This window comes from Podarcis liolepis, assembly GCF_965112155.1.
Source record: "Podarcis liolepis genome assembly, chromosome: 4".
Taxonomy (NCBI): Eukaryota; Metazoa; Chordata; class Lepidosauria; order Squamata; family Lacertidae; genus Podarcis; species Podarcis liolepis.
Window position 1 is genome coordinate 35,334,802 of NC_139558.1, and position 72,089 is coordinate 35,406,890.

Below are 72,089 nucleotides of genomic sequence, written 5' to 3' on the forward strand. Positions count from 1 at the left end.
GGTGCTTTATTTATGGTAGGGTACAGAAAAGGAAACCCAAATCATCCAGTGGCTTAGACACTATCTGTACAAAGAAAAGGTGAAGCATCTGAGGCTCCTTAAGTTTTAAGGGGGAATGGACCTGATTCTGTATTTATGAATAAGATGGAATATGTGGTAAAGCCAGACTTTGACTTCTTCTCAAGGTCATCCCACGAAGATGAGGGCTAATAGATTCTGGCAAGGGAAAAGGCAGTACTTAATCAAGCCAGCAGTTAACTAACTCATATCCACTGGCTTAGATGGCCTTATTCATGGAGCAGAGGTCGATAAATGGCGATTAGCCATGATAGCGAATTGCAACCTCCAAGTTCAGAGGCCATTATAGGAATAAAAGAAGAACAAGGCTCGCCAAAGACACACCTGACCCAGTATCCTGTTCTCAAAGTGGCCAACCAGATTCTTATGCAAAGCCTACAAGCAGAACACGAAAGCAATCCCACCTGAGAATGCCCAACAACGGGTATTCAGAAGCCTATTGCCTCCAACAGTGGAAGCAGAACATAGCCATTATGTCTAGGAGCCATTGGTAGCCTTATCCTCCATTAATTTGTCTAACCTTTTTAAAGCTTGAATTTTGTGACTCTGAATGCCATTTTGCTGGGGGGCGAATGATGGGGGAGGCCTCTTGTCTTTGTGCCCTGCTTCTGGGCCTCCCTGAAGCCCTGGGCTGATGAAAACAGGGTGCTTGACGAGACGGGCGATTAGTCCACAAGGCTTTCCTCACCTCCTCATATATTCATTAATAACCATTTAATCTGCTTGAGCTTTCCCCCACTCTTTCCTGTTTTACAGCCACATTCCCCTCTCCTTAAAAGTAAAGACATAATAAACCCTCTCTTACTCCCAGCACAGTGTGCAATAATGTTAAAAACTGGCTGATCCCTCATCCGCCTGGCCTTGACAAGCCAAGTGTGCAAGTGGGTCAGAAATGATTGAATGTCCCATAGTGCTGAGTGTCATGTCCCATTTTCTCGGTGAGTTAAGAATGAAACTTGCAGATCTCAGAGGTGAGCACATGTGATGCACACACACATACACACACACTAGGTTGCTGATGTTGACAGGCCCATAAACCCCATCCGAAGAAAAGGTGTGTATTAATGACAAACATTGCACTGAAGGTCTGCGCCTGCAACTATTCCTCAGGTCAAAATTCAAAATTTCAGCTGAAGGAAGCACCTGACAAGGAAATGATTGTTTAATTCTATTAGCTTTATATGAACACGGATGTGCAAAACAAATGGTGTTTAGTATGTTTCCACTTACCTGATCTTTAGCTGTCTTGGTGTCCTGATCGTCTTGAATTTGGTATGAGTCTCAAAGGTATTTCCTTGTCAGTCTGTAATCATATGTAAACAACACTCCTTTTTAAAATGAGCTTCCAGTTATCTAAAAGTTTTAGATGATCCTCAGATCTTATGGGCAAGCGAGTTGTTCAAAAATAACTACAAAAAGCAGGGGTTAGGATTAGGAAGGATCTGTTGATTTCAGTTCTCTCAGTTTCTCATTTTTTCCATTCATTTTCAGTTCTCCACATTTTACAATTTGCGGGTTAAAAAAAAATAATCACAAAAATTCATCAGTACCTTTGTGCAAATTTCTCCTAATATGCAGTTTTGACCAACGTACACAGTTTTGCAAGCAATTTTCTTTAATATAATGCATGTTAATGTGTTATTTTCACAAGTATATTCATTTTTATGTACACTTCCCCCAAATATATGCATGCTTGCAAGCATTAGCTGGTGAAGTGCATAACAAAATTCAGGTTAAGTGCAAATATTAAATGTTAGCTGTGTTTCAGTTTGTATATTGTTTTGGAAAGGATAAATTTGATGGGTTCGGTTTCAAATAAGACCGGAATAAAATTTCTTCCCCATCACTACTCACAGATTCTACTACGCTGAAAACAATGGTTGGTTATCATACTCTCAAACAGTTAAATATAACACTAGGTATTGTACAACAATAAAAAGGCAACAACCCTTCCCCGCTGATTAAGAATCTGTCAGAATTATTAGATGGCAGGGCAATGTTATTGTTCCCCAAGCTGATGGTCACTGCAGTGATGCTACACTGACACTAGCTATGGTGCAATCTTATACTGAGCTAGCTGCTAAGCCGAACAGACAGTTTTGCACACTGCCTTCAGATAAGCCATGAAAATGAGGCATCAATCAATGGCCAATGGCCAATCAACACCTGATACCATCCACCCTCATGCACCCTCTACATACAATGCACTACTAGGGCAATCGGAAAGAGAACAATAAAGACACAAACTCCTGGGCTCCAGTGTGTGCAGGCAGCTCTAAAAAGCCAAGGTAAACAACTGGGACCATACAACTATTATAATGCCCAGGTATCACCATAATCTAGCAGTAGAAGGCAAGAAAGGTGGCATGAGCTCCCCAGGAGAGAAGGGTTCAAGTCATGCTGTGCAATCAGTGCTCATATGCAGATAATCACCAGAACACTCCTAATAATACATTTGTATTGTTCCCCTTGTGAGAAAAGGAGAGGGCTGCATGAGCAGGAGGTTCAAGACAACTGAAAGGTAGTTGACGTATGGAGTTAAACTATGAAATTTACTACTACTATGAAATTCTATAGCCAGGGTGTTGCTGCAGTGAAGGCCCTTTTTGAGTCTGTCTCCACCCCCAACCATACCTCTTTTGTACATGGGACCAAAAGCAGAGCCTCCAAAGATTATTGTAACCTATGGACATTTGAATATGGGCAGCAACGTTTTCCTGACCCAGATCTAAAGGATTTGGCGCATTCCCTTTGTTCCGATTCGGAATTTCACCCTCTCCCTCTGAAACGGATTGGATTGTCCTAATACACGGAAACAGTGATTCCTGAATGGTGTCGTTTTTTTTGGAAGGGTAAGCTCCACGGGGAGCATTTAACCTTTTGCTTAGCTCAGCTGGAAAGATAGGAAGATTTAGATGGTAATGCTTATGAGCTTAACACCTTTCCATTGGCAATAACAGTTCTTCAGAAGTTTCATGGCAGTACGAATCGGAGCCTGGGCTGAGCAACAGATGGATTCTGGCCAAGATCCAGTGTTTTAAGAACTGTTGATCAAAGATCAGGTTTATCACAGTTGGTCTTGCAGAAAAAGATTGACATCTCAAAAAATGAGCTTCAACAGATAGAAGCCGAGCTCTCGCAATTTTAGCTGATTTAGCTTTTTCCCTTTTTGGCAAGCTGGCTGAATTGCGTGATTAGTAATTTTTGTGAGCTGGCTAATAGGAAGCAGTAGCAATATAGGTGTAAAAGTTAGTATAAACTTGCCAAGTCCTGCTTTCCTTTATTGAATGATGATATGTGACACTCCTGTTGTTGACCTTCATTGTTAACAGGAGTCATTGAGCATCAATTTTGTTTTAAAAGCGTTGTGTATGGATAAAATTCTCGTTGGACCAAAGACGATTCTCTTAAGAGCAGTGACTGATGATCTCAGAAAGCATACCTACACTACTAATTTATATAGGGTTTTTTTAAGCAGTTTGTCGTAATTTCCCCCAATGCATCCTGGGAATTGTAGTTTCATCTGTCGCTCACAGGGGAGATCTCCTCTTGAGAGAGGAAGGCTATTAACCCAGTTTAAGTCTGCAGTATGGATGGAAGTTCCCGTTAAATGAACTTTACAAATTTCTCAAAAGTGTTTAAACCACACAGGTGTCCAAAATGCCATTTGAATATAATTTCCATGTATATTCCTGTGTAGAGATAATGACTACTTTCCTTTTTTCAAAGTTCATTCTGTAAACACAAGTAGGTGCACTCTTTCCTTTGTATGGTTGTTATCTTTAAGTCCTTTAATTCGTCGACTCACATCTTGCAATAATACATGCAAAATGGGCTCTGAACTCCTTTGCAATATGCAGATTTGTGTGCAAATGAGCGTTACCTATGGTGTTCGCACTGAAGCGTTTTTCTTTGATGTACATTTCTGACATTCTGAGACTGTAAAGAAGAAAATAACTTCAAAAATTTTAAGAAACCTTAATTGAAGTTAACATAAAAGAAGATACATGGTGTTAATTGGTCTGTTTCAGGCATAATTTGGGCCTTTGAGACCATGTCCCTTACCCCCTGCCAAAGTGTCAAGACTCACATCTTTAATTCAACAATCTTTGTATTAATTACCTCTGGATAAGGTAAGCTTTGATTGGGAGGCTTTTATTGTAAAATTACAGTACATTGCCGGATTTAAGATAAATAAATTAGGGCTGAACTTGAAAAATCTCCATCCAACTGAGAACTTGGAAGTGCATTTGCCTATCAAATGCCAGATGAAAGAGCAGTTCATCTCCAGGCATTTTAATGGGAGAAAAGTGTTGAACTGTTTACAAGAACCAAGATCCACATGGATCTGTACCACACATAGATTGCAGATAGTCATCTTGGGGCGAAGAAGACAGGCATATTATTTGCAGAGCAGGGAGGGTGGTTTGGAAGCATCCTTACCTTAGTCACTCTCCCAGTCTCCCAGTTACTCCCATGGCTAAGTAAGAATTTGAACCTTCAGAACTTCATCACTTGAGCCTCAGCACCACAAATAACAATCCTGCTTCACCCTACTTAATTTTACACGGGGTTACGAGATATCCAAGGTATTTCCACATCTTGCTAAGGTGTTGCGGGGGCACATTTGCAAAGCAGCCTCTTCTGAATGTGGGGAAAAGGGGCATTGGTGAACGACTTATTGCCATATCGGCCTAGAGAGCCCTGTTATATCCCCTGTCTGTGGGTGACACTACTTTACAACAACTGCTTTATGTCCTCTTGTCCCAGGCATAAGTTATGCTCTGCTGGTTAGGGAAGCTAGACATGAAGACTGGGTCAAACCAAGTGCACCAAGCTCAGCACTATTTATTCTGATTGGCACCAGAGTTTCAAACGGGGGGCCTTTCGCCGTCCTACTTGGGAGATGTCAAGCATTGAGCCTGGGACCTTCAGCATGTAAAGCAAATGTTCTGCCTCTTCCCCGGTTGTCAAAATGGCAGCCTCGCCAAGCAAAGGATTCTTTTGCCTGACAAGTGTTTTCAAATCCAGCTGCAGATAATTACCTGTGGCTCTGCCTCTAACTTGAAAAGGGCCAAATCCGCAACACCTTCGAGCAGATTAAAAAGAGGCGAGGCGAGGAATGGAGGCACTTCTCTGCGGCTCCTTCGCTCACCAGCATTTGACACCGAATGCGTACGGGAGGCTGACCGTCAAAGGCAAAATGAGCTCGACAGAAAAGAGTAGGCATACATTTGCGTCTGACTGTAATGCAGTATCAATCATTAGAAAGTGCAACACAAAGGATTTGCATGGCAGGCTGTGCTAATCAGAAGAGGTGAGTGTTTTAATGCGTTTAAACGAGGACAGGGCACTTATTAATCAAAACAGAATCCAAAAGGACTGAAAGAGCAAGAATGCAACTCGAAACTTGCAAAAGTGGACCAGCGATACTTCTGAAATCCCATTTCAGGAAACCATCTAGGTTTATTATGCGAGGAATAATGAGGTAACTAACAAATACAACAAAAGGGGGAAAAATGTGAGAAGTTGTAATTATATCAGAGAATGCGGGCAGCTGATTGGGGGAAATGTTTCCCATTATAGCAAAGCGTCTTTTGGCAAGGTGAAGTAAAATAATGGATTTTTCATTGCCTTTGATTCAGCCTAGCACATGTTACTGCCGCAAGAAAAAACTATTAAGAAGTTTCTACCATGTGGAATAAATGTGAGGTGCTGGAGGTGCCAAGTCATTTATTCACACCGAAACCTCCAAGATCCCCAAATTCAGGACAATCTACAGTAGAGTTCATCCACGTGTGAGGCAAAGGGGAGGCACACTTAGGAAACTGTGGGTTAATCAAGATGTCTGACCTGCAGACACAGGGGAAATCTGTCATGGATGAGATGAAAAGGGACAACAAAGGAAGTCTGAGAGGAAAGTAGGATGTCAGGGGAAGCATGGTGGTTCTAAGTTGCCAGTGCTAGCAGATAAGGTTACTAATTGCTACTGAACCCTCCTTTTACAAAGGCCAGGAATGATGTTTGCCTCTGCCCCCATCCCTGGTGGCTAGCTTTATGGTGGGGATTTAGAAGGGACAGTGGCATTGCTGCTTGAAGCCAGTAAAAACCCTTGTGGATCAGGCAAAAAAATCCATCTAGTCCAGCATCCAGGTACCTATGAGAAACCTCAAAAAGGACCTTGGTGCAACAGCACTCACCCAGCAGCAGGCCTCCAGGGGCATACTGACTTTGACAGTGGAGGTGGTACATAGCCACTGAAAGCCTTTACCCTCCACAAATTTGTCCAATCCTCTTTTAAAGTTGGTGGCCATCACTACACCTCACAGAAACAAATTTAATAATGAATAGCATACATTTAATAGTAATAATAATAATAATAATAATACCTTTATTGTCATTGTACAACCTGTGTACAATGAAATTAAATGAGCCTCCCTTCCCCCACAAACACTCACACCACCTCACAAGTCAATTTCACTATGTTATTTTCCATTCAACAGCCTAACAGCCCACAGATAAAAGCTATTTTTTAGCCTGTTGGTACGGCTGATTATACTTCTATATCTCCTGCCCGAGGGTAGAAGATTAAAGAGGTGGTGGCCGGGGTGTATTAATTATTATTATTATTATTATTATTATTATTATTATTATTAGTTTTGAAACACTGCCCACAAAGGGTTTACACTGAAAAAAACAGAAGAGCAGGATCTGCAGGATCTGGTCATTGCACTCTGAAGACCAGAGGCGCAGCTCCTTTACTCACATGTAACTGTAAATCCTCCCAGCATTTGATTATTGTTATCCCTAGAATTTCAATGTCTCTGATTTACTACGGTGCTAGTCCTTCTCTCCTGCTGTCGTGAGAGAAGACTAGCTTGTTGGTTCTCTCCTGCCTCCTCAAAGGAAATGTCAGCAGGGACTAAAGAACTCTGGGACTGGTAGTACTTGAGAGGGCATGTCATATAGGGTGGCAAATTACCGTATTTTTTGCACCATAACACTCACTTTTTTCCTCCTGAAAAGTAAGGGGAAATGTCTGTGCGTGTTATGGAGGGAATGCCTACGGGTGACATGCCTGCGGATTTTCCTCCTATAAAAACTATGTGCGTGTTATGGTCGGGTGCGTGTTATAGAGCGAAAAATACGGTAATTCCTCTTCCTTAAACTACAAGTCCTAGCTAGAGTTTACTGTACAAAAACGCTCTCTAGTTACACAGAGAGGAGGAGGGGGAAACAGCAATACAACCAATTTGCTATCAACATTATTGAGTGACTGCAGAAAGTTAGATCCTTGTCAGCAAATTTGTTCATATGAGTAAAGTTGCTGAAACTATAAACAAAACAACTGTTTGCAGGTTACTTTCCTTGAATGTTTGTTACCATGTGGTAATAGTCCAGCTGAACTCTCTGCAGGGAAGTGCTAGAGCACAGTCATAGACTTCCTTAAAGATCATTTTACCTCACCGGTAACATGGGTTTCTTGTCAAAGAAATAAATTTCTCTGAAATCATCAAAGCCAGTAGGTTGTATTTGAATGCTACCTCAAAAAAGACAGTCCTTTGCACCGTTCTACTCTATATGAACCTATCCACTACTGAGATTTGTATCTTCATCATTTATCCCTCACCTATTTTCAGCTTGCATGTTCTGTGTTACAACTCACCTCTGAAGGCCAATTTATCAGTGGCCCTTGAAACCCCACAGCATATTTTATTTCTTTGGTAGGAGAAGGGACCCACTGATGCCATCACCTTTGCTGACACCCCCCCCCCCAATTGCCGAAGCATCCCTTCAGCCACTCACACTCAATAAAGCGGCCTTTGTGGCAGATTTAAGAGGCAACGGGAGTGTGATGAAAGATACTAAATGCCAGTGGCCTAGAAGGAGCAGGAAGGGAGGTTGTGTGTATGAAAATCTTGAGGCTATTGTGCTGGACTGGAAGGAAATATTTCATAGGGAGGGCCCATAATTGGAAACAGTTGAGATTCATTAATACTGCCACACAGGGATATCTACCTCAGAACATTAAGATTTCCTATGATAGCCTTTTCCTTGTCTTTTCCATGGCCCTAATTAGTTGTGTTGTGGAGTGGGAATCCAAGGGAACACAGTTCCAGAATGCATCTCCATCATGATGTAGTTTGCCTAAAAGTATCTATTACTGTCTTTCTGTTACCAGAACAGGCAACTCTTCCAATTTAGAGCATCAGAACGATGTTCATTCTGCAATGTAAGCTTTGCAGACGTTCACAATCACATGTTGTGATATATATTTTTAATGATTTGTCTAATTTTGAGCTATTTACTCCTAACATATATCTGTTGCACAGCATAGAGAAGGGAGCATAGAAGGTATCTTTGGTGTCAAAATTAAAAAGAAAAGGAACATTTTGAATCAAGTTGTCTGGCAGTTCGGTTTTGCTCACTCATTTAGCATTTTCCTAACAGGTATTTGTTTATATCCCACCTTTCCTTAGCATACTTAAGGCAGCTAGCAAAACCCAATGTGGGATGAAGCAGTGACACTAAATCAATTTTCTTTCCCGTTTCCCTTTTTCTTTTAAAAATGAGATCGGAATCTTATGATGGCAGATTATGACAACCTTGTGGAAAATTGAGGGATGATCTCTCCATCAGCTACCACTAAATGAGAATGTCTTTAGCCACTGCTTTTGCTACAGGGAATAAATGTTGCAGAAGCATGGATGGCAAATGCAAAGCTTCATTTAAATGGAGAACATACACACCCAAGTCCCTAGCTATGAGAAAAGATCTAGGAGGTTTGCCATTTACTCTGGATTTCTTTGTACAAGTTATTTTCTTAGAGATTTCTTACAAGAGTCATTAAAAAATCCCACCAGGTTCTTAGATGTTCTGTCTTCCAGTCTGTTTCTGGGCCCAATTTTAAGAGCCAGTTTTCATCTATAAATATCTAAATTTAAGCCTTGGGTTATTTGAAATATCACTTTCTTGCATACACCAATGTGGTTTTTAATATCTTTGTCTGAGACCCTGCTCTGAGTGCCCCTGCCAAATGACATCAGGTGATAGAGGTCCTTACCCTTATGGGAGATATGTATGGCCCCTTCTCTATTGGTTTTTAAAATACATTTTAGGATTTCTTTTTAATTCCTCATAGCCAAACTACATTTGGATATTTTTCTGGAGTTCTCTTTTTGCAAATACAGTGGTACCTTAGGTTACAAACACCTCGGGTTACAAACACTTCGGGCTACAGACTCCGCTAACCCAGAAGTAATACTTCGGGTTAAGAACTTTACCTCAGGATGAGAGCATCTTGGAAGATCCTATGAATACAGTATCAGAAGTATTGAAAGAAATTGATAAGTTTGGACAATTGGCAGGATTTATGTTGAATAAGAAAAAACACCAAAGCAATTATTAAAAATACTGACCAGGAGTTAGTTAATAGACTACAGCAGCAAACTGAGATAGAAGTGGTTAAGAAAGTAAAATATTTAGGGGTTTGGTTAACCCCTAGGAGTATTGACTTGTTTCAGAACAATTATGTTCCAACATGGAATAAGATTAAAAGGGACCTTGAGGTATGGGGAAGAATGAAACTTTCTTTTTGGGGAAGAATTACCACGATAAAAATGAATGTGCTACCGAAGATGTTATTTTTATTCCAAACAGTTCCAGTAATCAAGGGGGCAGCAATTTTTAAAAACTGGCAAAGAGAAATTTCAAGGTATATCTGGCAGGGTAAGAAGGATAAAATTTAAGATTTTAACAGATGCAAAAGAAAGAGGAGGCTTCGCCCTGCCAGACCTGAAATTATATTATGAAGCATCTTGCCTCTGTTGGTTAAAGGAATGGATAAAATTACAAGATATGGATGTGTTAGACTTAGAAGGTTTTGATAATAGATTTGGGTGGTACGCGTATTTGTGGTATGATAAGATACGGGTCCACAAAGGTTTTGAAAATCATATTATAAGAAGGTCCTTGATTGAAGTTTGGGAAAGATACAAAAATCTGTTGGAACAAAAAACTCCTTATTGGTTATCACCGCTGGAAGCGATGAGCGTGAAGAAAGTCAATATGACAGGGGGTTGGGTAACATATGAGAAATTGATATGTAAAAGTGAAGGAAAATGGAAAATGAGACCATTTGAAGAAGTTAAGAATTATGTGAATGACTGGCTGCATTTTTTTCAAATTAATGAGATGTTTAGAAAAGATTTAAATGAAAGGGGCTTTGCTGATAAAGAATCCAAATTTCAGACTGACATATTAAATAATGACTGTAAGATCTTAGCAAAAATGTATAAGATATTGCTGGAATGGTATACGAAGGATGAGGAGGTAAAATCGGTGATGATTGATTGGGCCAAAGATATAGGACATAATATACAAATGGAGGAATGGGAAAGACTGTGGAAAGATGGTTTAAGATTCACTGCATGTACTGCTATAAAAGAAAATGTTATGAAGATGATGTATCGATGGTATATAACCCCCGTAAAGTTAGCAAAAATGTATAAGATAAGTAACAAATGTTGGAAACGTAAAGAAAAGGAAGGCACTTTCTTTCATATGTGGTGGGAGTGTAAGAAGGTAAAATGCTTCTGGGAAATGATTTATAATGAATTGAAGAAAATGTTGAAATACACATTTACTAAGAAACCAGAAGCGTTTTTACTTGGTATTACAGGGAATGAGATAAACAAGAAAGAGAAGAAGTTATTTTTATATGCAGTGACTGCAGCAAGAATATTGATGGCCCAGAAATGGAAACAAGAGGAGATGCCTACGATAGAAGATTGGAGAGCCAAAATGATGGACTATGTGGAATTGGACAGAATGACAGGAAGGATTCGGAATCGACGCGATCAAAGATTTACAGAAGATTGGGAGAAGTTTATTCAATATTTGCAAAAACTAAGTGATAACCAGATTACGTTTGTAAGCTTTAAGGAAGCTCTGTGATGTGAAAATCTAATAATAAGTATAAATAATGAATTGAAGCTACCAGAATAATTAACAATAAGTAGGATTGTGTTAAAAGTTATAAAATGAAGGAAGTTCAGACAAATTGAGGGAAGTCAAAAGAATGGAATTAAGAGGTAATCAAGAAGTTTGAATGTAGAACTTTGTTTTCTTTTTTGTATTTGTAAACCAATAAAAATATAAATTAAAAAAAAGGATGAGAGCAGAAATTGCGTGGCAGCGGGAGGCCCCATTAGCTAAAGTGGTACCTCAGGATAAGAACAGTTTCAGGTTAAGAACAGACGTCCGGGACGAATTAAGTGCGTAACCAGAGGTACCACGGTATTTGTTTGCAGCTGTTATTTCACTGGTAGACCTTTTGGAAACTGTTTGTATTATCATCTGGGCATGATGTCTTGCCTTCTGGAAACATGCCCAGCACATTGGAGAACAGGGGTGTGTGTTGTATTGCCTATCCTGCTCCCCCCCCCATATGTCATGTTTCTCTCAGGTGCAGTGGGAGGTCACTGTCTTATTCTCACCAGTACTGAAGTAAGATTCAGCTGGCTGGTTAATGTACTTAGAATGCAGGGGAGGCAATTTTGTCCTTTCCATCATACAGCAAAATGTATCAAGCCCAACCTGGGATCTCAGTTATTACATCTTTGGGAATCACACTCTTGGGGTTTTCTTTAAATCTTCCTTGGAAGAGTTGAAAGAACCTATCCTTTTCCTGCTCTTCAACCACCTTAACGATAGGAGCATATTTAAAGTTAATAAGTGTGGGAAGAGGTAACTAAACTGTATGCTCTCTTGTTTCCAGAACTGTTTTTGGAGGGGGACTGACTTTCTGTGTCTCTAGAGAGTCTCTTCAAAAGAACTCCGGCACAGGAGTCCCTAATGATATAAATTCTGTGGCAGTTGCAACAGGCAGAGTTTACGACGACGGAATATTGATCAACAGATGTAGCTTAGCTCAGAGACATGAATAGACATGGATTAGATGCAAGACCCCATATGTTCCCCATCTCCAATTTCATTAATCTTATTGTGTTTGGTGGCTATGAGATACTCCTTTATATCAGATTATGGGAAAGACCTGATTGATAACGCTATCTAGAGAAATATTTATTCTGTGTCAATGATAGTACTTTTGATTCTGAAAACTTTTGTGCCGCAGCGTGCCAGTTGCAGAAGTCCTTGAACTCAATGGTTCTTTTTATTATGTGATATGAGATCTTTGTCCTTTGTAAATGAATAAAGAGTAATGGAGAGAAACGTTGGACTTTTTCTTTTAGCTTTGCCGTCACTGATTAAAGAAGCTGAAGGGGCTTTCTAGAAATAAGCTCTGTTTGGACCCAGGCACCTTAATTAAATTGATTGCTCAATTACTTTTGGACTAAAAGAAAGAAAGAAAGAGCAACACTTGATTAAAATTCTGCTCTGAAGAAAAATGAACACCTGTTTTTTGTAAACACTGCAGCCAGAGGGATCTCAGTCAATGCTTGCAAGAGAAAGAAGCACTAGCAAGTCGTGTTTGGGGAAGAAGCGGCAGCCCAGGACAATCCAGCAAAAGAGGGGAAAGGACATGCTTTTACATGCAAACAAAAGATAATCTTAAAGCTGTCACCTTAAGGGGACATACTAAGTTTTATTTGAATACTAATCAGCTTGCAGAATCCAGCATACAGAACTGTTGATAGCTGGCTTGGGATCAAGGGTGCTTTTCTGCATCTGGCAACAACATGGGTCATTCTGACTCCACTGCAAGCACATGTCAAAGAATGGGAGTCACTGAGGGGCAAATTACTTCATTCATTTCAAAGGATGGCACTCACCCAGGACAGAGGGAAGAGTGGTGCCATATTGTACTTCCTTGAAATGTGTGAATAGCATCAACTGAAGTGAATGGCAACGTGCTTTTCCGAATGTGGCAAATGGATGGGATGAGGGAGAGATTTAGGATCTGTGCTTGGTTTCTGCTTTTGGCTCCTTGCACTTCTCTCTCTTATCTAAAATGCATCTTGCCCATTTCCTCTGGCAGGGAGACATTATGCTCTGGGAGAGAGAGGTGCAAGATTAGTTCTGGTTTTGATGGAGAAAAGTTTGGACAGAAAGCCTAAGGGAAATATGCACCCTATGGCTCCAAAGGTATGGATTTTTGACCCATCTGAAACAAGCCTGAAAGGGAGCTACATATGAATACAAAATGGCCAACTCTTATACTCAGAACAGAAAGCTACTAATTTTATAGTAGTCTGCTGCCTTCCTATTTTACAAGTTAATCTTCTTTCTCCCGAATCTAAGTTCTGTTCCTGAATCTACTCTTTTCCAGTCACTGCCAGATGTAATAGATCTCCAACCCTCTTTTCATTTTTAAGATCTATGAAAAGAAGGGGTGGGTGAGTGAGTGGGTGGGTGAAGGAAGATAGATTTTTGTGGCCCCTCCCTGACTTATATCATTAGATGCCTTATCGCCTGATGATTCGCTGCTGCTTGTGCAAATTGTTTCAATTGAACAATATTGGTTTAAGGTTATGCAAAGTGATGATACAGAACCTAGGGTTTGCCGATCAGAAGGTCGGCAATTTGAATTCCTGCGACGGGGTGAGCTCCTGTTGCTCGGTCCCTGCTCCTGCCAACCTAGCAGTTCGAAAGCACGTCAAAGTGCAAGTAGATAAATAGGTACCGCTCTGGCGGGAAGGTAAACAGTGTTTCCGTGCGCTGCTCTGGTTCGCCAGAAGCGGCTTAGTCATGCTGGCCACATGACCCGGAAGCTGTACGCCGCTCCCTTGGCCAGCAAAGCGAGATGAGCGCCACAAGCCCAGAGTCATCCACGAATGGACTTAATGGTCAGGGGTCCCTTTACCTTTAAAGTGATGATACAGCAGTTTCCCATATAGTGCTTGACCCATGATGGTTCTTTCACACGTGCAAGTCATCATATTATTTTCATTCATAACATTTCTGTACACCCTTATATAAAGCACTCAGTGTAGGTATAAATATATAAAAATTGAACAATAAGATCTATTTCATCCATACCTGGGCTGGTGATAGGCTACACAGCACAGGGTGCAGAAATGGAACAGGCAACCCTCTCTTCTACCATGCAGGTATTGCATGCAGAACGAGGACTCTTGTGTGTGGTGGAACATGTGGTCAATGAAAAAAATCTGAGTGATAAAGGGAAGGGATGCATTCACTCTTTCATCATGTAAAACAATTGCGAGTCTTGGGCCACCTCACCAACACAGTTATTGCCATATAAGCTTTATGCTAGTCTTTAAGGAACCACAATATTCTTCGTTGTTTTCCCTGTGACTGGCCATCACAGCTGTTTTTTTCTAGAAAGGCTTTCTGAACACTGGGTTTTCATGAGCACAGAGTTTTCATGAGCAGGAGATAGTGCCCTAACGTTGACTTCTCCCTTTCCCACTATACCATAACGGTCCATCAAATTCTCTGCGTTCCATCTTATTTTATGTGTAGGTTAAACAGAATTCATATATGTTTATATGAGGGTGGGGATCCAGAATAGTAACACCAATCATTCACATTATATTACTGAATGCCTCTGTGTTTGTGGAACTCTTTGGGCCACAAGAGAAGAATGAAAGGTGGATTAAAATCATGGGAATAAATACAACAAGGTTATTGTTTGAGTTGCAATTCTTCCTGCTTCTTCTACTTTCTTGTTCTTTTTTCTTTTTTCGAGGGGGTTGTGTAAAGTTCTGCAAATGATTGTATTAATCCAATTATCATATGCTTCTGCCATGGGTTTCAGTGGCAGAGTTCCAGTAATTACTCTTCATTAGTATTCATTAGTACCAGGTCTTGCCTGATCTCAAGTTCATGTTGAATAAACTCGGCTGTAATATTTTTGATATGGGCTAGATGTAGAGGTCACCGCGGAGGCATTAATTAGGCCTGGTCGTCAGAAGATATTTTTGTGGCTCTTCAAATGAGTTTTGCTTCAGATGCGCCATGGCTTTCCACTTGTGAAGTGTGAGCAGATATGCAAAGCAGAGTTAGCAGCAAAGCCGACACTTCAGCGTCCTAAGAATCTAAGAGCGTAGGCCACAAGAAAGCCCAAACACACACACTGTCTGCAACGATCTTCCAAAAATGCACAGTGTTTCGGGACCATTTCTTTACAACTCTGACTTAAGCGTGTATCTTCTGAACCCACGTTAAAGTGGAAAGCGTGGGTGCTGGAAAATGACACTGGGTGATTTTATTGGAACAGATTTCTCCCCCAATTAGATGTTGTAAGGGATTGTAAGATCTTGAAGACATCTCTAACCAAATGCTATACTCTGGAGGATGGGGGGAAAGAAATGGTAAAAACCAGCAATCTTGTATATTTTCTTTTTTAAAAAATTATTTTAGACCACTTCTTCTTTGGCAATGCTGAGATACGTCTCAGAGAGGAAGAGAATAACTTTCTTGTGCAAGAGGAGTAGACATCTTCTTCATTCAGAGGCTGTATACTACTGAAAGCTAGCTTCTGGGGAGTAATTGCAGGAGAGGCTTATTGATTTCATGTCCTGTTTGTGGGCTTCCTGTAGGCACAGAATCACAGAATTATAGATTTGGAAGGGACCAAGAGGGTCATCCAGTCCAACCCACTGCAGTGAAGGAATCCTTAACCCAATGTGGGTTAAAGAACCTCAGGCTCTACCAACTGAGCTGGCTGGCTGCCCTGATTCAGAAGGGCTTTTTTTTAATGTTCTTCTGTTTTGAGTAAAAATGAAAACTGCATAATAACAGTTTTTTAAAAACGAGGATGACATTGTTAAGCTCAAGCTAGCCTACACTTTACTCTCTATGCATGTATTTATGTATTTCTAGGTCAATGTCTTTTGATGTATTTAAAAAAGAAAAGAAATGTAACCTTATTTGTCTTTTCCATTTCATTAATGTTTCTTTGATTTTATAAAATATTATGAACTTGAAAAAGCAACAGCTATTCAAATTATCTCAGTAGGTCCCAGACAAGTTTGCAAGATATGGAGGCTTTGTACAAGAGATATTAATGGCTAGTTGCAAATAGCTGTATCTTTCAGAAGTTTCGTTTTTTAAAGAAAATAATGTAAATAACAGGTAAGCAAGAAAATCTTCAATGAACATTGTAGTCTTGTCTACAAGCATACTTTGGCTTTTGCCTCACTGAAATAGCAAATCACAAACATAATAAGGTGATGTCCAATAAGTCTGCTCTGAGTATGACTAACATTGGAGATCACCCAATAATGTTAGGGCTCAGATACAGATGCTATGCCCAGTATATTAAATACCAGGAGTACTATGGATGAGAAGCCAGTCTTGTCAATAGAAGCCCTGCTGTCAGGGACTGGACAGAGGAGGAATGGTGGAGACCGCCTCCCCAGCCTGAACCTTCCAGAGAAGAGGAAGACAGTATAGATTTACAACAGTGGTTTGCGGGAGGTCACAGCTCAGAGGCAGATGAAGGGCAAAATTGGGAAATAATGGGAAAAGAGGAGCAGGAGGCAGAGCTGGAGCAGCTGGCTTACACTTATCACTAGAAAGCATTCCAGACCCTCCTTCTCCCAGAACCTGGCAAACATTGAAAGTAGGAGAGCAAAGGGCTCAGAGACGAATGGCCCTAAGCGGCCACTGTAAGGTGGGTGGTGCTGTTGATGATTGAGGAAGTGGAGAGAAGGGGGTGGTGGTGGAAATTTACTCGGAGCAACACCATTACTTCAAGAGGCTGCATTTCTAAGCTTCTCTCTCTGAATATTGAATAAAGGACATTGGTAAGAACTTTCCTTGTCTTATCTATTCCTGGCAGCCTACTGTGGAGGGATTGGATTCCCTGACGCCTGACACCTGCACAAGGTCTTCCGGTTATGTGACAGGGCTGTCTCCCATGCATCCTGCTCATTGGCGGGGCAGGAAGTGTGAAGAATCCCAGAACAGCATGCGGGAAGAGGAGAGTGGGGAAACTCTTTATTCTGGAAAGCTGCAATGATGAAACATTTGCCATAAACTGTGGCATTGAATTCTATTCCAGTTCATTATTTGCTGTTTTGAATTCCTTTTGGAATTTCTTGTGCAAAATATTTAAGAATCAGCCACCCTTTCCCCCATGAGTAGGGATAGGTAGTGTATAGGGCTAGGTAGGTTTTACTGTATTAAATTTCTCAGAGTTGCATCCAATGCTCTTCCAACTTGGAGTGCACCCACTCAAATGAAATAGCACAACTACACTTCTCTGCATTCAGTGGGTCTGTTCTGAGTAATACTGGATGAAATCCTTAGTCACCAGCCACAAGCAAAACCAACCACAAGCTACAAAAATTTAAAACATACAAAAAAAATGGAGACATAATCATACTGTCAACAGGTTAACATATCAGATTATGGCAACCTATAAAACTGCTAAAAAGCACCACTGACACAATTATAAATCATCCAATTCTGAGGTGGGGAATTAACAGCCAGTCCCTCAAATATGCTCAGAAGCCTGGCAGTAGAGGAAAGTCTTAACTCCACGCCAAAACTATGGTAAAGTTGGGGTCAGGCAGGCCTTGCCTGAGGGGAGAACTTTGCAGATTGTAAGGGCCGCAGCTCAGTGGTAGACTTGCCACTTTGCATGCAGGAAGTTCCCATATGTTACATCACACCACCCTCTTTTCTTGCGCAGTACCCAGAGTTGTGGCACTCCCCCTGCCCTGTTGCTGGAGTAGGCTACAGGAGTTTCCTCTTCGTTGCTCCAGACCACAGCCCTACCCCTCTGTCCTCACTGCCCCTACCATTTGGCAGCTCCTGAAGTGTGCTCTGTGGGAAGGCACTTTCCAAGAGTGTGTGGTGGTGACCAGTGCTACATTCCTAGAAAAAGAGGTGGAGGAACCCACCATGAACACCTCCCTTGTTCTCTTATAATGGCAAGGTGCCCATCTGAGAGGTGCCAGAACTGAGTTTTGGTGAGTTATGGCTGGGGGAAAAAGCCCTGGTGGTGATCTTAAGAGAGAGAAAGAGAGTGAGGTGGATCTGGCACTAAACACTGCCAAAACATCCCACTGGGGAATAGGGCCCTCATTGGGGGCAAAGTTCCACACACTGGCAATGAAGAAGGACAAAAATTACATTCCTTAAACAAATCTGTCAATAGAATCTGTGTTGCCAGATTGATTTTGTACACTTGGAGTTTTCTTGGCCATGAAGATAATAAAGTCTCATATTTAATGAAACTACCTTGGAAAGAAGGCATTGTAATACGCCTCAAATTTTCTGCAATAACCCTCCTGTTTGCTAAGAGTATATAGAATGCTAAGTTTTTATTTGTGTTAACATGGGAAGCAGGAATTGTGATGGGGCCATAATGGGGTTGGATTAGTTGATTTTGATGGGACTATAAAAGGGTTGAATTTGAATGCTAGGCTTACTGGCGTTTGATTTGAGTTCAGGAGTATTCTTGGGAGCAGAGGGCAGCAAAAGCTGCTGTTAAGTCATTTCTGTCTACAGCATGCCCTGGTAAAATGGGAACTTGCCGATACAGCAGGCATCTGTGTCTTTTGCTTTTGGTATTCTCCCACATAGAACTGTAGCAGAGTGGAGAATGAGGCTTGATGGGCTCCATATTTTACAACGCGCAACGCAACCCAACATCTGGGAAGCACTTAATGGAGAATTAATCTTGTTTTTAATGTGTGGGGAGCAGGGATAGCCCTAGGCATTTTGTTCTTGATTATTTGTGGTTAGTTTTATTTTTCCATCCTGTTGTCATGGTTTGCTGCCAAAAAAAAAAAAAAAAAAAAAGGCAAGAAGGAAAGCTTGGCAAGCTGTTGGGAAGTGGACTAACCTGTAAGGTGTGATGGTGTGCTTGTAACATGGAGATTATTTGGTCTGTCATCCTAAGTTTTCTTCTTGATGAACTCAATGGAAATTACCTCCTGGCAAACAAATAAACCTAGGATTAGGTTGTGTCCAGCTGGGATACTGAGTATACTGGGGGTTATCATTATCATCATCATCATCATTATTACAACTTATTACCCACTGTTCAGCCCAAGGTCCCTAGGAGGGTTATAGCAAATGAAACACACTATTATAGGGTACCTTCTCCAGAAATCTATCCCCAGTTTTCTGGGAATAGGAACACAACAGGCTATTCACTAATTAACTAAGGTCTGCTTTACACATGCCTGCTCATAACTTGCTATCTCATCATTTGACGGGCTCACAGATGAAGCAAACCACTTTCGCTGAACAGTATCGGATGCAATCCAGCAAGAGTTTGTTGCAATTTCAGGTCCATGGAAATCTTTGGAATTTAATCACCCATTTCTGTAGGCAGATGAAGCCTTACATGTGTGTCCTATCACAGGACTAATAACATGATTTTTTTTTAAAAAAAAACCTTTCCCTCAGAGGATCCAATGCATGAGAAACCTTTCCCTCAGAGGATCCAATGCATGAGATTTTTAGTACAGCTTTTTTTCTTTTAAAGGCAGTAACATGGCTCAATGCTAAGTCAAGAGAATATGAACAGGAAGCATTGCAGAGAGCTTTGCTCTAAGCTATTTGGTTATAAAAAGCATTTCACATTGCAAGTACAACATTAGGAAAAGAAACCAGGCACTTCTGATGAAGTACCACCCTTTACTTGCGATACAAAACGAAAGTTTCCTTTATTTGTGGCTAAGGGAAAACTTAAGCGCAAGGAGAACTTATCTTCTGTCTTGCCTTGCCTGGCGTCTTGTTTTAGGCGCCCGCTTTGTTTCTAGTGCAGGGAAAGAAGGATGTGTCTTTAATAAACAAGCCTGGGAACTAATACAAATCCATGTTGACAAATGCTTGTCAGGAAGAAAACCAAAGACGCAAAATCAATACACAGCCTTGCATTAAATCTCAATGCTTAGAGATAGATATCTTTGCCGTTCCTTTCTCTCTCCCCCCTCCTTTTTTTGTTTACTAAATAGCTGTCCCTGATTAATTTAGGATAAACAAAAATGTGTAGACTACAAAAGTACCCCCCCACCCACGCTGATGATAATAATAAAAAGTTTACCGTGAACCTTTTTCAAACAGTCTTGTATTTTATTTTAAGGGGGAACAGGAAAAGAAGGATACAGCCCACCCCTCCCAGCCTTCTTTCTTCTGACACCATTTTACTTTAGAAAATCTCAAAGTACAAGTGAATACATGACACTCGTGATGTCTCCAGTGTACACATTTTACGTTTGATTTATGACATTACTATATAGGTGCACTTGACAGCTTTCAGATTGAAGCAGAGACAAGAGAGCTTTAAAGTGAGATGGGTTATCTGGGTAAATCTATCAAGGGTTTCATCCTGGGAGAACAAGGAGAGAGGCTTTGTAGAGCCCTGCTGTGTAGCAAGCCTCATGCTGAGCACATCCCAAGCTCCCTGACAGTTGCGCACAGCCTTCACTGTAATAACGAATAAAAGGGAGCTCCCTGTAGATTACAGATCTTCCGTGTTTTGACATTGACCTTAATACATAATTTAACCACAAAGCCTGAGAAGTGTGGAACAAGATAAGAAAAGACCACAGAACTGGCAAATAAAGTGATGTTCAATCAGAAATCATATTTGTTCCTGATAGTGGAGATGTGGGCATTAAAAAGGGAGACAGAGAAAGATTGAGGGGAAAGAAGGAGAGAGAGGGAGAGAGGGAGAGATTGAGGAAAAATGATCTGGGTTATTTGAAGAGTTATGGATCTGTTTTAAAGGACATATGGCTGTCAAGTACAAATTTGCCTGGGAAAACATGGTAAAACACACACAAGGGAGTCAATAGTTATTACATTTTTCAAAATTGGAGGTTATTTCTTTTCTTGAGCAGTCTAAGCATGCCTTTAAGACTGGTCACTGTGTTCACACACACACACCTTGACTTTGGGGTCAACAGGAATGATACAATGCCATGAATGGATGATGCCTAGTTTGGGAACTCGAGGATACTTATGCTTTAAGAAGAAGAGGTGGATTTCCTCACCCATTTTATGGATAGAAACTACCTTTCGTGCAATAGAGAAACAGGATGGTGGCATGGTAATAGTATATTTAACATATAGAAACAAACAATGCAATCCCATCCAGTATATGTCTACTCAGAAGTCGATCTTAGGGTTACTCAGTATATAGGACTGCACTGTTAGATGTTCATAATTAAACCCTAGAGTAAACGTTTCTTATATTATTCCTCATTACAAGGATTTTGAGTAAATATTAACCAGATTTACACATGTTTAAGCACAGTGATTTTCAGTGGGAGCAGTTAATGTGCTTAAATCTCACTCAGTCATTTCAATCTCTGCCACTGAAATGGTAAAAGAGAATTTCCGTATGCAACATTAGTGGTTTATTAAAAGGTTGCCAGAATAACAAATTATTAGCTAGTGTGTGCCTGGGCACAGAAAGCAGAGTCAAGAAACAACCAGCATTCATAGTTTGGCAGAGAAAAGTCAACATGGTTTTGTAAAGGGAAACCATGCACAGAATTTTGAAAGTTAAATGTCCCCAGGTAAGATATCCTGATTTATTATCTTAGCATTAGCCTGGAATCAAATTTTTCAAGAAGGTTTAGAGTAGGTAACAATACATTTCATTTATGCAAAAATCCTCCAGGATATTATTCAGCACAAGATCCACAGAGATTAATGGGAGCTCCATTCATGTGCATGGGAACTACCTTCTAGACCATACAAGCAAGGGCCATCCCAAGTTCACCTACGGCTCTTCCTTCCTCTGACTGCTTTATCAAGTTCAGTCTATTACATTTCAAATGATGTCTGTAGCTCATGGTACATTGAAAAGCTCTTGCACAATGAAAAAATAAAACCTAAACATTCTAATAATTGTTAGCATTTAAAAACCAAACCCTGTGATTTGTGGTAAGATCTGCTTTTTTATACATTCATCGATAATAAAGAATTTGTGCTTGCAACAGCTATGGTTGGTATGCTACATGCTAGGTTCTTCATCAAGAGATTCCTCAGTAAGGAGATTAGTGGTTTTATTTATTTATTGCATTTATAACATGCCTTTCCTTCAAGGAGGGCATGGCTGTGCACACGCTACCTTATTTATCTACACAACAACCTTGTGAGCTAGGCTATGTAAGAGATGCCCACGGTCATAGCTGAGTGAGGATCTAAATTAGGGTCCCCCTAGCCCTTGTCCAACACTCTAAGCAGGACACCCTACTATCTCTGTCAGACAATCTTCCCTAAACTATGCCAGACAATGAACATATATTATTATTTTTTTACTTAAAGCATCCATAAGGGATTGGCATGGTTTTCTAAACTCTTTCTGCCATACTGCTTCCCTGACCTAAATATCCCTGTCCTGAATCTATTAGCTCCAACAAAGCAGGTGGAGGAGGAGGAAATAAATGCATGTCCATTTCTGCTGAAAGCGCTAACAACGGGTCAGGGATGGAGTGCATTGGGGTGGCTTAGATCAGGAGAACGGTGTCAAGGAAAGGATTAAAGTCCTGCTCCCCAGTGTCACTTCTCTGGTTAGATTTGGACCCCTGCTACAGCTGTGTTGAAGTTGAAGTAAAAATAAACCCTTACCCACGCCGGGGAAACCTTGGGAGGTGGTATCCATTGATTTTATGACCGATTTGCCCAAGTCCCGGGGGAAGACAGCGGTCATGGTAGTGGTCGATCTACTAACAAAAATGTGCCATTTTATAGCTTGCTCACATGTGGTCACGGCAGAGGAAACAGCCAGGTTGTTTGTCGATCACATCTTCCGGTTGCATGGGGCTCCTTCGAGGGTCATCTCTGACCGCGGAAAACAATTTACTCCCCGTTTCTGGAGGAAGCTCATAAGCTTGCTGCAGGTCGAAGTGGGCTTCTCAACGGCGAGACACCCGGAAACCAACGGGCAAGCAGAAAGAGTGAACAGTATTCTCCAGCAATACCTACGCTGCTACGTCAGCGAGAGGCAGAATGATTGGGTAGAAAAACTAGCGCTGGCTGAATTTGCATACAATAACGCTGAACATGTGTCAACGGGAATGAGCCCATTCATGGCCAATTATGGGTGTCACCCCAGGGCCTTCCCGGGGAGTGGGGAGGAAGGTTGGAGTGTACTGGCAGCAGAGCAGTTTGTGGAAGAAATGGAAGCCCTGCACCAGCAACTTAAGATGAACTTGGAGCGGGCCAAGGAAATTTACAAGAGGCAGGCAGACAAGCGCCGTAGGGAAGGGGAGACCATACGGGTGGGAGATCGGGTGTGGTTGTCAACCCAAAGGTTACCGTTTAAGGGGGGTTGCAAGAAGTTGCAACCCAGGCGGCTGGGACCGTTTGAGGTAACACAGCAGGTGAACCCCGTGGCATTCAAGCTCAAATTGCCAGACAGCATGAAGATACACCCGGTGTTCCATAGGTCCCTACTCTCACCGTACAGGGAAGGAAGGGGATTCCCGGGGCGAGAGGGAGAAGTCACCACACACCCGCAGGTAGAAGAGAGGGAGCACCACAACTTGGTCACGGAAATACTTGATTCAAGGTGGCGAGGGCGCCAGGTGGAGTACTTGGTGGCTTGGGAGGGAGAACCCGGGTCGGAAAACACGTGGGTTCCCGCGGAGGCAATCACTGACGGGTATCTGGTGGAGGAATTCCACCGCCTGTTCCCGGACAAACCCAAACCACTAGCGAGATTCTGGGAGGAGCAATTTGGAACCACAGACGATGAAGAGGATTTTGTGGGGTTTTCTGTCTCCGAAGGGGAGGGAGAAGAGGTTTCGGAGGAAGAAGAATCAGACTGGGAGGTCCACCCCGCGGGAAGGGATCAGAGCGGGTGGGAAGCGGGTTTTGAATCCTCAGAGGATGGCGACAGCTCCTTCCGGGGGTTCCCCGCATCGTCGGCCGAAGAAAGGGACGAAGTTGGGTCAACAGGTCGGGCCGGGGGTGGAGGCGGTCCTGGGGGGGAGGTGGATGTCAGGGAACTGACATCGGAGCTAGAGGCGGAGGGAAGGCTCTCAAATGATGCTGGAGAAGGGCCCAGCAGGGAGAGAGGCAGCTCCGCAGATGGGGAAGCAAATCAGCGCAGCACCAGGGATATAGAGGGGCTGATGGGGGAATCGGCGAGAGGGCTCCAGGACTCTTCACCGGACACCAGCGGGGAGAGCACGGGTCCTCCGCTACCCACGCCCACCCTGCGCAGAAGACTTCCGCGCAGAGAGAGTAGGAGGAGACTGGGTGTCAAACAACTTTTATGTTGGAAAAGATTTAAGAAACGCCCACTGACGGATTCTACTAGCGACTGAGGCAGCCACGAAGTGAAGGGCTGCCCAGACTGAAAGGTTTAGCAAGGCAACAAAGCCTGGAGAGGCGGCAACTTACGCACGAGCAACCCATACACATTACAGCAGGGTATAAATAAATTATTATTATTATTATTATTATTATTATTATTATTATTCCAGTGGAATAATAGGAAGGTCCAACAAACGAGGCCGGTATGTAATGGAAGCTGAGTGCACCCCAATCTTTTGCAGTGGTTTCCTGACAGATATGTAGGGCTTCTATGACAGGCATGGGGGGGGGGGAGAGTTCTACTCTGATAGATTTGGAAACCACTGTATTAGAACACGGAAAGATCTGGAGCCCAAACCTATGTCATCACCAGAGAAACAACTATTCCCACCCACCCCATCAAAAGAAAACAACAAGATTTCACAAGTCATTCAGATAGAAGGGTGGGAGATCTGCTAAATTTCTGTGCATTATATATGTGGCCAATATAACAACCGTAATGGTAGAGAACATGTACGTGCGGAACAATAAAAAGATGCTAAGCAGGCCTTTCCATGTGGCGGGTACGCAGTTCTTGATTTTCTCTTTGGTTGTAACTTCAAAGCTGAAACCAGCCATAAATCATTGGCAGGGTGGGAAATGCAATAAAAGACTTGGAAAGACACCATCGGGGGTACATCAAATGTGGACTTTTAAGAAGCACAAAAAGATGCCATGGCTCTGAACTTCGAGCCAGCACATCACCTAGTGATGATGTCAAATGCAGGGCCAAAAGGAATACGCTCAGTCTTAGAATGCACACACAATCTGATGATTTGAGCATGTGAATATCATCAAACACTGATATGTCACCAAGAAACACAGAATCAATCAGAAGGCATCAAAGAGCTATGCTAACACGGCATGCAGGGAGAAATTCTGCAAACTGCCAAAGAGCAAGTCAACAATCGTTACCTGCACATTTCTAAAAGACTTCATATTTGTAGGAGTAGCTGCATATTGTATATAATGTGAAGTACAATGCTGTTGGGAATAATGGTGGAGTGGTACATTTTGAAGTGCAAGAGCTCCTCGTGAAGTCTCCATAGTCACACTGTCAAGATTTAATAGACATACTTCCAATACAAATCCAAAAAATTGCAGGCAGTTGTGTTAATCCATTATTACACACACACCAGCAGTATATAGCATAATAACCAATATATTAGGATTACCGTGACTGCAAAGTTATGAACAACTTTCTGGTAATAAGCTGAACTCAGTGGTGCTCAGTTCTGACTGCATAGCTTCAAGTTGTAAAACACAGTGGATGTTAGCAAAAGATAAATGCAACCTTTATCTTGTAGATGGCTAACACTTTGCTTAGGGGTTCAAATTAAAAGGTAAAGGTACCCCTGCCCGTACGGCCCAGTCGTGTCCGACTCTAGGGTTGTGCGCCCATCTCAATTAAGAGGCCGGGGGCCAGCGCTGTCCGCAGATACTTCCGGGTCACGTGGCCAGCGTGACGAAGCTGCTCTGGCGAGCCAGCACCAGCGCAGCACACGGAAACGCCATTTACCTTCCCGCTATAAAGTAGTACCTATTTATCTACTTGCACTTAGGGGTGCTTTCGAACTGCTAGGTGGACAGGAGCTGGGACCGAACGACAGGAGCTCACCCCGCCGCGGGGATTCGAACCGCCGACCATGCGATCAGCAAGCCTAGGCACTGAGGTTTTACCCACAGCGCCACCCGCGTCCCGGGGTTCAAATTGCCCCCCTCCAATTTTTGATGGCCCTTCAATATTCAATTGATTGTGGTGATGGCAGCAAAATGTTGTGCTACGTTAAATACAGAGGTTTAAACCTCTCTCCTCAGCCTGGCGTTCTGATGGGAATGCATCAGAATGCAACAAGTCCCTCCTCAACTGATTTGCACGGCTCAGCAAAAGGTGGGCCTGCGTGCGAGAGAGTGGTGTGTATACACCCACTGCCGGCATATGGTCCCCTAGAAACTTTTGTTATGGCTTTTAAAGGGAAATCCATACAATCCTGCAAAAAAGCATTATTTAAAATAAACTGCTGGTGTGAAGGAGAAACCTCGTAAAATAAAAGAACGTATCCAGCCTCTGTATGATTGTTTCCCCAATTTTCTTGTTTCCTTTTCTGCTAAATTGTTACAAGCAAACTTGAAAGGCTCATGTCATCTCACCCATTCGCCAGAGCAAGGGCAGTCTTTTCAATTACCCTGGTGCTCTGACAGATGATGTCGTAACTCCTGCTATGAAAAAAAGTCCTGGAGCTGGGATTCCCTGGATTGCTCCTCCGCAGCATCACTGGTTGAGAAGAAAAATGTCAGGAGCTGTATTTTGTCATGTGTTAAAGTCTCCAAGCCAAGCACAATCTGGCCACTGGCACTGAGGAAATATTGGACACAGGATACCGTATTTTTCACTCCATAAGACACACTTTTTTCCTCTTAAAAACTAAGCGGAAATGTCTGTGCGTCTTATAGAGCGAATGTTTGGCCCCTGGAGCTAAATTGCCGGAGTGCGACACGCTCCTGAGCTGCTCTCTGGGGCTAGTGGGGGAAACCCCGGGTGCCGGCAGAGCAGCCAGGGCTTCCCCCGCCAGCCCCAGGAGCACCAGGTAGGCTGCGCGCAGATGCATGCTCCTGAGCCGTTCTTTGGGGCTGGCAGGGGAAACCCCGGGTGCCGGCAGAGCAGCCGGGGTTTCCCCCTCCAGCCCCGACAAGCTCTGGTGTATATATATGGAAAGAAATGAAACAGAAGCCATAATACTGGAATTGGCTCAGGAAGGGAGAAAAGTGGATGATTGATGTAGCAGTGAACCCGTGGCCTGGTTCAGGCCTGCCAAGCCATTTTAAGCTGCTCATCAGCTGCCATACTGTGATGGGTAGGAAAATATCTGCCTCGGCTCTGCTGAAGGACAGAGATAAAGATTGTCCTCCCCATCAAGGCACTGGGAGAATAGGTTTAAGCCTCTCTGCCCAGCCTAGCATGATGATGGGACAACTTGAATGTCCATTACAGTGCTGCACTGGGTGGAGAGGAAGCTGTGATGGAGCAGAATGTGGTGTGTGCATGGATGCATGCATGTGTGTCAGCACAGAGAGTGTGACTATTTTGGCCACGACTGCTGGCATGTGGCCCTGAATGAGTTGGCCAAACCCAACTGCAGCCCTCAGCCCAACTATCATGGAGGGGAGATAAGGCAGGAGAGGAAGGAGGGTTCAGTACAAGTACATGCTACTTGTAATAGTGAAGCTTCCCTACCTTTCACAGGATGGTTGTGCAAAAAGGGGTCTTCCATCCTCACATCTAATTTTACCCTTTGGACCATCAGTTAGATCACCCTCTTTAAAACCTATGATCAATGGAAACCCATTCAATACAATCAGTGCTGACAGTGGCTGGCAAGGCTTTACACACTTTGCAAACTAGACCCCCTCCATTAACTCAACCTTTGATGTTTCATCAAACTCAAAATACACTATCCAGAAGGAAGCTTTGCCATGTTTCCACCCTGTGCTTTACCAGTTATATATAGTTGGGAGTAAAATGCATTGCATGATATTGTTGGGTTAGTATTTCCACTTGCTTTGCTGTCGGTTCCTTCTGGGGGCAGGGGAGTCCTAACACACATAGGAACAAAGCTGCCTTATAACAGCACAAACTATTTGTCTATTTATTGGGAGTGGGCGGGCAGGTGACACCTCCCATGCACTGAAAGCACATGTGAGGGACTGGCAGAGCTGTGCAAACTCATCCTCCCCACCTGCCCCAGCATCTGCATGTTGAGCTAGCATATGAAACAGCTCTATGTGTACAGTGGTACCTCAGTTTATGAACTTAATCCATTCCAGGAGTCCGTTCTTAAACTGAAACCGTTCTAAAACCGAGGTGCGCTTTCTTACACCGTTGTAAAGTTCTCAAACCAGGACACTATTTCCGGTTTTGCGAAGTTTGTAAACCGAATCGTTCTTAAACAGGACTGTTCTTAAACCAAGGAACCACTGTATTTGTGTCCTCTTCAAGGAACGGAGGAATCAGAATCAGAATCCCCCTTCATGTAAAGGTGGTCTACATGGGTACATCAGCACACACACAGAGTCCCTTCACAAGCCAGCTGAATGCTTGGGTGGCAATGTGGTGTAGTGGATGGGGTGAGTCAACAAGGCCCCACAATCCCCCTTGTGCATTTTTTCAGCGTATGTAGGTGGTCATCCTTTTTGATTGGCAAGGACTCTCCAGGCGCTTAGTCTTTCCCATCACCCATCCAATCCTTTTAACAGGACTTGCCAGGCACTGAACTCTGAGCCTTCTGCGTGCAAAGCAGTTGATTCACCAACAAACTGTGGCACCCCTCCTCACATTATTTTCATCGAGACTTTACTGAGGAGCTGTGTGTTGGAAATGCCCATGTGGTTTGGGACCCTGCCCTTTCAGGGTATGCAACTTTTTATTGCAGATAAATTGATTTAGGACAGGATAGATAAAGCTACTGCTATAGCAGTGACAGGTTTTGAAAAGACTAGGCCCTTATCCTAGTATAAAGCAGTATCATACCACCCTACTTGCACGACACAGGCCATTTTATAAGACATGTTAAATGGGTGTCTAGTGTGTACCTACAATGCAGCCATGAGGCACTTCAGAAGTCTTTGGTTCAGTCTGGGGTGTATTGGACAGATCCCACTTTGCCTTCGACAAGTCTGGAATCTTTCCAAATGATCCCACTTCAGTTCAAGATTCACTTGAATCCACTGCAAAGTCCTAATACTAAAATGTTTTTCTTGGAGTTTTTATATCTATATATAACTGCTGATATACTTAGTATATAACTAACAATAGTGTTTCAAATTAGGCTTGTGACTTCATTATATATATATATATATATATATATATATATATATATATATATGCTTTCGTAGATTTTCACGGGTACAGGAATACTGTTGAGGGGGTGTGGTGTATAGCCTCCAACGTTCTGGGCAGAGAGGAAGTTCCCAGGTTAGTGTGCCTTTTCTTCTTTTGTTCCTTAATTACTTGAGGGATATCTTGAGTGATTTCTTGAGTGATATTCTGAGTACCACTAAGTACACCACACCCCCTCAACAGTATTTATAGGAACTCAAACACTGAGATCCTGCTCTGTTCCAGTAACAAGAAGCCGAAAGCACCAGCCTGAAGATGACGAGTGAGACCTCGTCGAAACGTCGCCTAGACACCCCAACTCTTACACGGGAAGACACCCGAAGACACCAAAACCTGCATATATATATATATATATATATATATATATATATATATATATATATTAAAAATAGTGCTTAAACAATTGGATGTGATTCAACTAAGTTACTTAGAGAAGACTCCTTGAAATAAGCATGGCTAAGTTAGGTCAAGTAATGTCAGTGGGTCTACTCTTAGTTGAAAAGTATCCAGTACAATTGATTTCATATTCACAATGTCCTGACATTTTTCTCTCCATTTCACTATATGAAAGTTATATGTCCCAACTGTATCTACCAGGTGCCCACTATCTGACACTAGGTGTCCATTTGGCCATACAACTATTAGGTTGTTTTTTTTATTAAAAAAATGGCCTTGCCTAACTTGCTTCCAGAGTGTACCATTCTGAGGCTTCAGCCTTCTGGAAGAGAGTATATGGTTAAATAAGACTTAAAGAAGTAAAGCAAGCTGACAGAGCCTTTTGGGATTCCTCATGGTCCTGCAATGAGTAATAACACCACATGTTAATTGAATTCCCTGCTGTGTGGATTGAACAAGTCCCTTTCTCCTGCTATCAGGGACAGCCTGGTTGATTTATATCAGTTGTATAAGACTAGGCCGAGAATAAGAACCTGTTATTCAAAGGGCCATTTTGCAGTAGTAGTGGAACTAAGTCACCACAAGCAGCCGATTTTTGGTGCGATGCTCCATGACACGAGGAAGATCCCTGTCCCAAGGAGCTGCCCAACTTGTCGATTTCTCTTATTGCCTCCTAGAAAACCTCAACATGTGAGCTGATCCAGGAGATGGCGATCTTAAAGAGAACTGGAAATGGATTGGGACCCTCAGAAGTTGGGTGATCATGCGATAAAAATGCATCTAGACAGGAAAGCACTGCTGCTGACATTCATAAACGCTATGGAGGTTTGTAATAAAAATAAGGATGTAAGATTGCACATTATCCTGGAAATTTAAGTCTATCCACAATAAACATTCTGCTTCATATGGGCAGAGACGGAAATGTATGAATTATTCATATTAGTTATGAATGCATGTAACACCCTAGCCATCAATATGAATTATGTTGCATCATAATTCAGCCATTTTGGGGTGTGGGTGTGCAGTGACACACAAGCTTGCGAAGGCCCCAGGCCATTTCTATTGCACTTTTATTGACACCAGCCACAGTTTGTTTGACCACTCAGTTGTGCTTTCAGGAAAAATATGGACACAGTCCAGTCATAATTTTTTAAAATGATTTTGTGTATTTATAATATTATTATTTAGAAATATTGCTTCTGAACCCAGAAATGGTATAGCTAGACACCATGGCTGCAAAAAGCCAACTGGTGTCCAACTTTATGCCCCAGTGGCTTTGGTGCCAGGTGTCAATCTGAGAGGTGGTTTCAAAACCCTCATGAAAGTTCAGTTTTAAGTGAAAATTTATCCTAATATACACTTTTTTGGATGCAATTTTGCCCAGCACGTTTTTGCAAGCATTTCCCCAAACAGAATGCATTTTTGTATGTTGTTTTCACTAATATATGCATCTTCATGCAGACTTTCCCCTAATATATGCATTTTTGTACGCAGTTCTGGGTTGGAGAAATGCATAGTGCAACATGTGGAGAAGTGGGAATTCTGAAGGACAGCTGCATTTTGGTCTATGTATTGTTGTGGGACGTGCAAATTAGGTAGGTTTTTATTCAAATGAATTTCACCCCATCTCTACTTATGCTCAAGCCAATTTAAATCTGGCCAGGTGGCAATTCTAGGTACATCTGGATATCTATTTTTTTTTAAAAAAAGAAAGGCAGGGTGAGTAGCTTAACATTGTGTCTTACCTGTATTTTTTTTAGAAACAAATTCTCTTCTATTAAAAATAGTAGAACTAATTTAGTAGCATGTTCAAATAGGGATAATAAAAAAAAATTCTGTAAGGAAGAGAAAATCTTTTGGGGCCCAATTACTGTTAATTTGTAATCCTGGAGGTCAAGTGCCTGATTAAATATTAACATAGGAGAAAGGTCACTGTCTTTTGCGATTCTCTCTGCCCTGTTTCAGTATTCCATCAGATACAAAGAGCTCTTTCAGTGTGCATTTCACGAGAGAAGAATTGTTTTGCTTGAGCCTAATCAAGGCCTGCCTTATGGTTTTCATCTTCAAAAACGAAAACCAGTCACTTGTGGTGTCATATCCATGGACGTTTTCATGGATTGGCTGGAAGCAGAGACTGGTGGGAGGCACCAACTGGGGAACCCGCATGGGAAGAAGGCTCAGAGCCAGAGGGTGGGTGGTGGGATGATGACGAGTGGTCAGAGGGAGAAGAGCAAGCAGACTGGGCGGAGGAGTTGTCAGAAGGTGAAGAGGTAACAGGGTTTAAGGAGCAGGTGGAGTCTGTGGCAGAGAGAAGTGCAGAAGCAGACACAGAAGCAGAGGCTGGACAGCAGGAAGACCAAGAGGCAGAGATGAGGCAGGCTGGTGAAGAGGCCAGGGGGTCTCCCCCTCCTGTTGAGACTAGCTCCTCTCCCCCTGGTCTCCCAGAATAAGAAGAGGTATGAAGAGGGCAGAGCAAAGACAGACAAAGTGTCGAAGTCTCGGCTTGCTTGGGAAGGACCTGAGGTAGGAGGAGACTTAGGGTACTGTGGGAAGGTGGGGACCTTCAGTTCTTGCAAATGCCTCATTGGGGCTAGACCTACTGGGAAGAGTTGCCACACTCACTAGGCCTGGCTTCCTGAGCTGTTTTGATTCTTTGAATAAAGATAGTTAACTTCACTGGCACCATGTGAGTTATTGCTGACCTGCTCCTGACACCCACCCTGACCAAGGTCAATGCATCTAGTGGGTTGGTTCCTTTAAATGTTTGGATCATCAACCAGCAGGTGATACTGAGAAGCATCCAACGCCCAGTTCAGTTTCATAAGCTTCTTTTTGGGAATCAGATTCCCATAGCTGCCTTTGGCATTCTTGACAGCAGTTGACCAACGCTGGCCGTAGGATGGCTACATCTGACTGCAAGCTCAGATTTTGGGGGACAGGCCACAGCTCAGCTGCAGAGCACATCTCAGGTTTAAGTCATGGCATTTCAAGCTAAAAGAAAAGGGGCAGACTGCTTCTACCACCACCACCACTCATTATTGATGGTGTTATTAGTCTAGTGAAGGAAGCAGACATTTCCAGTCCTGAGGCAGCTTGGGAAGTGATTTTTTTTATCAGAACCATGACAGGGGAAAGAGAGTTAAATCCTGCTCCCTGTGTCCCAGAGCCCCACACTCTCTCTCTTTTGCCCTGCCCCAACAGCTGTTGCTTAAAGAACAAAAATCAGGCTTGTTCAATGTTGACATGTGTTTAGCATCACATCTAGTTCGGCCTTAATTTATTTAAACGAGCTGCATAAATCCCAACATGTTTCAGGCAAATAGCTCTCGATTAGCAAATAGAAGAGCAGATAGAGGCTACCTTTGTAAGAAGAAGAAGAAGAAGAAGAAGAAGAAGAGGAGGAGGAGGAGGAGGAGGAGGAGGAGGAGGAAGGTCTTAACAATTAAGCATTTCCCCCCTTGAAATAAACGCACACAATGAACACTGAGCAACACTTCAATGGCACATGAATAGGAATGCATTACCGTGGTATGAAGTGAATGATACTTACACCTGAGTAAGGGTATGTAAATATAGGCTTGCAGCCCAAAACATGCAAATGAACATACCAATAATTCTGCAGAGAAAACAAAATGTAGAAATATGTACAGGGATCAGAATATATTTCTTCAAAACATAAGGAAAAACAGAAAACAAATCTCCTATGGTACAAAATGTAACTTAGGAACTTAGGCAACAAACATACATAATCAAACCACGAAGGCTCTGTGAACAACAACAACAAAACATTTAACCCTCAAATAAGCAAGGACTGGAACAGCTTTCCAAACTCCTCACCGATCAATAAAAAAAACAGGATTCCTGGCATAGTTTCATATCAAAAGGCTTGTCTAACTGGGAATGCTTGTATAACTTAGGCCCCAAATCTCTGAAAGACTGCCTCCTTCCCAACAGACCCTGTCAGGTTTTAAGATCATCAGGGCAGACCCTCTTGGTAGCTCCACTGCCCTCAGAAGCTAGGAAAGTTGGGGGGTCGGGGAGAGGGAAATCTCTGTGGCAGCCCCCAAGTTGTGGAATCCCCTCTCCGCAGAGGCGTGTCTGGCACCTTCATAATACAGCTCTTGAAATCTGTTGGAGATGCACTTCATTGCTTTGGCTTGGACGCCTGAGATGTGCTTTTGGGACCCACCCTATTCCTGTGATTTGATTATTTTTCATGTTGAATTTAAGATTGTTGCAACTCTCCCTGTTACCTCCTGGCAAAGGGTGGGTAATAAATTTAACAACAGCAGCAGCAAAGAGCATAATCATAGTTATACCCTCCATGTGAAGAGGTGGCAGGGCTACATGCTAAGTGCCTTATGGGCTGAGAAAGTTCCAAAGTACGTAGGAAACTGTGCTCCAAATGCAGCATTTTACACAAGCTTCTTGGCAGAGAGCTCTATTGGGTATTAAAACCTGTGGTCCTCTCAGACCCAAATCAAGGAGTGGTGTGCGAAAGGCATGTGCCCAGGGCAGCGGGGGGGGGGGGGATCGAAACAGCATAATGTGTGAGAAAGAGAGCATAAAACCTTTATTGCTACATTTTATGGACATTTTTCCTTCTCAGGTCCATTGGCTAATTAAAAGAGGAATTAAAAAATCAATTTGTTTTTAAGGTCTGATCTTATCAGCATTACAGTGGTACCATAGCTGTCAACGTTTCCCTTTTTTAAAGGGAAATTCCCTTATTCTGAATAGGATTCCTCACAAGAAAAGGGAAAAGTTGACAGCTATGCAGCGGCGGGAGGCCCCATTAGCTAAAGTGGTACCTCAGGTTAAGTACAGTTTCAGTTTAAGAACGGACCTCCAGAACAAATTAAGTTCTTAACCCAGGTACCACTGTATTATTATTTTTAAAAAATGTAAACTGCTTAAAAGTTGTGGTGATTAAGCTTTGTACGAATCCAGATAGGTAGATAGGTAAGCAGATGAATTAAGACATATATTGCTCAATAGCCTAGTTGTAAAACAAGCCAAAACAAGAAGAAGAAAAAGGTGGAGCAGTGCCCACGTAGGTACAACCGGAAAGGTATGGTTTATTTCTATTTATTTTCTCGCATTAATTTTCTCCCTTTCTTCTGTCATGGAATCCAAAGGGTGGTTCCCCAGTAGGCCCCCAACCAGGCACTGAACAGACCCAGACACCTATTTAGCTTCAGCAAGCCAGGGAAAGGCTTTTTACTTCTTTATTTTATTAAATTTATATATCGCCCTTCTTCACCAAGAAATCCCAGGGTGATTTGGTAATATTGCTTTGCTAATATGGCGCCCTGAGTGAAGACAAAAGTCGCACCCTCCTTCCAGTATTTCTCATTTTCACAATAATTCATTTTGATACAGTTGCTTTTAAATATTTTCACTAGGTACCTGCATAAATATAGGTATTATTATTGTTAAGTCGTGGGTTGACATAGCAGCCGGCACAGCGATTTCTTCAAGTAGCTCTTTATTAAGGTAAGCTGAAATAGAACTGACACGAACAGCTCAGCCGGCCTGTATTTATAGGCAGCCGGCTGACAACATTGTAACCACAACAGCCCAGAGTTCCCGCCTAAAATAACTGCCGCGGACCTGAGTGAAAACTATCTACAGACCTGAGTGAAAACTATATACAGTATCCCCCTGTTGGCCCAGGGTGAAACTACACTACATAACACCCCTCCCCACCGAGATAAGGCGTTAGTTACAATCGTAATGGTTTCCTTATATACAGCACTACGCGTAATGGTTCAATTAGGCACAAAAGCATATCGGTTACATTTCCCATACTTAGACCAACAGTGATACCTGTCCAACAACATAGTCCTTTAAATAAGTTGGGCGTTTGGAAACTCTGCCAGACCGCCGGGGACTGGTAGCCAAGTCCGGAGGGCCACACAGTTCTCGCTGAGGCTGTGGTGCGACCCTAGGTGGCGTTGGAACCAACTCCCCTGGATCCGCTGCTGTGGGTGGAGCCTCCGCAAGTGGAGTGGTCTGAGTCTGTTCTGAAACGGCTTGGTTCGGCTCCACACTGGCAGTTTGCGAGGGAGGTGTAAGTGGGGCCTCGCCATCTGTACGTGTCTCTTCTGGAGCCGCAAGCGCAGTTGGGGGCACCTCGGTAGTGTCCAAGTCCCCAACCCTGCGCCTAAGCTGGTCTATGTGCCGTCGCCACAAGCGTCCGTCTTCGAGTGCCACCTGGTACGAGCGAGGTCCAGTGACTCCCACTACTGTGGCTGGCACCCAAGGGATGTCCCCCACATAGTTCCGGGCAAAGACCTGGTTTCCTGGGACAAATGACCGTGGTGCGTTGGCACAGCCTGGGGGTTCAGCCACGGCAAAGTCTGGGTGTAGCCGGTCGAGCGGTGACCTGAGGCGGCGGCCCATAAGCAGTTCAGCAGGACTCCTCCCTGTGGCCGCATGAGGGGTGATGTGTTGCACGAACAAGTATTCGGCGACCCGCTCATGCCAGTCTCCCCGGTCCAGGCGCGCCAGTGCCTCTTTTGTCGAGCGCACCATTCTTTCCGCTTGCCCGTTGCTGGATGGATGAAAAGGTGCCGTTAGGGCATGGCGGATGCCCAGTCCTAAAAGATACCGCTCAAACGTGCCTGACGTGAACTGTGGTCCGTTGTCAGAGACAAGGACATCAGGACACCCATGCGTTGCAAACAGGCCTCGCAGCACCCGGATGACAGCTTCGGTGGTGGTGGAGGGCATCAGGGCGACCTCCAGCCATTTGGAATAGGCGTCCACCACTACCATAAAGGTCCGGCCGTGAAAGGGGCCAGCCAGATCGATGTGCACCCTCGACCAGGGTGTCTTTGGCGTCTCCCAGGTGTGTCCCTTAGCTGCCGGTGGTGCAGGCCTCGACTCTTGGCACGCTTGACAGGCGGACACCCAGGCAGTGATGGCATCGTCCATATTAGGCCACCAGACGTAACACCGAGCCAACGCCTTCATTTTGACAATTCCCGGGTGGCCAACGTGCAGAGCCTCCAGGACGCGCTGACGGAGCCCCTGGGGAATCACGACGCGGTCTCCCCACAGCAGACAGCCGCGATGAGCTGAGAGTTCATGTTGTCTGGTTGCGAAGGGCTGGAACTCTGATGCAAAAGGCCCTTGTGGCCACCCCCTCCACACCCAGTTGAGCACCCGGCTGATGGTGCGATCCTGGGCAGAGGCGGAGGCCACAGTGGCAGCCGATACAGGCGCTGCCGGAAGATCCTCAATCAGAAGGAGCGATGAAGCTGGAGCCGGGTCTTCCACAAATGCTGGAAGAGGGCAACGGCTGAGGGCGTCGGCATGGCCCATCGATTTCCCCGGGCGATGGATGAGCCGGTAGTGGTAGGCAGCCAGGAAAACAGTCCATCGCAGCATGCGTGGTGAGAGGACCGGTGGAGTTGGACGATCACCGGCGAGGAGGCCCAGGAGTGGCTTGTGGTCAGTGATGAGGTCAAAAGTCCTGCCATAGAGGTATTCATGGAACCTCTTCACTCCAGCCACAAGTGCCAATGCCTCCTTGTCGAGCTGGCTGTAATTCCGTTCCGTCGGAGATAGTGTCCTGGAAAAGTAGGCGAGCGGTGCTTCTCTTCCATCTGGAAAACGGTGACTAAGGACAGCACCGATGCCAAAAGGTGAGGCGTCGCAGGCAAGGACCAGCGGCCTGGATTCACTGTACTGTACCAGCACACTGTCTGAAGAAAGGAGGGCCTTGACCGCGTTGAAGGCCGCCGTCTCTCGATGACCCCAGGCCCAAGGCGTCTTAGTGCTAAGGAGTCGGTGAAGAGGCTCAGCCACTGTGGCTTTGTGGGGCAGGAACATGTTATAAAAGTTCAGCAGCCCCAGGAATGCCTGCAACTCCGTTTTGTTCTTTGGTGTGGGGGCCTGCTGGATAGCGCGGATCTTGGATGTGGTTGGATGAAGGCCGGAGGCATCGATAAGATAGCCCAGGAACTCTACCTGTGGAACGGCAATCTGGCACTTCTCCCTCTTTACCTTGAGCCCGGCCTCCTGGAACCTGGTCAGCACGGCACGGAGGCGCTCGAACAGCTGCTGGTGTGAGTCTGCAGACACCAAGACGTCATCAAAATATGGTACCACGCCCGGAAGCCCTTGCAGGAGACGCTCCATAAGGCTTTGGAAGATGCCAGGAGCCACACTCACCCCGAACTGCAACCGGCGGCAACGGAATGCCCCCCGGTGGGTGACGATCGTCTGGGCTTCAGCAGTGGCATCATCGACTGGCAGTTGTTGATAGGCTTGGGCAAGGTCCAGCTTAGCGAAGACCTTACCCTCACCCAGGGAATGCAGCAGGTGTTGGACAACAGGAACCGGATAAGCGTGCTGCTGAAGTGCCTTGTTGATCGTGCACTTGTAGTCAGCGCAGATTCTCACCGACCCATCTGGCTTGACAGGCGTGACGATGGGGGTTTCCCACTTTGCGTGGTCAACCGGCTCCAAAACTCCTTGGGCGATCAGTTTGTCCAGTTGTTCGTCCACCTTAGCCTTGAGAGCAAAGGGAACCCGGCGTGGCTTTAGCTTGATGGGGGCGACTTGTGGATCAAGGCTAAAGGAGATGGGCGTACCTGTATATTGGCCCAAGGTGCCGTCAAAAACCTCGGCAAAGTCTTTGACCAGACCCTCAGTCTCTGCGTTAGAGATGCAGTTGATGCCGGAGACTTCCAGGCCGAGGGCATCAAACCAGTCTAGCCCTAGGAGGCTTGGCCGCTGACCTTCGACCACCACCAACCGGAGCAGGCCCGAAAAATCCTTGAAGGCGATCCGGAACCGGCCAACGCCTACCACGGGAATGTCGTTTCCCTGGTAGTCTCTCAGGTGTACGCGGTGAGAGTCGAGTTGCCTTTTGGACACTCTGGGTACCAGTCTTTTGAGGGTGCTCCATGACACGATGGACAGGGCAGACCCGGTGTCGATCTCCATGTCACATGGAGCTCCTTCAATGAGCACTGTGACGTTCAGCTTGCGTCGCGTAGGCGAGTCGGTTTGGCCAATCGTGGTTCCAGACGGGCAGCGGCAGTTGGTGAGAGCGAAACAACTTTCCTTGGCAGACTGGAGTGAAGACTTGGACTTGCGAGTCGATGAAGGGGGGGTGTCAGACGGAGCCGATCGGCAGACCTTAGCAATGTGGCCCCTTCTGGAACACTTCCTACAGATGGCGTCTCTGAATCGACACTTGGCACGGGAATGGTTGCCTCCGCAGCCAGCACATTCCGGTTGGCCCTTGGACTTCTGTTGGAACTTCCTGCGCTCCCGCTTTGTCTGGTGCACGTCATCGTCTTCACTGGAGGATGCCTCATCACTGCTGGCCTCTTCATGATGCACCGGAACTGGCTCCCTAGCAAGACGCGGGCTGCTGGACTTGCGGATCTCCTGGGCGGAGCGTTCAGCAGCTTCTGAGGCCACAGCCTCCTCAATGGCTTTCTGTAGCGTGAGGTCTGGCTTGGCTAGGAGACGCCGTTGCAGATGGATGTCCCGGACCCCGCAGACGATTCGATCCATCAGGGCATCGTCTAAGTCTCGGAACTCACAGTGCATTGCAGCCTGTCGCAGGGCGGTGGTGTAGTTGTTGATTGACTCCCCCTCTGCCTGGTTCCGGTGGTAGAACGCATGGCGGGCAGCAATCTTGGACGGCTTCGGTGCGTAGTGGTTGCGGAGCTTCTCTTGGATCGTGTCCCATGGTGTTGCCTGGACTGCTTCAGGCGCAACCAATGCTCGGGCCGTCTCAAACACCTCAGGCCCACAGAGGCTGAGGAATAGGCCCCGCTTCCGATCCATTGATACTGCTGTCAGCTCGTTGGCTTGGAGGTAGCAGTCGAACCGAGCGAGGTAGGAGTCCCATGATTCAGAGGCTGGCGCAAACGGCGGTAGAGGCACAAGTGAAGCCATGATCCCGATGCCGGCGTGAAGGGCGATGGATGGAACACAGTGCTCCAGCCAGAACAGTCAGCTCTGAATTGGTTCTGCCCAGTGATTTCGCTCAGTGATTTCGCTCTGTGATTCAGCTCAGTTCAGAGGCTGGCCGCATCTGGCTGTGCTCTGATGTCCATCTATCCCACCTTCGTCGCCAGTGTTAAGTCGTGGGTTGACATAGCAGCCGGCACAGCGATTTCTTCAAGTAGCTCTTTATTAAGGTAAGCTGAAATAGAACTGACACGAACAGCTCAGCCGGCCTGTATTTATAGGCAGCCGGCTGACAACATTGTAACCACAACAGCCCAGAGTTCCCGCCTAAAATAACTGCCGCGGACCTGAGTGAAAACTATCTACAGACCTGAGTGAAAACTATATACAGTATCCCCCTGTTGGCCCAGGGTGAAACTACACTACATAACAATTATTATTATTATTATTATTATTATTATTATTATTATTATTATGTGCCCTCTCAGCCTAGCACCCTGTACAGAGTTGTCTTCATACTATACCTTGGTACCCTATTAGATAGGGACTGTTGGTTATGTATCAATCCGTTTACCATTCAACTGATGTCTTACAACAACATTAGCATAGCTCAACGGTAGTATAAAGTAGAATCAAACCCTGGTGATTCCATTTGTTTAAAAAGTTCAGTCAGAACTAGTAGCGAAAAACCTTTTCTGGAGTGCCACCGCCAGTCAGGTGAGTAGACAACTCTGCCTTTAACTAGAAATGAGACAAAGCACCGAGGACAATACGGATATGTTGGGTGCAAATGCTAATCGCACATGTAAACAAGCTCAATGAGACACCTATAGTAAGTTTTGACTCTCTGGTCAGGAAGTCCTCGTCCTTTAACTGCCTCCTCATCCACTTCACCACCAGGTGGCAGTGTAGTAATTACAATCCGCTCTCTTGATTTGTATTCTTGCATCACCATAAAAAAGAGCTCTTTCCCAGACATACCGGGTAGGGCTTATATTCCTGCAGTCCTCTAGGAGGCTGTCCACCAATGATTCATCTGAACTGAATTCTGCTAAATCTGGTCTGTGCATAAATGTTTTGCTTTCTCATTTTTAAAATGAACTGTGAATACATATTTAACATTTAATGATAGGGCTTACCCGAGAAATGCCAGAGAGGCAAAATAGCCTGCATTTTGTGGGAAATGTATTAAGAATCTGAGGTATCTAGAAACAGCTTTTGGGAAAGTAGTCCAGTGTTCAGAGTCCAGGCAGTGGGGCCTAAACAGCCTGACACATATTGGGCCCCCATTAGTTTTATATGCATAGATGCTGAAGAAAAGAAACTACGGAAGAATTTATGTCGATTCATGCTTTCCAAAGCCTTAGCTTGCAGGATGGTGTTTTGATTTATTGTATGTAACAGATTTCATTAATTTTTTATTATATTAAACAAAATATTATACGCTGCATTTCAAGACAAAATCTTCCCGAGACTGCTTACATCAAACCACAATATCCATGAAACCACAATGTAAAGGAACCACTGCAATATTAAAACAGCTGCAGTTAAAACAATCTAGGACACCACATATCATTTAGTTTCACATTTTTGTAATGGTGTAAGTTGCTTTATTATTAAGTCTCACACAAGAACCCTATTCATTTTCTCCCTATAGATACTAATTCATTGGAGAATGTGAGAATTCAGCGGAGAATGTGCACAGACACCAGGAGCTCTGCACATTCACACAGAGGCAAGGAGAATGTGCAGAACAGGAAACCACAAATAAGGCAGTTTGAACATTGGATAGTCAGCACATATAGTCTCCAAGCGGTTCTGGAAAATGTGCACTATGGAAAAATCGCTGTCAGGCAGTATAGACATTGTCTGTTTGTCAGTGTCCTGATTCTCAGCCTGATTCTTACCATTTTGCTTGTGAAAAGCCCTGCGACAATGGGGAAAAATTGTACCTTTGTTGTTACCATTGCAGCAGATTAACACAGCTTCTCTTCTATGGAAACTGCATATAATTTAACAATTTGTGCATTGGACCGTCAAGGAGGAAACAGTGATGAAAAGACAATGGAAACTCATCCCAGATTTGTCTCATAAAAAAAAAGCTTGCATCACTATGGGTTGAAAGCCAACATTAGTCCTACTCAGAGTAGACCTATTAGAAGCAGTGGGCAAGTCCACTGCATTCAGTGAATCTACTCTGCATATGACGAATCGGGGATCTCAGGCAATGCATTTACCATCTTGTTACCCAAACTGCAGGGAACTGCTGAGCTATCACTCTGAAGAGAACACAAAATGCACTGATAAGTTTATTCATCATTAGGAAAAATGCATTGGGTTCATAAATACTGAATACAAATTGCAAAAGTAATACAAATGTTAAAGGACATGGCCTTTCATTAGATCAAATGTCAGTTCTGCTTGATTTCTTTGGTTAATAGACAGAGAACTGGTAGCGAATCAATTAATAACAAGCAAAATAGAAATTACAAATTTGGGGGGATCTACAAATGAGTGGCTGGTTGTGGTGTGTGCCTGTGCATATGTACAGTTGCACACCGCTTTGACAGTTTATCAATTTTCTCACCTATATAAATAAATGTGTGGGAAATAACCAAATCTAAAAAACTTTACAAATTTGGTTCAAATTAAGATGATAATACATTGATGTTGTTATAGTGGTCTAAATGGATAATTACTGGAAGAGTCGTTTTGGAGAAGAAGCAAAGTACAAATATAGTCCTTCCTCTGAATTATATAACGATAAGGTAGAACTGAAATACTTAATTTTCTCTTTCTGTATAATACAAGAAATACAAGAAACACAAGCAAACTATTAGAAGAGGGAGTTTACAATAATTTAACATAGAGAGACAATCTGCTGAGGATCTACACTATATCCTCATTCTGTCAATCATTGTTATAGCTTGTGTTGATGTATTTATAGGCACTTCTGTGTAATAAGTGGTAAGTATTGACCATACAACCTCTGGGTAATTGCCTCCTACATAGTTCGATGTAATGTAAAAGCTCCCATGTTTGAGCTTCATTATGCTTCCTGTGGAAAGACTGGATGTGCAATGACATTTCCCCCCAACTGTATCACATCTGGGTGTTAACACAGTGGCAGACCTCCGCGGAACGACACTAGCCAAATAACCCACCGTGCTAGGCTGCATTAGATTTTTGTGCATGTCAACTGTTTGCATTGTGATGAGCCAAAACATTACGAGGAACACTGCTGTTCCGAAAACGACATTTTCGAAACCGTTTTTCATTTTATAACTCCCACAAGCTTAAGTGGTTGCCACCTGCAAACCCAGCTTGGTGACTCAACGCTGCTGCTCTTTTAAGCCAAAGAATTTGCAGCGAGTTTTAATGGGGAAAATTAATTGCAGAGTAAAGGGCTTAATGGCTTTAGGAAATGAGCAACATATGTCCACATCCAATAAGAGGGATCCAGACATGCAATTGTTTGCTGCTTAGGGTAAGATTTTGTGCAAGCTCTACAATGGCAGTTAGGCCAAACCCCCTAAGCCCCACTGAATACAATATACATGCTTAGAATTGCATGCTTTAACCTCCCCACCAGAAGAAAAGCTTCTATTGGACACTAGGGAGGAAGAAGTATGAACTGAAGGGTGAAAGAAGAGAACGAAAAGCACAGACTATGCACACTTTGAGAGCAAGTCTCACAGAGAGTTACTTCTGAGTCAACATACAAAGGACAAAGGCTGCAGAGAGTTTTCTCTGCTAGAGTTGTGTGGTCTTATTCTGCTGCTGCTGTTTTTACTTTGCATGGATCTTAATAGCCTCCAGCACCCTTTTTTTTAGGCTGATAGGTGATTACTAGGTTTGTTTGATAATCATGATTTTACAGAGGTTGGAGTGGGAATGGCTTGAATGTATAGGGGCAATAGAGTGGGGGGGGGTGAGGACTGGCAGACGTGCTTATCTCTCTTAGGATATTCTAAGTCTGGGGTCAGCAAATTTACCGCGCCTCGGGCTGGAGTCTCCAGCACGGATCGCGCGGTGGGCCAGAGGGCGGGGAAGCGCGTGCCCATACGCGTGTGCACACGCTATTTCTGGCACACTTCCGGGTCAGAGGAGCACCGGAACAGCTTGTGCGCATGTGCACAGGACTCCTCCGACCCGGATGTGCACCGGAAATAATGCTTGCGCATGCGCACAAGCTATTTTGGGTGCTCCTCCAACCCGGAAATGGGCAGCCGCGCAGCACAGTGCCGGTAAGAGCGGGCAGTGGGGGTCACCGTGGCCTGGATAAACAAGTCCCTTGGGTCTTATCCGGCCCGTGGGCCTTAGTTTGGAGACCTCTGTTCTAAGTTTTGTCTGTCTCCTCCTCCTTCCTGAGTTCCACAAAGGCGAAAGTGAGATGAAGGATGAGTTAGCAGTGCCAACGCCTGGACTGGTTGTAAGTAAGAGGGCAGGCTGAGAGTAGTGGGGCAGTTTTGCACATGTCTCTTGGGCCAGCTGGCACTGAGTACAAGTCCACTCTGCTCAACTTCCTGTTTTCAAAGAAGGCAACCTACAATACCCCAAAGAGGGGGAAAGAAAAGCATTGCATACAATGGTCTGGAGGAGGCTGGGATCCAGCAGAGGCTCCTACTGGAAAATAGGGCAGGCGAGGGCGATGTGTCCCATTTTGCCACTTGAGGGGAAATGGGCAGTGCTGCTTTGCCCTGCAACTGCCACCACTGCCACCACCACCTCCCTGCTCCTGCCGCTGCCATGCAAGTGAGCTCTCCCCCCAATTCACGTGACATCTTGTGCACTCCACAAGCTTTTGCTTGAAATGAACACAATTTTGCCTCCAAATGGTGCTTCTCCGCTGATGGCAGGGCTGGCGGGGCACCCCTGGGTGATGCTTAAGCAGCCTGAAGCAGAGGCCTCACTCTGTCTAATAGCTTGGCATGCTCTGGGGACAGGCTGCTGCTGGCCCTTGCACTCTCAAGCTGTTTCAGAGGGTTCGCCAGCTCTCTGGAACAGACTTTCCAGGGGCAAAGAGGGGGGGAGGGGAAGGCGAGATCCACTAGTGTCCTATAAGCAAAACTCCACTCACAGGATGCTCCCTCCAGTGAAAACTTAGGACGTAAGCCACAAGAACTATGTTGTGATATCCTTTCATAAACGCATCAAACAGGGAGAGGCTTCAAACATTATTTAATGTGCCTGTACAACCGGGAGAGAGGGAGAATGGACAGGGTTGCATTTTTCTTCCTTCCTTTCTGGCACAGATCCCTGGGAAAGGACTGCAGCTCATTGGTAGGGCCACTGCTCTGCATCCAAAAGGTCCCAGGTTCAATTCTCAGCATTGCCAAGTAGTAGTAGGGAAGACCCCTGCTTAAAATCCTGGAGAGCTGGTGCTGGTTAGAAAATAATTCTGAGCTAGATGCGGGACTATAGAGCGCCCCGCTATCCCATCTCAGACCATGCTTTTTAAAGCTCTGTTCATACATAGGTAGGTAGTGCAATAATTTTAATAGCTCTTTTTTTTTGCCTCCTCGTTTCATTTAAGTTCCAAGTGTCACCTTTTCCACTTTGTGAAGTGATTACAAAACTGATATGCCTAACCTGAGATGCTAATACTGTGAAAACGCCTGGAGTAAATAGCTGGTATGTAAATCCCCTCGGCAAGTAAGCTCTTTGCAGTTCACTGTAATGCTAAAATTTGTATTTCAGCTACAGAGAAGGCAATTACATGCAAATAGTCCAGAGTGTAAGGGGGGGGGGACACACCTCTCTTAAGCTACTGAAGTGGAGCTATACAAGGGGCGGGGAATCATATGGAGCAACTGCATAAGGTAAAGATTTGAAACTGCAATGATGGTTTCTTTCATTTGGCCCTCGTTCATTATGTCAAAACAAATCAATTTGCCTTGAAAGATATAATGTCTGCCTGTCTCTGCACAGATGAATGCCCTAGTTATAACAATGTATGGATATTTGGATTATGAACTTCTGTTCACCAGGGTGATAATAAACATACATTCTGCCTTCCCTGCCTCTAGAGCTGGAGGCAGATATTCACCTTGTCCTAGTTAGAACAGTCATTGATACAAGGTACCAGCAGTCATATTAATAAAAGTTGCTGCATATTTTCCCTTAACCTCCTTTGTAAAATGTAGCTTAAGCACCAGAAAACATCCTTCAGCAATGAAAGGAGGTTCTGAATGTGCCCCATCACACATCAGTCTGCCGCTTTAGATACCCGAACATCTAAAAAAATAGGTGAATTGCTTAATTCATTTTTAGCATGTTGCAGTTATCACTTTTTTCTTCTTCTAACAGAGACACTCTACACACTTCAGTAGCAGATGAGCAGGTAGAAGTTAAAGAGGTACTGTTTTCTGCAGCACAGCAGAATTGCCATGTTGGGGAAAAGCCTCACCAGTTGCACTTGCCACAGAACTGTTGAAGGTGCAGAGCCCCTGTCAGTGAAAAAGATGGCGGGCAACCTTTGGGGCAATCCTGTTTCATAGAATCATAGAGCTGTACAATTGGAAGGGACCCCAAGGGTCATCTAGTCCATGATATTTCTATCCTGTCCTTCATCAAGCGAATCCAAGATGAACAACAGAATAAAAGCTTCTTAACATATCCCATAACTAGGGATGGGGGAGGGGCATGAAACTGAGTTCACATTTGAAGACAAACCTATCTAATATACAGTTTACTGAACAATATGCAAACCAAAATGTAGCTGTCCCTCAAAATTTTCACCAAATTTTGCAAAGTCCTGTTACTAGGTAAAGTGTGCATAAAATGCATTGATTAATAAAAAGAACATCTAAAAATACACCATATTAGGGAAAACCTGCATATAAAAATATGTAGATTAGGAGGAATCTGCACTGATGAATGAGATTTCTGAAGGGTTATTGCAATGGAATATGGCTGAAGCTTGCAAGATAAAATCTCATTTCTTAGTATGTTATTTCTTACAAAACAAATTAAGCAAATAATGAGGATTGTATCCAATGCTTAAAAAGTAGAGACATCACCTTGCCAACAAAGGTCCGTATAGTAAAAGCTATGGTTTTCCCAGTAGTGATGTATGGAAGTGAGAGCTGGACCATCAAGAAGGCTGATCGCCGAATAATTGATGCTTTTGAATTATGGTGCTGGAGGAGACTCTTGAGAGTCCCATGGACTGCAAGAAGATCAAATGTATCCATTCTTAAGGAAATCAGCCCTGAGTGCTCACTGGAAGGACAGATTGTGAAGCTGAGGCTCCAATACTTTGGCCACCTCATGAAAAGAGAAGACTCCCTGGAAAAGCCCCTGATGTTGGGAAAGATGGAGGGCACAAGGAGAAGGGGACGACAGAGGACGAGATGCTTGGATAGTGTCTTCGAAGCTACAAACATGAGTCTGACCAAACTGCGGGAGGCAGTGGAAGACAGAAGTGCCTGGCGTGCTCTGGTCCATGGGGTCACGAAGAGTCGGACACGACTAAACGAATAAACAACAACAATCCAATGCTGCAATGTTCCATTGGTGCAACGGGGGTTCCATTTCCTCCCCACCCCCCAAAAAATCTTTTCTGGTTCTGATTTTGAGGGTGTGCTGGGGGCTGAATGGGACAGGAGAGGAAGAGGTTCCATTATGTGCACTGAAGTCTGTTGCATTAGCTGAGTTTACATGTTTCACTTGGGGTGATCTCTGATTAGAACTATATCCCTGAATGCAGTGGCGTAGCGTGGGTTCTCAGCACCCGGGGCAAGGCAAGTAATTTGCGCCCCCTAACTCGGGGCAAGGCAAGTAATTTGCGCCCCCTAACCAGTGGATTTTAGCACTCGAGTCTCTTCCGCGCGCCCCCCAGATGTTGCGCCAGGTGCAGCAGGCCCCCCTGCACCCCCCACGCTACACCACTGCTCCCACCACAAGTCTTCAGGACAGCCATCCGAAGGCTGGCACTGGGAGAAGTTCTCTTCGCCCCACCGCCAGGCTTCGGAGCAGCCTTCCGAAGGCTGGTGCGGGGAGAAGGTCTCTCCGCCCCACCGCCAGGCTTCGGAGGAGGTCCGAGGATAGTGGGGTTCCTGCTTCCTCGAGGAGGGCCGGCCAAACGCGCCCCCCCAAATGTTGCGCCCGGTGCGGCCGGCACCCCTGGCACCCCCCACGCTACGCCACTGCCTGAATGGCTTCATCAAGGCTACGGCTCCTCAGAGCATTTAATGGGTTAATTTCATTTCAATTCCATTAATTATTTCTTTCCCCAGTCTAACTACTGTGGTTGGAGCACGACACAGAATGAGCATTCAGATGACGCACACGTATCTCCATGGAGAGACCCTGGTCCTCCCCAAAACTGATGATGAACACAAATCCCTATGTTGCCATGACAATCATGCTGCTAAAGTCAAATATTAGACATACCTGGAGTGCTAATATGATGTTCCTCGATCATATTAGCTCACCGAAAATATATTTAATAACTCCAAATCCGCCACCTGAGGCAGCTTCTTCATTCTACCACATGGCAGGGCCAGACCTGTTGTAATGCACACAGAAAAAACTATGCCACACAGCAAAATGGTGTTACTTCTTGGAGTCAGCCATAATGTGAATCAGTCCTGCTCTTTTAGTACATGTGCTTATTATTAAGCATGTTTATTGTCCCAATCACATTTGCTTGTACGGTCATGATTTTGAACAGGCCTAATTGTGCAAGTCAAGTGCTGCTCAGAATGAGAAACAAATGAGTTCTAATTAATGGCTGAGGTCTCAGTTGTACTTAGAGTGCTGTCATTTGTACATTTCCTCAGCCGATTCATTAAGAAAACACAAAATCCACAGAAATAGTGAATAGATCAAGGTGGTTGTGGCTAATCACAGAGAACCAGAACAAGTTACAGAGTTGGCTTTGTTGTTGTTGTTGTTGTTGTTAGATTTACAGATTGTTCAAAATAGTTGCCATTTCCCATTTTCTCAACTCAGGTAGACAAAGGAAAGATACCGTATGATAGTATGTCCCTATGTTTATTTTCCTGGAAAATGTCTAAGCTACCCTTCAGTGGAGTGCATCAGAACAACCCAACAGTAAATAAAACAAGAAGAATTCAATACACAAATGGCAGGGTGATAAAATCCAACATAAAAAATAACAGTCAGGAACTGTTCACATGCTGGAATTCTTGCAAACCAAAAAATTATGTCTGGCTTGTGTCGGAATAATATCAAAGTTAGCACCAGATGAACGTTCCAGAAAAGGGGGTTCCCAAAGTGGGAAAGCCCTCTATTGAGTCACTGCCTGCCTGATTTCAGATAATTGTTGTGGTGGATAACTGCACAGAGGACCACATTACAACTATATATTCCAAAGCAATTTCATATTTAGTGGTCTTGAAGTATGGGACAATATCTTTTTGGGATGATAATGAAGAAGAAGAAGAAGATCAGAGATAAAGAAGATGTAGTAAAAATAACTAGCAATGGGGGAGAAAAAATTGCTTAAGTTCACATTTTATTATCTATTTAACCTAATTTACACTTCCCAAAACAATACACAAACCAAAGCACAGCTGTCTTTTCAACTTCTCCAAATTCTGCAATGTATTTCTCCAACCAAAAAAGTGTACAAGGATATATATGGAAGAAGAAAGTGTGTAAAACGGGGGGGAGGGGGGATATTGGGTTTTTGTTTTTATTATGTATTCTGTGTTTTTTATATTGTAATTTTATGTTGTGAACCGCCTTGAGATCTATGGGAATAGGGTAGTATACAAGTGTGTGTGTGTGTGTGTGTGTGTGTGTGTGTGTGTGTGTGTGTGTGTAAAGAATCATGCATTTTATTACAGAATTTGTTTGAAAAAAATGTACATATTAGGCAAAATTGCATACAAAAATGAATATATTTGGATAAATGTGCATTATAATACCGATTAATTTTCATTGCTACTTCAGTAATAATAATAATAATCACAAACTAATATGGAAATGTGACAAACTTAAGACTTGAAAATGAGAAACTGAGAAAAACAGAAAATGACAGCAGGATTAACTTCTTGTTATACAGCTGTTAAAGACACAGGAATCTGGTCAAGTCTGGAAATCTACCAGGTATGTGCAGGAAGTATGAAGATCACTGTCCTATTGTGGATTTAAAGACCTTTGTGACTCTTATCAGATCATCTACCTGATCAATAGTATTGTAAGCTTTCAAACTGTACAAGATTTTTCTTCAGGCTTGGGTGCTCAGAAATGAAATAGAATAAAATAGAATGGGAAACTGGCATGTCCCAGTTTGACTGTTAATTGGTTAAGGAACTCAGAGGAGAAAGAGGAGACTGATAATTCTGTTTCTGCTTGCTTGTACTAATGTATGTTGTTTCTGCATTTTGAGGGCATACTAGACATTCTTCTAGACATATTTATGCTATACATATTCATCTGAACTGGTAACTTAGTAAAATGCTGACAACTTTGAAAAATAAAACCCTTTTGCTAGCAATTGTGGTTTCATTCAGGGTATCTTTAAAGTTCATCTGTTTTTCAGATCTTCAGCCCATCAGAACTTCCAATAATGTTTCTGTGCCTTTAAAAATTACATGCCCTGTCTCATGAGTTTTTATCATATGCAGTTATTCCCACAAGCTTAAAAGTACTGGAGCCATCTTAGATACGAGACCTGGCAAGTTTAGTTCTGTAGCAAGCAAAGACCTCCCCAGTAATCTTGGAGCTGAATAAAATGACAGGACTGCTAACCTTTTCATACCAGTTCCTATGCCTTTAACAAGCAGCTTGATCTACAAACATAAGCATGGAGGGATTTTACTTCCCATGCTGTGAAAAGCTTTACCTGTTTATTTCTGCAAATCAAGCTGCTACTAAAGGCAGAGGAGCAAGCTAGGTTGCTTTTGTCAGCCGGCAACCCTAGTGATGGTTGTGGCTACTCAATAATGAGAGACGGGCCATGACATTTTGGTGCCTGAGGCAAAAATGAAGAAGCCAAATGGTGTCCCACACCAAGATGGTAAAACAAAAACAATTGACCATTTGTTGTCCTTTGATATAGGCACCTCCCCAATTTGTAGTGTGAGGGTGGGTGCCCCACCCTGTTAATGGTGGTCCTCCTTTGACAACAGCTCTAAAAAGGTTTGGAGCATTACAGTAATTAACTAAAGAAAACCAAATATTATCAGACATAGAAACTTTGGGGGGAAGGCTTTTCTTCGAATGGTTGTGAGATTGCTTCAGAAATTATTTTGACTTTCTGACTTATGAGCTCTAATGAAATAGTTCTGACGCTCACGTTACTGACTTGACCCGCATTTAATGCCTTTGTTGAATGAAACTATGAGTAAATACATGGACAAATTAACTATTTTTGGCACAGAGTTTTTCATATCGGCCAACTGACACAGAAACGATTCCAGCTAATTTCCTTTCCCTTCTGGCAAAAGGCTAATCAAACACTTTAGGGAGATATTCAGCGCTAAGCCTCTGATATGCAGGCAAGGTTTCAGGACATTTTTGAATGCTTGCTTTAAGTGAGGGATAGAGGCTGGGTTTATTCGGGCTGCAGAGTGGCACAATTAACACACAGAAATGATCCCACCAAATTAAAAAGGCACTTATATCCCTGTGTGTTCAATTTCTTTCAGAACTTCTTATATTCCTTGCTGTTCCAAGGAGGTGCCAGTCCTCTGGAACAAAGCCAGATTTCGTTAGGGTAATTGTGGCTCCTAAAAATTGGGTTGCCAGCTTTTTAACATGCTGCCCACAGCTGTCCCTTTAAGAGCAGCACAAACTGCAGCACGTTAGCAGGTGATAATGTCTGAGGCAATGCTAGAGTCTTTCAAGGACATCCTTGGGCACAGCAGGGACAGTGAGGTGTGTGACAGAGGGACATTCAGAGGGCACTTGAATTAATGGAAGAGAGAGGAACAGGTTCGTGGAAGTGTATTAATAAGGAGCAAGGCAGGCAAAGGAGCAAGCAAGAGGAGGCCTCCATCTGCAAACAGTGTTGCCTGGGCATTTGTACTTGCTACTTTAAAAGCTCTGGACCTTGAGACTGAATACAGCTGCTGTATCTATGGTTCTGCTGATCCCTTCACATTCCCATTAACCTCCCTTGCTTGCCACTGCTTCCGAGTGTGATCACAGAACAGATGCAGTCCTGTATGGCTCCAGCAGTTGTAGAAGTACTAGGTTTTTGAAGAGGGATAAAAGAAGAGTAAGATTTTTCCAGGAACAGGTGCAAAGAAGGCATCTAAAAATAAAAATAAAAAATGGCCCAGATACCTGGATTGCTGAAGAGGGCAGGAAGCTGAGTTTTCCTGAAGAGGGCAGGAAGCCTTCGATTTCTAGGTTGAGCCCTGGAACCACGGCATTAAAAGCTGCCTGGAAGAAAGCTTGTTGCTGCAACTGTACACTGTGCACTATCCAGCCAAGAGAAATCTGTACATCTAAGCTGCCTGGGGCTTTCACATCTGAATGTCCTATAAGTAAGATCAAAGGGACTCTGACCGCAGTGTGGAAACACACATGGCTATGGTGGGCATTCACAAAAAAGCTTATGCAGGGGGTTTGAGTAAAGGACCTTTGGGATACCTTGCAACTCTACAATTCTGTGATGCAGACACTTCCACTCTTTGTCCATGAAGCTGCACTGTGTGCAGTATGCCATGTGTGACTCACCTTATACTAATCAGAGACTTGAGCTTGCATGAGGCCAATTGCTGACAATGTTCTGTACAGGAGGCAGGAAGGACATCCAGGAGCCTGAAAATTAGTCATGGCCTCCATCCCTTATAGCCTGTCTGGTATTCTTGTTTGTTACACAGATAAATAGGGTGTGGTGGTAGGGTGGCTACATGGTATATTGCTGAAGAAAAACACATGCTAATGAATCAACAGAAAGCAGTGAGATTTGGAACCCCAGATTCTTCATTGGGGCTGGATGAGTATTCAGAGCACTGAAGAGCAGAGCAAGCGCTCTCTTATCTGTCGATTTCAATTGTGGACTGTGCTTGCTTTTGCAGATAAAAAGAAAGCTTTACTGTTACAGTGGTACCTCGGGTTAAGAACTTAATTCATTCCGGAGGTCCGTTCTTAACCTGAAACCGTTCTTAACCTGAAGCACCACTTTAGTTAATGGGGCCTTCTGCTGCCGCCACGCCGCTGGAGCACGATTTCTGTTCTCATCCTGAAGCAAAGTTCTTAACCCGAGGTAATATTTCTAGGTTAGCGGAGTCTGTAACCTGAAGTGTATGTAACCTGAGATACCACTGTATTTAGATTTCCCCTTTGCTAGAGATGGTTGGTTCTTGCTGATTTTCAGGTTGCAGAATTTCTAGGGATCTCCAGGTCAAACAACAGAATATGCATTGATCGTCTTTTAAAAACTTATCTAGTCCTATGGGGTGATGCCCAACCACGCAAAAAGAAGTGGGCAAGTAATGTCAAAACTGTATTTTGACTTAGAGATGTTTTGTTACAAAGCACACTAGGTAATTAATGCAGTCATATTACCTGGAGGTGGAGAATCACAGTGGTTTGAATACTGAGATGAAGGCCCCATCACTCAAGGCTCCCTTGATTTCAGGACAGGATACTTTTGCACAACTGCTCCCTGATAGAAAACTGTCATGCTGGCGGTTGAATGTCTTCTGCAACACAACATTGTCATGTGTTGGCCTTTGGTGAAACAATGAAATCAGTGATATATTTATTTGATGGGACCAATCAGTATGCGTAACATGAAGGAAGCAGACAAGTTACATATTCACAAAACCACAGAACGTGTCTGACCATCCACACAAGATATATCTCTTAATGATTTCTAGTATAAGTCAAGTGAATAAAAATTGCATAGTCCGCAGGGGCACCATTTTGGATTTCATTAGGTAGAGGGGAGATAGAGGCTTTTGACTGACATCTGAATATAAACCCGAAGTGTTTGAGCTGTTGAAATCAGGTGTCAAAAGCCAATATATGCTGAGTCCCCTACATGTCATTGGGGTATGCATGCCAGTTTGCTACCGGCCAGACCCATCACCAGCTGATTTTTCTGTGGTCACCATGCACTGAGCTGTGCTTTAGCCTCAATTCTTAGTCTGCAAAGTGAAAATAATAATTATTACCTTCGTCAACCCAAGGTTTTCTTAATAAGGGCCTTTAAGCATTTATATAGTAAAAGTATACTGTGAATAAGAAACATCTGCCAAGGAAGTATGTGCAGCTCCTGTGCACTCTGTAAGTTGGCCATTATCTCTCTTTCCCTCCCCGACTCCCACGTCCAATGCATACACAATTTGGTTACTGTTTGGTTATTATAATTGCAATATGAGCTAACATTCTGAAGCGTCTTTGGGATTTGAGGCTTAGTTAAATATGCCCCTCCCCCAAAAAAAAGGAAAAAAAGGAAAAAAAGTTCCCCCTTGCTTTTTTGATATAATACTTTTGTTATCACTGTATTAATAATTTCCAGGGCACTGTGGAAGACTTTAGTAAGCTGTTGCTGTGTCAATTTCACAGAGCTATATTTTTGTGCTCATTATTATTCTTGGATGTCTCTAATTTACATCTAAATGTACTGACTAATTTTGATTCAATCATGTCAAAAGTGATAGGTAATGTGTGGGAGGAGATGACAGCCCTACCCATCAGGAATTGCCAGAATGTGAATTCCTTGGGGCAATGATTTAATGCCCAAGTCAGGCACTGCTGTCAGAATTGGAGGCCAAATTATGACACATTATGCTGTACTATGGACTTGCACATACAATACGTATGAAAAAGTGACTGAGATTGGAGTCATTAAACTATGCTTTAACCATTGCTACATTTCTCTCCCCATCTCCCTCTCTCTCTCGCTTGCCACATTTGTTCGGAATTCCTAATCGCAGTACAGAAAATCTCGTCTGTAACAACCAACAGCCCAAACCATTTGGGGAACCCCGTGTGATTAAAGCAGGTAGTAAAATGGTGGCACTTGATGTGTGTTTCTGCTTAGCCTTTTCTTTAAATCACTTACATTTTTGAAAGCAAGTGACATGTCAGCTAGATGTTCACAGAAAGGGCAGGTTTTTCTTTATTGCATTGTGTGCCTCCTCTCCACCCGAGAATTTAGAAAATCGACAACTGCTGGGCAACAACTCCCCCCACCCTCATCATCACTGTTAGGCTTTTTTACAGCAATGCAAAGGATGCTTTGCATAATGGATAATTCATTCTAATTATCACATTCTCTGTGCATTTCCTTTCTTTTTTTAGCTTAAGGGGAATTTATCTGTCAAATGTTGGACTTTCAGGTTAGAAATGAATAGCATTGTGCTCACAGATTTTAAAATATCATTAAGGTAGGGATGAGCTGTGAAATTATTTACTGTAAGTGACTTGTGCAAGGCTCATTGTATTTCATATGACTGCTCTATTAGTAGAGAAATAACTGCTTGTGATAGTGGTGGGCAACATCTTCAATGCTGCAAAGCGCATTGAAACCTTAGATTGAACATGCTGAGGACCACAGCAAGTTGCCATATATTTAAACAGAGACATTTGCTAAATGTGCAGACATATGATAAACGTTTTATATGAATATTGCATTTCTTTTGGGACACTGAATGAGCAAAGTTGTTGTTTTTTTGGGTGTCTGTATGTGCAGATCCAGCTGACGTGCTAACAACCCAATCACATTGAGTAATGCTTTTGTTTCTTCTGACTGGCTCTATTGAATAATCTAATTTCAAGAAAAATGAGCCCCTGTGGAAATGTTATTAATTTCTAGTGCTGAAGCTAAAAGGGGAGAGGAGGCCTAATATCATGACGGTAAAGAATAGTGTGGTTAGAATCACTCTGGTGTAACATTTACTCCTGACTTTTTAAAATGTTAATTTAGTCTAGTTTTAATTTGATCTCCTGGAAGGGATTTTTATAAAAGTGAAAAATAAAAAGGAAAGGGTGATACATAATTGCTTCATCTATCTAATGAATTAGGATTTCCTTTATTGTTTGACTTTATCAGTTCTGAATTAGTACCTTTTTACTTTGTTTGATAACACGAGAAGAATATTTTCTTCTATATTAAATCTCACATCCAGTGTAGTCCCATTTTCTCCCATTTATATGTTTGATCCATTGTGCCTTTGTCTGAGATCTAAGTGTCTTCTGTTTTAGTATAATGATTTCTCATCACAACAGTATAGACATCATGTCTTCTTGATATTTTTTACTTAACTCTGCCATTCCCCACAAAAAATAATTTGAATGGGAGCCCAGTGGACTATAGATGTGGCCGCCATAATTTCTGCAGTGGGTTTCCTTTCCTCTAGTTCTCACAAATAGTGCCTCCACAGTGCTGGGCTCCAAAGTGTAAACAGCATGCTGACCTCCAGATGTTGTTGGATACCAATTTCCACCATCTCCAGGTAGGCTTGGGGAAAGATCCTGGCTCACTCCACATTTTGAAGCAAACCTTCCCATTCCCCACCCCGGAATTGTGCAGAGCATTGATCTGTGGATTGCGCCATGGACTGCACTGCACATGTACACCACTTATGAGGTGATCTGAGGGCTGCCTCTTTCTTTCTTTTTAATTTCGCAAACATTTTAAGCTGCTTAGAGAAGCTCTGTAGCGACATTGTAAACAACAACCCCTTTTAAAACGTTTGCCGGAAGTGAATGTATGTCAAAATGTGCAGTCCTTCTTGAGGAATTGTATGGGGTTGAAATGTCTTCTGGGTACAGCCATCAGTATCTAATAGCAAGCGTTAAGCTACACAGTACACACACAGTAACAAAGCCACTGTGTTTTGTTTTGTTTTTTGCTTGCTTGCTTGCTTGCTTTAAATGAAAGCAGGCCCAGGAGGCTGCAGTGGGAGGCAAAGAGGACGATCAATCTTTTCCCCTGTTGGCCATTTTTCTATTAAAACTTTCCCCCAAGCTGATCTTTCCTCACTCCTGTGTGGCTGCAGATAGGGTAGGATGAGGAATGAACAGCTAAGGAATGATGTTCTGTGGGAGACTGTCAGTAAGGAAAGGGTTAAGCCCCCACCCCTCTACTCAAATTCCAATCCTCATCTTTTTTTCTTTTCTTTTTTGGAAATAAAGGCTACATTACAACCGTTTGCATGTCTTGTGTAGTTTTTATCTAGGCAATGAGAATATAATCATACTCCATATACCACGATGTGCCGTTTGGGAGTTGCCAAGGATTATTGTTCTGAATGACTGAATGAAATGAAATCAAGTTGCTGTGCCTCTCGTGGCCTTGTTGGGCTGGTCACCCTTGCTAATAATAGGTACACTTTCCCCTTAAATCTTAGATTTAATTTGCATCAGGATGACTATTAAATAGCCTATTGTTCGGAGCAAGGGTAGCTAAACTTTGCTTTTCAACGAAAGGTCCCATGATCCCTGACTAAGATCCCTGACACATCCCTGGGCTCCTTTGTGAGGAAGGGCAAGATCAGGGTGGACTTTGGTAATATGGTGCCCTGAGCAAGGACAAAATTTGCCACCTCCATATAAATATTAAAATATTAAACATTTGTGCATCTTTTATGGGATCACATAAATGTGAGTTCTTTCACTAAGTCACATTATTATGCCCCCCTTTTTTTGCTGCTGCTGCTGCAAGTGATGGGTGAAAACTTATACAAGGATGTTACTTTTTTTTAAAAGGGGGGTTGCTTCTTCTTTAAGAAAAACAGAAGCACCTGCCATTTCTAAGCTTGGTAAGATAATATCCTAAGCAGGCCCAGCCCAGCCTCCCTGACACAGGATACAACTTGGCCTGTGTTTGTAGGTATGCTGAATGTACCTTCAGAGTCTAAAGATATCCTTGTGGCGGTGGGCTCTTCACTGCTATTAAACAAAGTGGGTGGAGTCTAAAGAATGAAATTCCAGAGCTTCATTTTCAAAAGCAGACTGCTGTTTTTAAGGGACAAGAATGGCAGACAATGGCCATGAAGCTTAAGGGATACTCAGTTGTTTACAAAGGTGTGCATTGCATCCTCCCCCCTTTTTTGAAAAGAAAATCTTTATTTTGAAATTGTGGCCCTGGTAGTCAGGGTGCATTATACTGAACCCTTTCTGCTTCTGATGCTAAAAACTATGATGAGCATTAATTGCAAATGCCGTCACATGATTCAGCTCTCCTATATAGCCTCCATCCAAATTAGCTAAAATACAGAGGGTTTGATTTATTTCATTTGCAACGGTTGCACTAAAGGAAGGTAATTCCTTCTGAAAATGCTACATGCAGGCAGGAACAGGAAACCAATTAGGAATCAGTGGATGATAAATGGGCATTTTTACCAGCAGTTTACTTAATATCCCCATTAAATAAGCCTCTTTGCATTCATCATTTAATTTTCCCTCAGTCTATGAGGTTCTTTAATTGCTGCCTAAATGAGGCTTGTGTTGAAGTCCAAATTTAATCTTGGATCGGAAGAGAATGATCCTTTCCATTGCATGCCTTCCCAGTTGCCAAGAACTGTCAGAAGCGATCATGTAAATTTTCATATTTCTTAGAGTCTCATTGGAGAAATGGAAGAATGAGAAGAGTGTGTGCGTATGAGTGGCGGGGTGGGGAGGGGGGAGAGGGACTTTTTAAAAGATATGAACTGTAATGCAAGCAGCTTTTCCTGAATTGCATTTCCTGTACTTTCTCCGCTTAACCCTGCACCGGAAAATTTACTGAAGCTGTAATGTTGCATGGCACTTTTTCATTTTGGAAAAGTTACTATGGGTAGAAATAGATGTGTGCCAGGACTAATGATGTGCTACAGAGTTTGTGCAGCAAACAATTACTGGATAGAGGCGACTGGGAGCATCATGTGCAAAACATGCGATTTGCAAAGAGAACATTGCTTTTAGAACTAAGCATTGATAGAAAATTATAAAAGACCCCAGAGTGGTGGCCTCAGCCTGCCCTTTTTATTTTTCCTGTAAGACGAAAAACTTAAAAGAGTCAGAGAGTTGGTCTCTAGAGACCAATAAGTGATTTAAATCCTTGCGGTGTTTATTTTATTTTATTTTTATTTCGGAGGTTTCTTTCCCACCATGGGCCACAAGAGAACTTTCAGAACTCCAATAAATTTCAAAATGTGACCAATCCTATACGCTGAATGCAAATTTGGTGTGATATCATTTCTTGATGACATAAAATATGAAAGGATTGCATTTTAAGGACATTGTTACCGCTGTGATTTTTGAAATCAGTATTTGTAAACTACAAATTATTCAATTAACCAAAATAAAATGTCAGTTTTGTAACATGGAACAGTAGCTTCAGTTGCGTGGTTCCTTGTGTCAATGTCGCTGACAGCCATCTAGCTGCAAGGCAGTGATGAAGGTGGAACTAATCCCAAGATAGGAGATGCCATGGTAGTATTTCGTAAATAACCTGTTGTGGCCCTTAACTGCTGTAATTTCTCAGCGTGTGGGAGCTTGAGTGAACATGCTAGACACAAATCCTAAACACAAAAAGTGTTAAACTGAAAGTGTTTTTTGTTGTTGTTAATTTGATTACATTTTGAGAAGGATATGCCTGCAACACTTGATCAAGCAAACATTAAACTGAAAATGAGAGACTCAGTGGACAAAGACATGAAGAAATATTCTCACTAATAAGAAACCACACCATTTCGAAGAGCATGGATTGCCAACTTTCCCCCCTAGCTGGTCTCCTGTGTCTTCAATGTACAGTGGTACCTCGGGTTACAGACGCTTCAGGTTACAGATGCTTCAAGTTACAGACTCTGCTAACCCAGAAATAGTACCTCGGGTTAAGAACTTTGCTTCAGGATGAGAACAGAAATCAGGCGGCGGCGGCAGGAGGCCCTATTAGCTAAAGTGGTACCTCAGGTTAAGAACAATTTCAGGTTAAGAACGGACCTCTAGAACGAATTAAGTTCTTAACCCGAGGTATCACTGTAGATGCCTACTTTTACTGGCTGTTGCTGCTTTTCTCTTTGTAGCAGACAGTTTGTTGGCAGACAAGGGTTCATGTTGGTTCCCATGCTCTACAATCACCTTGGCTAAATTCTGCATGTTTTATAGTTGTTAAAGGCACAGAAATAAGGCCAGCTGAGGGTTTTCAGGTCGGTTGACAAGTGTAACCTTTAAAGAATGCAATGAGAAAAGAGAAAATTTAGGAAATAAAGCACAGTCATAAAGTTGCCCCCTAAATCTCCCTCCCAGTTCTATTGCACCTTCAAAAGCCCATCAAAAATCCAGACACTGTGCACCTCAGATAAATTATCTCCTCCATGCCTCATCTTTACTTATCTTCTATAATTATTTCTCTCGATTTCCATTCACACCTATCTGCAAACTCATTGACCTACCTGAACTGTAAACTCTTCAAGCTGAGCCCTGGTATGCAAGAATCTACCCTAGCAACAGCAAACTTTTATACTTCCAGAGGCTAAGATTGGCCATAAAATATTGCCTAGCAACAGCAGGATAAGCCATGTCCATTGAGCAACATGGGTCAGAAAAAATGCCTTTTTAATAAAATAAAATAAAACCTAACAGTATGTTACACATTTCATGGGTAAAGTCACACACTAGATGTCCCCCCTGACCCAAAACAAGCTGCTTCCCAAAACACACAGTACGAACAAAGAAATATGTCTTGAAAATTCATCCTATTAAAATCTACGGAAGTTTAAATTCACAATCCCTGTCAACATGACTGAATATTGTAGAGCATTTAACTACACAAGAACAGGGTATTTCCTATACTTTCTATCCCAAAATCCAACATGGACTTCCCTCAAAGTCCTACACTGCTAGTTTTTTAATCAATTTGTTGACCAATTTTCAAACGATAAACCGTAGAACTTATTGTACCAGACATTTCTCATTATAATGGTGGAATGAGATTCAACGGAATCATCCTTAAAATTAGGGCCACATCTGTGACACTTATATAAATACATTTAAAAAAATAGTTTCCTTTCTCTTTCTTTTTACTTTTACCTCCCAGTCCCTTTCTGTCTCTTCCACAAGCACCTTCTGTCACTTTTGAACCAGTCTGCTCTGCCTGGTTCTCAATCCATGCAACATTCCATTCCACTCTATCCACCTTCTTTCAAAACAGCTTTATGCTATTTGTGTGTGGGGTAACACCCTTACGATACCCCATTGACTAACACTGGTCACAAAAATGCCATTTTAACAAAAACTAGAAACATGTTATGTTACTCCTAGACATTGCCCTTGATCTAACAACAACAAAACATTTCTCAAAAGACACAGAAATTGAGAAACCTTTTAGAAAACCACAAGTAAGCCCATGGAAGAAAAATGCACAGCATCTGTCAATATAGCAGAGTCTTTTGTCAAATATTTGACTCCTTCACAATAACCCATTTCTTATCCTTTCTATACCAAATTTGGCCATTCTCAAGGACACCTGTCCTACACTGCCAGGTTTCAAATCTGTCAATTGAACCATTTCCTAACTAAAAGCCATCAATATCCCCCCCCCCACACCAACTTTCTCATTATAATGGCAGAATGAGAATCAACTGACTCACTCTTAATAGAGGACCACAACAGTGGCTTTCCAATTGGGTAAATGCGATGCAGCTCACAAAATTATCCCTTGCCAAAATTAATGAGTGGATTTGGGTCTAAAAATTGGTTGATGAATGAGATGACTAATGAGGTATCGTCTGTGGAACAGGAGAATATTTCAGATTAAGACGTTTCATTTGTGTCTTGGCATAGTCTTGCAATAAGTAAATTTCAAGTAGAAATGTTCATAGCAGGACAGCATTGTACACTATCCTCATATTCAGATTTAATTATAGATTCTCATATGTATGTTTTAGCTCATTTCTTTATGTTTTCTGGTTTGAGTACTTCAAATTATTTGTACAGTGGCACCTCTGGTTACGTACTTAATTCATTCTGGAGGTCCGTTCTTAACCTGAAACTGTTCTTAATCTGAGGTACCACTTTAGCTAATGGGGCCTCCCGCTGCTGCTGCGTGATTTCTGTTCTCATCCTGAAGCAAAGTTCTTAACCCGAGGTACTATTTCTGGGTTAGCGGAGTCTGTAACCTGAAGCGTATGTAACCCGAGGTACCACTGTACTGACACTAACCTATGAGAGGGGAGGCTAATAGTAAGGTTTCAACATATGGGGTCTTTTAGTTTAGGAGAAAAAAAAGGCGAAGGGAGGACATGATAGAGGTATATAAATAATTATGCCTGGTATGGCATAATACAAAATTTTTGCGCCATCCATTGAAGCTAAAATTTGGAAGATTCAAGACAAATGAAAGGACTTCTTCACACAGCGCATAGCAAAACTATAGAATTTGCTTCTCTCTCTCTCTCTCTCTCTCTCTCTCTCTCTCTCTCTTGGCAGTGATGGCCATCATCTTGGATGGCTTTAAACAAAGTCATGGAGGAGAGAAAGCTATCAAATACCAGTTGCTGGGAATCAGAAGTAGGGAAAGTACTGCTGCTTATGGGTTTCCAAAGACACCCTGGAGCAGATGGGCCTTTGGCTTCCCACAGCCTGCAGCTTTAAAACTATTTTAAAACAACATTGGCTTCTTTAAGGCAATCTCATTTAATCAAGGATGGTTGCACATTGTCACATTAGGAATCAGTCTGAATATGTGACAATGTTACTAGGCAAATCAGAGTAGGAACAGGGGGCTTTGTATTTACTCTTAATAGGCTTCCAACCTGGATCCAATTTGGCATTTGTGGTGATGTCATGAAGTCAAGCCAGAGTAAGATTGATGCTTTCTGCCCTCACTCTGAATGGACAAATATTTTTCATAGTATTTCACATTCTCCCCTACCATCTTCAGCAGTGTACATCTTATGGCATATAAGGTTTTTCAGACAACTAAAGCATAATAACTGACAGCTGGATGTCATGCTTAGGCATATCCTGAGCATTCAATGGACACTACTCACATGTTTCTAAGCCTCTGCAGCTACAAATCCTTTCCTTTTTTAAAAAAATATATGTAAACCAAGATTCTTATTCTGAATTAGGAGCCAGGCTGCTTTGAATCTCATTGAAATTAATGTGATTTTAAGTTTACTGCTTAATGTTTTCAATAGGATTTTTCTCTGGTTTGTTTTATTTTTATCAGCATGGGTGTTATGCTGATGTAGAACAGCAATATGACAAAACAAATTTGGAAGGAGATAAAATAAAAACTGCACATACATGCTTTCTCAATAATACAAGTAATATGATGCTTCGCATTAGAACAAGAGGTTTTATGGTGGCCATTAAAATAAATGTGAAGATATTTTCCAGTATAAAAATCAGGTTAAGAAGGAGAAAAATCCAAAGAGTATTTTATGTCCAAGGTGGTGCAAAATTAAGGGGAAGTGCCTGTGTGTGTGCTCATGCCATTAGGATTCTCTGTAAGTAGGGAGGGTGTATTTATGTGATAACCCTTCCATTGATTTATCTTTGACTGTGCTTCTTCCAGTCATCCCCGCCCCCCATTTTGTCCCATTTCTAATGTGCAACAATAATTAATTTGTATATTGGCAATTCCCCCCACTCCCTGTTCCAGGATAACAGTGTTTGCACAAGACTCATTTAAAACTTCTTGACTGCAATTTCTTGAAACTGAGTCCTTCAAGCAAGCCAGACCTCAGCAAATAATACCTGACTGGGCTTATATTGCATCAATGTATGACTTTTAGTAAAACTTATATTTTTCTAAACTGTTCACCCATTCAGCAGGCATCTGTCACGCTTAACATTAAACTATGATGATTCAATAACCGGTTACACACTGCTCTGGTGAGTTCACTCAACCAATTACATTGTATGCTGTTCTGCTAACACCTATAAGCGTGTTTGCATCGGGAATGGAATTACTAGAGATTTAGATGTACAAGGCCTTGTACATAGTTCATTCTTCCACAGGAAAGCTTGGCTGGCAAGGCAGAGCCAGTTCATGAATTATGACTTTGCTCCCCAGCCAACTGTAAACAGGTTTACCTCCACCACTCTCAAAAAAAGAGCCAGGCCAAATGTGACACAGGAGATCTGTAATTAGGATTTTTCCATGCCCTTTCTCTGATGTACCAGCCCAAAGCTTCTTTTAGTTCTGTGAGGGGTGGAAAGAGTCAGGTACAGGTCCTTTGAGCCTTTAATAGCTATATGCCTTGCAGAAATTCAACCGATGCCATTTTACCAGCATGGAGATGCTGTGATAATAAATGATGGGTGTTTGAATTTCTGCCTGTCGTGCAACAATTAAAGGCACAAAATGTCAGTTAGGAATGCCAGACCTAACTGTAAAGTATGCCCTGTGTTGCAAATGAGCTGATTCTGTCAGTTTGTGAAGGTAAGTAAAGGTAAAGGGACCCCTGACCATTAGGTCCAGTCGGGGCCGACTCTGGGGTTGCGGCGCTCAACTCGCTTTATTGGCTGAGGGAGCTGGCGTACAGCTTCTGGGACATGTGGCCAGCATGACTAAGCCGCATCTGGAGAACCAAAGCAGCCCACGGAAACGGCATTTACTTCCCACTGGAAGGTACTTGCACTTTGACGTGCTTTTGAACTGCTAGGTTGGCAGGAGCAGGGACGGATTCGAACTGCCGACCTTCTGATCAGCAAGTCCTAGGCTCTGTGGTTTAACCCACAGCGCCACCCACATCCCAATTGTGAAGGTAAAGGGCATCCCAAATAAACGGCTGGACCCTACATACCCAATGTAAATTATGTGACTAGTAAGATGTCTGGTTGCCTTTGAGTTTCTTGGCCAAATACTGGGGCTTGACGGTCTTTGGGAATGAGAGCCACTTAGGGCAAAGTGGTTCAGGAGCAGCAAATAGCAAAGGCAAACCTAGGAGAGCGTGACTGATGTGGTTGCACCAGGCATGGAGCTTCTGGGGTGCCACAACTATGACATCCAATGGAAGGCAAGATGGGGGGCTGTATTTTGGCACTGCACAAGGCACTGCTGAAATTTGAGGTGCCAGGGTTCACCACCGGTAGTGGTTGGTGCAAAGAAAAAAAGTGGACAGAGCCAACGAAAAATTGACCCCTCATTCTCTCTCATCAAAGGTTCATAAAATGTTACAAATTAGCTCTCTATGCCTTGGCAGCTTAGAAGATTAGCGTGAAAGAATGAGATAAATTAGCAATTAACTGCAAAGGGGACTCGGAGATTTGACTTGTATAGTTTATATGATAATTACCTCTCATCCTATGTAACAAAGAATTTTAGCAGATTTTACAGTGGTTTTATTGTAGTGATTGTTGATGGTGCCATGGCCTTTGGCTAGTGCAATAAGGTTTATAATGTTCTGGTAAGTTTCCAAAACAATGTAAAAATATAATCAAAACAGAGTGCTCCTACTACTTACTGGCCAAGAGACAGAAACCTGGTACAGTGGTACCTCGGGTTACATATGCTTCAGGTTGCAGACGCTTCAGGTTACAGACTCTGCTAACCCAGAAATAGTACTTCGGGTTAAGAACTTTGCTTCAGGATGAGAACAGAAATCGTGCTCCGGCGGCATGGCAGCAGCGGGAGGCCCCATTAGCTAAAGTGGTGCTTCAGGTTAAGTACTGTTTCAGGTTAAGAACGGACCTCCGGAACGAATTAAGTACTTAACCCGAGGTACCACTGTATATGGCTGAAGGCCATGGTATTCAACACGTACTCTGAAAACAGTTGGACAACAGTGGGGTTTTGTTTTAAACAAATCTGTTGGTGAGTCCAAAGGCATTAAATTATCTCTGGTATGTTTGGGGAAGGGTCAGTGTGCAGTGACAGGGGCATACTTTTAATGCAAAAGGAACCAGATTGTGTGGCATTTTTGGTTCAAGCAATTGGGTACCAGGTGAATATGAAAACCCCCTCTTTCTGCCTGAGAACATGGAGAGCCTTAAGTCTAGGCAATACTGTTCTGGATGGACTAATAGTCTGCCCTGGTAGCTTCCTATGTTCCAGTGCTTCCCCCACTAGCCTCTACTAATTGCTTCCAATCCTTTAACTCTTATTGTTACTGCACAATAGGTGGGTAGAAAAGACAGGTGTTTTTGGCTGATGCAAGTAGGAACTGTGTTGTGAGGGGGATCCTTTACCAATAGTTTTAGTCAACACACAGTTGTTACATGAGAAGATAATTTAAAAATGGTAAGGTTTTTTTCTGCCCCAAACTGTATTCTAAGTAGGGATGGATGAATCTGTCATTTTCAGTTTCTCGTTTTTTTTCCATTTTTTAAGTTCAGTTAGCTACATTTCTGCATCAGTTTGTAATTTTTTTAAAAGTCCTCATTAAAATTCGGGGGTGTTTTAGTATAAATTTATCCCACTATACACATTTTTGTGTGTGGAATTTTGCTTCGTATAATGCACCTTTGTGTGTTATTTTCATGAATATGTGCATTTTTATGTACACTTTCCCTCGTATAGACATTTGTGGATTGGAGAACTGCATTGCAAAATTGCGAGAAGTATTGATTTTGAAGGAACGTTGTGTTTCAGTTCGCTTTGGGAAGTGTGTGAAATGAAACCAAATTTCTCCCCTATTTCTAATTCCAACCAGATGATGATGATGATGATGATGATGATGATGAAAATTATTATTATTCTCTCCAGTTTTACCTGACTATTTACACTCTCAAGCATAGTTGTCTATTGACATTTGGATATTTTTATTATTTTAAAGTCTGTTGCCCTTGACAGAGTTTGTCGATTGGTGTCTGGCTGCAATAAGGAAACTGGAGATAAAATCAGGAATTGACACCATGTTGCCTTGCTCACACTTGAGCAAAATGGAGTCTAAGCTTTTTAGTCATCATAGGGCAGTGCAAAGCTTTCACTGCTCTGAACTACCTCACTTGCTCCTGCCTAAGGACTGAGGCTCTCTCTATGTGCAAGTTTACATGAATAACGGAGGACCAACTGACAGATGTGCCTAAATGAATAACCAAAACTCGAAAGCCGGTCGATACTCACGTCCCATAATTTGATTCTTTCCTTTCTTCCTTTATTGGTGATGTAAAACGATAAAATGCTTGAATGTGCTGAATTTGATTTTAATAAAGTAAGTAATACAAGTAGTATTGATTGGAAAACTAATGGCTCTCACCCTCTGAGCGTACGTTAATATTCAGAATTGTGTGTGTATAACTCTACTCAAGATCCACATTCCCACTTTATATTGATGAAAGTGATATAATGCAGAACTTACATAATATATTGAAAGCAAAGTAAAGATCCATAATTCTGGATAGTAACTGAAACTCCTTTTTTTCTGCTGGCAATTATTTCTCAGCCCACCCCACAGATATCTTCAGAAAACGTCTTCAGAATTTATTCTTTCTTCAATTTTTGTGCTTTCACTTATCACCTAAGGGACTACAGCTGGCTATATATTGGAGACTTTGAAGAAATGGAGAGTGAGGACTTTGTGGGAACAAGGGAGGGGAAATGTTTCTGGGTTTCCAGATGACAGAGCATCTAGATCTTCCCTTTTTAAAAAAACACCACATTATAGAAAATCCTGGTACTAATGAATTAATGAAAATGTCTCTAGCTTCAGATTAAAGGGTGAACTAAACTGAACCACACTGACTGAGCCACATACACCTTCCCTCCTGAAACCTCTTAAATTACCACTACACTACCTGTATGTTTCTCTCCAAAACTGTTTCTCCCAAGCTGTTTTCTTCTCTAGGAGGAATTTGCCATTGGTCTTGGGGTAATTTTCAGAATAAAAGCACAGCGGGAGAAGAATTCAACAGCCCTTTGCCCTGGGAATGGCAACAAGAGAATGGGCCTTTTCTGTGGTTGCTCTCCAGTTGTGGACCGCTCTCCCCAGAGGCTCGCCTGACGCCATCATTGCATGTCTTTAGGCGCCAGGCAAAAACATTCCTCTTTACTCAGGCCTATGGCTATCAAATAATCTTTGCCCTGTGAAAATGTGGGGGAGAGGACAGTTATAATGACTATTTTATTATTATGGTCTCTGTCAGTATTCTTTTTATTTTGTTTTTATCATTGAGGTTCTGTAATGTGTTTTTAATGTTGTACAGCTCTGGGAACTTTTGATAAAGGGTGGTATATAAATTGAATTTATTATTATTATTATTATTATTATTATTATTATTATTATTATTTTGTTCTCTGTTTCTCAATCTTCCAGTCTTAAATTCAGCTCTGCACATTTTTCAGCAATTTGTGGGTTTTGTTGTTTTAAAAAAACACCTCACCAGCAATTTAGTGATATTTTCTCCTAATAAACATTTTAAGGCAATCTGATGCCGAAATGTGGAGAACCAAATTAAAGACTGGGGAAATGCAAAAATGAGAGAAACCAAAGCTGTCAGATTTGCCTTAACCTTGAGGAAGACTGAAGTCCCAAATGCTGCATCAAGATTTACATCTTCCTAGTACCTTAAAGGATAAAACTTCACTGCAAGGCAAGTGATAAATCTCCCTGAAACTGACCCGGCCTAATTATATTTGTTTATTACACAGATTACCAGAAGACAACAATGAGCTGACCTTTTCTCATGCAACGCAGAGCCCACATCAAGGTTTTTGTGTGTTATTTTCACAATATATTCATTTTCATACACACGTGCCCCATTTTCCCCCTATACATTTCCATCCATAATTTTAAAGAATAACTGTTGTTTCAAGAAAGTGCAAATTTTATAGATACCTGAAACCGAAATCAAACTTGGGAGAAATTCAGTTAGGTTGCACTTCCTGAAACGGTTTGCAAATCAAAATGCAGCTAACCTTCAAAATTCACATTTCCCTGAATGCACATTTCTCCAGCCAAGATATGTGCACAAAAATGTGTATGTTAGGATCAAGTGCACATAAAATGCATTATACTGGTGAAAATAACATGCAAAATGTGTTACATATATTAGACAAGATTTCACACAGATATATATAGATAGAGATATATGAATGAAACGTTGCATCAAAGTGCGAGTGCACTTTTGTGAAGGTTAAAAACAAGTAGACCTGAAAAACGATTCAGAAACGTGACAAACTGAACCAAAGACTGGAGACCTGAGAGATCTGCACTTTAAAATCTCTGCTTTATAGGGATCTGGTAGCAACCCGTTTTGGGCACGTGGGGCCTGCTGTCATAGGCCCTAAACCCGTCACTATTTCTAAAGAGGTTCAGGTAAATTCTCTGATAATGAGGCCCTTGCCTAAAAACAAGTGTAGAGAAATAATGGTATTTGAATCCTGCCCAAAGAATTTTTTTCTCCAGGTTTCCTGCTCTCGTGCTGTCTCTCACAGTCAGATCATCAGCAGTGAGGGATTAAAGTCTCTCGCTGTAATGCTCAACCTTCTTGCTGAATGAATAACATGATTAAGGTATATGTGGAAGTGGAGTGACAGTAGCAAGTTCCATAGGTACAAAACCCCCTCAGGGGCTGTGCTGCAATATACAATGATTTATTCGGCACCTATTTGCATGCAACCAATGCCTACTAAACCTGCCAAACATTTCTGTGAGGAAACTCACTAGTTGTCTTGATGGGTGAGGCAGCAGGAGTCGCTCCTGTGAGCTGAGAGCAGCTGTTTTGCTTAAAGAGCTCCAAACTCTTTGCAGTAGGAGGAGGGAAAGTGGTAGGTTCTGTACATTATGTGTAGGATAATGGCTCCCATTTGCAACCGCTTTGTTTGTGGGTCTCAGGTGTTTAAAGGCGGTTGGACCCTTTCTCTGAGTTTGTAGAATTCTTTTTTCCGAATTCTCCTGTACGTGTGCGACAATTTCCCTCCAGACTTATATTATTACCACAACATTGCACACACATGCTTATAATCTCTGGCCAGAGCAAGTCCCTACTCATGGCATTTGTGAGAGAAAAGAAGCACCATGATGTGGACAGCCTTCACCCATAATTCATTTCAGAGCCACAATGTTGGAACAGAAAGAACAGCTTGGTTGAAACTGGCAAAACCAGGCACTGACTTGCTTGTTGTTTCTCAGGGAATGCCCTTCTTTCTCAAAGGTAATCCCATCTTCCCATCTCCCATCAAAATGTTCCTATGTGAGGAAAATTTTCTGAGGGGAAACATCTGCCCATCTACAAAGGACTGCTCTGATTCTCAGATAACTTAAAATCTAACTTTTCCACAGTTAGATTTAAAGTCTAACTTTTCCATGGTTCTCATGTAAAAGAGAAACACAAATACCATATTTTCCCATGTATAAGACAATTATTTTTGCTATTTTTTTAGTCAAAAATTGTAGGTTGTCTTCTACATGGGGGGCAAATGTACAGGGGTTAAAGAAAACACTACTTACCTTTCCGCAGCAGCCGTGAAGAAGCTGCCAGAAATGCCGGAGACACGCTCCATTGAATATTTGTGCCGGTGCTTTGAATATTTAATAAAATATCAAGGTTCTGTTTGATCTTTAAAGTATTGATTTCTTAATTTGGGGTTCCAAAAAATAGGGGTTGTCTTATACATGGGGGCATCTTATACAAGGAAAAATATGGTATGTAAGACAGAAAGAAAAGGGCAAAGCAAATCTTTCCTTTCATTTAAGGGACTGATTTTTCCCGCCAATTTCAGACAGGAAAAAGGCATCACTTCACAGGCCTGGACTTTGCTTTTTCCTGAGCATGCTCTGGTAGGAGACAGGACACCAGGTGTTGCTGTTGTAACCAAATACTCATGGGTAAAATGTAGACAGAACCAAAATAACTGTAAAGTATTGGGAATGCATTGTGGTCAACATTGTGGTCATGTAGGGGGATTACAGAAATCTCTCTTCCTGCCCCATTGTTACAGTAAGCGTTATTGTTCTATTTATCTTATACATACAGAAAAGGAACTAAATATATGTCCATCAGTTATATAAAAATGTATTTATTTAACATTTATATACCACTTACTTGCAAATGAAAACCTGTAAGCTATTTGCCAAGAATACAAACTATCCATTAAAAGTGTAAATAAAAATCAATGGAAGTTTGTGTATATATGAAACAAACAGTACATAACATATCAGACAGGATCCTCACCTCAACTGAAACCAAAGTACTCTCCAAAGGTTTCAACTTTGCAGTCGCCCCGAGACGCATCCCCACGGAAAACATCATATGCGGAGTCGAAGCTAGCCTAACCAAAATCAACCCAGATGAAGCCAATAAAATCAGACTTGAAGTCACCAACATCCTCTGCTCCAGCAAACCACCCAGAAGCAATTTACACAAAGAAGAACAAAAAGCACTCACCAACCTGAGGAAAGACAACAACATAATCATTCTCCCAGCAGACAAAGGTAATGCCACTGTTGTGATGAACACATCGGACTACCAAGCAAAACTATCAAATCTACTCCAAGACCCTACCTACCAACCTATAAAAACAGATCCCACCACCTATCTGGAAAAAACCACCAAATCCAAAATAAAAGCCTCTCCTATCAGTGAAGAAATCCAGCTAAGAATCATCCCCAGAGAAAAATCATCCAGATGCCCCAAACTCTACGGTCTCCCCAAGATACACAAAGAAGGAACACCACTCAGACCAATAGTCAGCTCCATAGGCTCACCTCTACAAAATCTCGCTAAATTTCTCGCTAAGCAACTTCAGCCCTATGCAGAATCCATCGCTTCACACGTTACAAACTCCTTCCAGTTCATAGAAACAATAAAGAAGCAAAACCTACATCCCGATGACCTACTTGTGAGCTTCGATGTTGTATCTCTCTTCACACAAGTGCCCATTAATGAAGCCTTGACAGCCATTCAAAACAAATACAATCCCCCCGAATACATCCTGGACCTGACCAACCACTGCCTAACCAACACGTACTTCATCCACAATGGACAAAGATACAAACAGATAGAAGGAGCACCTATGGGATCACCCCTCTCACCGGTCATCGCAAATCTGTACATGGAACACTTTGAAACCAATGCTTTAGACAAGTCAGAACACAAACCCAAACTTTGGCTCAGATATGTTGACGACACCTTTGTAATTTGGCCACACGGGAAGGAAAAACTAGATAGCTTCCTCACACATCTCAACAGCCTACACCCCAAAATACAATTCACTATGGAAATAGAAGCCAACAACCAACTTCCCTTCCTTGACGTCCTAATCTACAAAAAACCTGATGGCTCCCTAGGACACACTATCTACCGGAAAAAAACACACACCAACCGCTACTTACATGCACAATCACACCACCACCCTGCACAAATAAACTCCGTAGCCAAGACTCTCATCTCCAGAACCAAACGCCTGGCTGACAAAGACCACTTGACAACTGAGTTACAGAATCTCTCAAATGTGTTAATCGCCAATGGATACCAGCAAAACAGGGTTACGAAGCTAATCCAAAAAGAAACACCCCCCAAAAACCAAGACACAGAAGAAAACAATGGCATGGCCCTCCTTCCTTATATCAAGGGCACTACAGATAAAATTAGCAAAATCCTCCATAAACACAATATCAAAACAGCCTTTTGCACCAACCAAAAAATAGCCAATATCCTCAGAAACCCCAAAGATAAAATCCAGTTGGAAAACCAAGGGGTCTAT

General features: G+C 42.7%; 3 long non-coding RNA genes across 5 annotated transcripts in view; 1 reads left to right on the forward strand and 2 right to left on the reverse strand.

The window, feature by feature from the left end:
* Positions 1-8,159, reverse strand: part of LOC310706394 — a 10,954-nt gene extending 2,795 nt beyond the window's left edge. Inside the window, exons 1-5 of one of the 3 annotated variants that reach the window (XR_014525831.1) lie at positions 8,098-8,159; positions 6,279-6,394; positions 5,124-5,286; positions 1,309-1,381; positions 237-1,221 (exon numbers count right to left, since the gene is read on the reverse strand). This is a non-coding gene — a long non-coding RNA (uncharacterized lncRNA). Of the gene's footprint in view, positions 1-236; positions 1,222-1,308; positions 1,382-5,123; positions 5,287-6,278; positions 6,401-8,097 lie in introns of those variants that run through there. The other 2 variants (XR_014525829.1, XR_014525830.1) reach the window with 2 other exon arrangements.
* A 159-nt stretch (positions 8,160-8,318) lies between these two features.
* On the forward strand, positions 8,319-8,942 carry LOC310706425. Its single transcript, XR_014525868.1, has 2 exons — positions 8,319-8,529; positions 8,653-8,942. It is a non-coding gene; the product is annotated as an uncharacterized lncRNA (long non-coding RNA).
* A 21,407-nt stretch (positions 8,943-30,349) lies between these two features.
* LOC310706411 lies at positions 30,350-40,442 on the reverse strand. Its single transcript, XR_014525850.1, has 3 exons — positions 40,096-40,442; positions 33,183-33,248; positions 30,350-30,449 (listed from the first exon to the last, which is right to left on the reverse strand). It is a non-coding gene; the product is annotated as an uncharacterized lncRNA (long non-coding RNA).
* Between the last annotated feature and the right edge of the window lie 31,647 nt (positions 40,443-72,089).